The sequence below is a fragment of the Solanum stenotomum genome, chromosome 11 (assembly GCF_019186545.1).
Source record: "Solanum stenotomum isolate F172 chromosome 11, ASM1918654v1, whole genome shotgun sequence".
NCBI lineage: Eukaryota > Viridiplantae > Streptophyta > Magnoliopsida > Solanales > Solanaceae > Solanum > Solanum stenotomum.
The window spans coordinates 6,206,598-6,278,686 of NC_064292.1; the positions used below are offsets into that span (position 1 = coordinate 6,206,598).

At 34.2% G+C, this 72,089-nt stretch overlaps 4 protein-coding genes across 10 annotated transcripts in view; 3 read left to right on the forward strand and 1 right to left on the reverse strand.

The window, feature by feature from the left end:
• Nucleotides 1–21,749: 21,749 nt before the first annotated feature.
• LOC125844102 (protein SUPPRESSOR OF K(+) TRANSPORT GROWTH DEFECT 1) lies at nt 21,750–35,489 on the forward strand. Of its 6 annotated transcripts, none has more exons than XM_049523351.1 (9): nt 21,750–22,724; nt 23,933–24,038; nt 26,268–26,466; nt 26,598–26,666; nt 26,738–26,812; nt 26,923–27,021; nt 27,201–27,356; nt 27,930–28,050; nt 35,207–35,489. In XM_049523351.1, exons 1-9 carry the CDS (start codon nt 22,256–22,258, stop codon nt 35,209–35,211), a joined length of 1,299 nt encoding a protein of 432 aa, XP_049379308.1. In that variant the 5' UTR covers nt 21,750–22,255; the 3' UTR covers nt 35,212–35,489. The 6 variants fall into 6 exon arrangements, 4 of the variants coding, with proteins under 4 accessions (XP_049379308.1, XP_049379309.1, XP_049379307.1 ...); XM_049523352.1 differs by having other exon boundaries at nt 27,930–28,007; nt 35,164–35,489; XM_049523350.1 differs by lacking the exons at nt 23,933–24,038; nt 26,268–26,466; nt 26,598–26,666; ... (2 more) ...; nt 27,201–27,356; nt 27,930–28,050 and adding exons at nt 30,107–30,205; nt 31,547–31,652; nt 33,536–33,734; ... (2 more) ...; nt 34,187–34,285; nt 34,416–34,571 and having other exon boundaries at nt 21,750–22,625; nt 35,086–35,489.
• A 369-nt stretch (nt 35,490–35,858) lies between these two features.
• LOC125844092 (pentatricopeptide repeat-containing protein At2g27610) lies at nt 35,859–40,058 on the reverse strand. Its single transcript, XM_049523334.1, has 2 exons — nt 36,702–40,058; nt 35,859–36,543 (listed from the first exon to the last, which is right to left on the reverse strand). Exon 1 carries the CDS (start codon nt 40,036–40,038, stop codon nt 37,423–37,425), a length of 2,616 nt encoding a protein of 871 aa, XP_049379291.1. The 5' UTR covers nt 40,039–40,058; the 3' UTR covers nt 35,859–36,543; nt 36,702–37,422.
• Nucleotides 40,059–41,746: 1,688 nt separating this feature from the next.
• Nucleotides 41,747–51,098, forward strand: LOC125844091 (protein HIRA). 2 transcript variants are annotated; one of them, XM_049523332.1, is made up of 10 exons: nt 41,747–42,080; nt 42,992–43,267; nt 43,675–43,926; nt 44,006–44,403; nt 44,521–45,535; nt 46,558–46,759; nt 47,066–47,306; nt 47,617–47,739; nt 48,647–48,764; nt 50,267–51,098. In XM_049523332.1, the coding sequence occupies exons 1-10, from the start codon at nt 41,973–41,975 to the stop codon at nt 50,756–50,758; spliced, it is 3,225 nt and encodes a 1,074-aa protein (XP_049379289.1). In that variant the 5' UTR covers nt 41,747–41,972; the 3' UTR covers nt 50,759–51,098. The 2 variants fall into 2 exon arrangements, with proteins under 2 accessions (XP_049379289.1, XP_049379290.1); XM_049523333.1 differs by lacking the exon at nt 41,747–42,080 and having other exon boundaries at nt 43,065–43,267; nt 43,672–43,926.
• A 15,690-nt stretch (nt 51,099–66,788) lies between these two features.
• Nucleotides 66,789–72,089, forward strand: part of LOC125844095 (alcohol-forming fatty acyl-CoA reductase-like) — a 5,567-nt gene continuing 266 nt past the window's right edge. The window contains exons 1-10 of the mRNA XM_049523341.1: nt 66,789–66,944; nt 67,382–67,485; nt 68,501–68,703; nt 68,811–68,911; nt 69,584–69,776; nt 69,962–70,123; nt 70,251–70,332; nt 70,905–71,177; nt 71,695–71,822; nt 72,006–72,089. The exon at nt 72,006–72,089 is cut by the window's right edge and continues 266 nt beyond it. Of these exons, the coding sequence (XP_049379298.1) occupies nt 66,866–66,944; nt 67,382–67,485; nt 68,501–68,703; nt 68,811–68,911; nt 69,584–69,776; nt 69,962–70,123; nt 70,251–70,332; nt 70,905–71,177; nt 71,695–71,822; nt 72,006–72,089 (1,409 nt within the window). The 5' untranslated portion in view covers nt 66,789–66,865. The remainder of the gene's footprint in view (nt 66,945–67,381; nt 67,486–68,500; nt 68,704–68,810; nt 68,912–69,583; nt 69,777–69,961; nt 70,124–70,250; nt 70,333–70,904; nt 71,178–71,694; nt 71,823–72,005) is intronic.

The following is a 72,089-nucleotide window of genomic DNA, read 5'->3' on the forward strand; positions in this document are numbered from 1 at the left end:
TAGGACGTCATTTCTAATATGGTTCTTGATTCTCTTGATTATTGGGCTTCGACCCTTCTTGATACAGGGCTTCGTTCCTTCTTGATACTTGATTATGTTGGGTGTGACGGTATGATGTATATATTGGGCGAGCTTTGGTATTGAATCTCTTGGGAAATGCTGCTATGAACATTCTTGACATTTGGATCTTTAAATATCAAACTTGATACTCTTTATATATTGTTTATTATGTTTCAATTGTGTTGCCCATGACTTTTGAAAGGTAACTTGGTGAATCTATCGGCTCCATGCATATAGTTTTTACACCACTAAGTTTTATGTTTAGCGATAGTTATTTTTATCATAGAGAACATTCGAGGGGATACTTGAAGTTGGTCATTGGAGACAGAGTTTTTGAGAGCTTTATGGGAAGATCACATTTGCATATAGGCATCTATAGTTGCATAAATCTTGGGACTTGTACATGATCTATATGTTGTACATTTACATGAAAATTTGAAGGCTAATTTGATCATGTCACCATGGGTTGTAAAATAAGTATGACTACATGTATTACCGTTTTGGGGTGTGTAAACCCAAGTCTTGTAATGTATTAAATTTACAGTTTATTTTGAAGGTTTGTATGAAGCATGTGTTTTACAAAAAAAAATGGACTTGTTTCGAAAAATCGACCAAACTTATGACTTGCAGAGAAATCGATTGTCCAAAATAGAGTCGCCAATTAATTTTTTTAAGAAAAATATAATTTTTTTCAAAAAATTTAAACAGAATAAAATCGTTTGAAATTTAAAAGGGTTCGGGGTTCAATTTACATTCTGAGAAGGTGTTAGGCCCTTAAAATGTCCGCTAACTTGCGGTTGACCAACGATTTGACTAACTTGAAATATATGAACTGCGCAAGAAGACTAATTTTTTATTTAAGGGAAATTAACTAAAGGAAAATTTCTAAAAGAAATAATTTATATTTTGCAAGACAAAAAAAAAATGAAAATAAAATTCAACAAAATATAAATATTTTTATTTAAATATAAAAGGAGAAATGACTATCTTTTTTGGGAATTAATTAAGTCAAACGAAAAATCAAATAAAATGTTAGTCGGTAACAAATAAAGAGCAAAGGAAGGAAATATCAAATTTGGGCCTTTTTAGAACCTGTCCTAATACTAACAATACCCAAAACATGAGTTTGGGCCTTAGATCAAAATTCTGTTGCTGGGCCATTCTTTTAAGCCTTTGGGCTTCTTTTCACTCTCAAAGTCATGATTTACACCAAGTGTAAATATAATGTATACACCAAGTATATGACTGATATACGGTCCATTTTTAGGACCTCCGAAACCTGTCTTTCTAATTTCAGCCCTGTACTCCTGCATTTCGGGTATTTCTTGACCTGTATATCAATATTTCATCATGTATACCAGTGTATACAACAAGTATACAGCAAGTATACAACTGGTATACAACCCTTTCCTTGGGCTTTTGAGAGTAGAAAATTCAATTTCCAGCCTTGTATTGCCTTCAACCTATTCATTATTGCTTCCGACAGACTGCTGATTCGAACAACAAAAATGGAGCCTTTATGGCTCGACTCGAAAATGCAAGGGAAAGATGTATGGAGTCCAAGATGAACTCGAGTTGGCGTCACATGTAACATAAACAAATAAAAATATGTAAGTAGTAATTTAATGATTTAATAGAGAAAAAAAATATTAAATGGGCCGAACTCATGTATTACTACTCATATTTTTAAGTATTGTAAAAAAAGAAAATAATAATATTAATAATAAAGCAAATCACATAAGCTTTAAATCAAATATAGAGCACTTTAATGGCCTCAAATAGTTAATGATTAAAGCAGAATTTGGATAAAAGAACAATTCCAACAATAAACGAGAAAAGAAAAAAAACATGTGAGACTTTTCAAAAATTAGAACAATTAAACCACAACTAGCTAATGACCATGTAATCTTGAAAGGAAACCAGAAACCATTCAGACCAAAATTATGCTTAACAGTAAATATTATAAGAACAAATATACCCTATCAAAGATGATTAACCAGGAAACAACTTCAGTAAGCTAGGCAGTAAGATACTAAACATCAAACAACAAAGGGGAATGGAAGAATGAGGCAACCAAACACCATTAAATTGAAAATGACTTAGATATAAATATCAAAATAATTTTTTAGCATGCTTCAAAATTAAGACTAAAATGATATGCAAGCAAAACTTGGTAAAATGTAGGCTAAGTTTAACAGAGAAAATCGATGCCGAACGAATATTGCACTAACTTGATTAAACATCTCAGCTGGTTAACAACAACAAAATGACATGCAAATTTTCAATTTATAACACTTCAAAAGGCAAAAAGGATGAACCATAGGCATCAAACTTGAGGATAAGAACAAGGAAAACAGAACATTATGCAATCTGGAAAAGGGAAGAAACAAAACTTGCCTTTCAACATAGACTCAACCAAAACAAAACAATAAAGAATCGAAACGAACAGCAACAAATACAATCTAAGGACTCAAAATAGTAGCAGATACAACACATAACTCAGAATGTTGACATCTTGGTTCATTCATTCAACTTGAGGTGAAAGAATGAAACATATGACATCTAATATTAAACAATAACACAGATTCAACAATTAGAAAATGGAATAAAACGAGTAGAACAACTTGACAACTAGACTAAAAGGGCAGCTAGGAACGCAAAGAAACAATACAGAGGACAGAACAACATTGCCAACACATTCAAAGTGTAAATCACATAGATGTAAACAACATGACCAACATGAATCAAAAGAAAACTTTATTGATTTAGGATTCAAGTTTATTGTCCGAAAAACTCACAAGAAAAACAAGTATCCAATACACACAATAAGCTACATTGAAACAAAATACAGAAAGAGACAATGATACCTTTCTCGGGGCAGCGAAACTGAGAAACGAGCTAAAGACAACGATCCTTTACCACCGAAATATGGCTCTTAGAACTCCGACGAGCAAAACAGAGCAAACGAGACCAAAAACTAAGCAAGGATCTGGACTCCCGATCTGTACCATTTCAAAAAATTATCCAAAACACTTATATATATAGCTGGAAGTTTGTGGTGTATTTTCGTCTCTTAAGCTAGCTGGTTTCAACTTTTTCCAACTTTTTTTCCAACCCCTAAACACTGAAATAGAGAAGAGTTTTTATAAAGGAGACTAAGGTACAAAAGAGGGGAAAACGGAAGGGATATGAGGCCAAATTGAATTCAAAATTCGAATTCTTCCTTAGAAGATAAGGCTGCCCGCTCGAATTGTACCAAACTTGTACAATCTCACAACAGACAACTAATGAGGGTCGCTTGATCTTGAGCCAAGGACGAAGAGGCAACGAGATTTCGACACCTAGATTATTCCCGTACGGAAAAGATAAGGGAGAGGAGAGGGAGACGAACGCATGAGTGAGCTGGTCTAAATTTGGGCTTGTTCTCACTGGAAGAAGAAGAAGAAGAAGAAGAAGAAGAAGAAGAAGAAAACATATAGGGTCGGGTCGTTCTTTTGGTATTGCTATACTGTTGGGTAATTAGTATTGTATTGTTGTGGGATGGGTTTCTAATGGGTATTGGGTCAATTAGGAAAAAATATGGTGGGCTAGGGGAATTGGATTTGATGGTAGCAATTTGGACCAAATTGTGGTCAATTTGAATTGAGAAAATAACCACATGAATTGTATTGGTGTAATTGGTTAAATTCGGCCAAATTTAAAATAAGATGAATTGTTTATTAATTAAGTAACAGCTTCTTAATGTTAACGAAATAAAATAATTAACTTAATTATAAACTAATTAATTGAAAAATATAAACGATTGTATAGCTAAACTAATTAGTAAAATATTCAAACAAAACAAAATCTCTTTTTTTTAGATGATTTTCAAATATTTATAAAATATCCTAATTATATACAAATTTATATAAAACATATGTATTGCTTAAAAATTATAGAAATGATAAAATTAATTAAAAGTAACTTGAAAAATATTTTGAACTTTATAAAAATTAATTATTTCAAATCGTTTGAAATTTAAGAAGCTCGGTGATTAATATATATTGTGGAGGTCCAAAATTGGGTGTCAACAATTGTCCCTTGTTTGACTTGGATTGATGAAAAAAATTTGAAGCAAATGAAATTGATAAATCCAATTTTGACCGACCACATCTTATCTTTCTTGTAAAAAAGATTTTGGTACGGACTTTAGGAATTATGGCCAAACCCCGGTATCGGGTTTCCTACATATCTCGAGCTATATGAGAATTCAGGCCGCTTGTAATTCGATAAGCTTGATTTGACGCACGATTTTGAAAGAATTTTGAAATAATTCATGCCACTTAAGATAACCTTTGGTTGGGAATTGTGACAAAATAAGTCGAGTATGAAAAGGAGGCTTGCAACCTCTTAGCCATGAACGTGGCATGCTTCACACCCATAATTAAGAACTTGCATAGACATACTTTCCAAAGCCCTTGGTGCATTGTAACTCAGATTGGAATGATGCCTCCGGTGAAAACCAGAACTTTTCTGATGCGAAATTGAAATCGATAAATCTAAAGAAAAACCCACGTGCCTTCTAATACGGGTGTGGTTTGATTGTGGTGAAAGTCGCTCCCTAGCTCGCGTCCTAAGAGTTTGATACTCCTCTTCGGACTATGTCCCAGTTTGCTGCTAAGAAAAAATTCCACGTTGTGTTGCATCTTTTTTTATGTCGTCTGCACCTGTGGTTTGTTTTGAGAATTCATCCTTTTGGATGCTCTCGACAAAGACTGAGATAAAACTTATTAGCATAAACTGTAATTCAAATGGAAAAATAGTGTCTTTTATCATGTGGACACTTAGTTACTCCCTTCAAATAATTGACGTCAGCTTTCTTTCAATTTGACGTTGAGCAAATAAAGCTTATATCTCATATTTGCAATATAATTCTTTAATGTACTCGTCTTTGATATGAAGTAATAAGAAATAGACTGATGTAATATATTGATGGCTCTCTTGATGGCGTTCTTGCAAATGAAAATAATGAAGATGATTTTTCATTAGTAAGATGACGATAATCCATTGGTAGGATGATGTTGATCCATTGGTAGGATAATGTTGCTACATGATAGGATGATAATGATGCTCTATCGATATGATGATGATGTTGATGCTCCATTGATAGAATAAATTATTCTTCATTGATAGGGTGACGATAATGATATGATAATGATGCTACTCTATCGATAGGATGATGATGCCGAAGATTCGTCGATAGGATAACGTTGCTTCATTAGTAAGATAATGTTAATGATCCATTGGTAGGATAATGATGATCCATTGGTAAGATAACGTTAATGATCCATTGATAAGATAATACAAATCCATTGGTAGGATAATGATAATGAAGATCCGTCGGTAGGATGATGTTGATCCATTGATAGGATGATGTTGATGATCCATTGGTAGGATAATGCAGATCCATTGGTAGGATAATGATAATGAAGATCCGTCGGTAGGATGATATTGATCCATTGATATGATGATGTTGATGATCCATTAGTAGGATAATGTTGATCCATTGGTAGGATAATGATAATGAAGATCCGTCGGTAGGATGATATTGATCCATTGATATGATGATGTTGATGATCCATTGGTAGGATAATGTTGATCCATTGGTAGGATAATGCAGATCCATTGGTAGGATAATGTAATGAAGATCCGTCGGTAGGATGATATTGATCCATTGATATGATGATGTTGATGATCCATTAGTAGGATAATGTTGATCCATTGGTAGGATAATGATAATGAAGATCCGTCGGTAGGATGATATTGATCCATTGATATGATGATGTTGATGATCCATTGGTAGGATAATGTTGATCCATTGGTAGGATAATGATAATGATCCATTAATAGGATAATGTTGATCCATTAATAGGATAATGTTGATCCATTAGTAGGAAAATGATACTGAAGATCCATTGGTAGGATGATGATAATAAAGATCTGTCAGTAGGATGATGCTGATAAAGGTCCGTCGATAAGATGAAGATGATCCATTGGTAGGATGATGAAGATTTGTCCCTCTGTTTTACCTTCGACATTTGTATGTTCACTTGTCTTGTTAGGGATTTGAGTGAAGACGATATTACTCATATCCCCAATTACTTCTTTTGGAATCAGAAGCATTAAACCTTTTCCTACATCCACAGAAAATTTGTTAGTTTTGAGTGAACTGATCTGTGTTGATTTCTTCGATTGTTTTCTCTTTATCTTCTTATCTCCGGTTGATTGCTCTTTTGTCTCGCTATCTCCAGTTGATTGCTCTGATCTCCCACTTCTTGATAGATAAGTAAAAACATTTTATGCAAAACATTTGAAACATATAGAAAAAGTCTTTAAGAAAAATAGGTTTTGAAGAAGAAATATTTGAAAAAGGATCACTACCGAGTGTCATATCACGTCAAGCTTAAATGAACGCCTTCAGGGTTGATGCTTCAAGGTCTATCTGATAACTTGTTGAAAAGATTCTGAAGATTCTTGAAGTTTGGATGATTTGACTCTTGAAATGTTGAAGATTGTTGAAGTTGACTTCTGATCTCATAATGGACATGAGGATCATTTGAAGTCATTTCTAAACTTTTGATCATGCTGGAGGTATTCAAAGTTTCTCTAAATCGATGAACCTTATTGAAATTTTTGAGGTCATCCTCAAAAATTTGTGTCCCAGTTAACTATTTCGGTGTATCTTGAACCATTGATAAACGAATCATGGAATTTTTGAGATCTTCTCTAAAATTCTGTCCCAGTTACAATTCTCAACGTAACTTCAGTCTTGACTTGTTAGAGAGATCCTCTTCTTGAGAATTTTTGAGTCCCCCTCAAAACTTCGGTCCCAATTTCTATTGTAACAAAAAACAAAAATCTTGCGGGAGATATAACTGAGATGTTGTGGCGCCTACGTATCCCGTTGAGGCAGGAATCAGGTCAAACGTAGTTCCCCCCTTGAGGATTAACAAAAATAAGAAATTTAACTAAGGAAACAACTGAGGCCGACATAGGCCGCCTACGTATCTCATTCTTGAGAATTTAGGTCGAACGTAGTTCAAATACAAAAGGAAACATTAAAAAGGGATAAATGGGTGACCGAGGCCGACATAGACCACCTACGTATCTCATTCTTGAAAATTCAAGTCAAACGTAGTTCATTACAGAGGGATAAATTCTAAACCAGGCGAATACAAGCAAATAGAATGATTACAAGGAAATAACATAAATACGAACTGAAACCTCACACATATATCTCTTGACAACATTTAAGTATATTGATGACTTTTGAGCTCTAATGTTCATGCTTAACTATGTGATGTCATCAAACAAAATAGTTGTGCTCTCTCAGCAAACTGATGAGTTCTCTTTCATGTATTTTTGTCAGATAGGCACCAATTTTGATTTCTTTGATGCATTCATCATTGTTCACTATTCTGATTTCTTCTGAATTCGGCTCATTGTGACTTTCGAATTGTCTGAATTCTTTAACCAGGTGTTTGGGTACCATGATCTTCTCATTGTAGTCCTCAAATTCGTCCGCATCTACCCCATTTCATTTATTCAGCTTGTGACATGACATGATATTGACAGATTTGAAAATATTTTCACTGAAATCATAGACAGATAATGTTAGATAACAAATATAAAACAAGTAAAGCAATTTTTTGCAATAAAGGAGTTTTTCATTTGAAATAAGAAAATAAGAACTTTGGCCATGACGATAAATCATTTTTCCTTCTTTTTTTTTTCAAAATATTAGGAGGGAGATTAAAACATAGCGAGGCAAAAATAGAGTAAAGGGTGGGTCTCGAGCCTCATTCATACTACCACCGATTTTTTAAAATAGACATAAACACAAGTCCTTTCTACCAAGATGACCGGGAAATCAGAAGTGGTGTGTAAGTCCAATTTGACAATTGCTCATCTGGTTCAACATCACGGATGCATGGCGTCTCGATCAATGCTTTAAGCACAACATCACCTTTTTTGAACAATTTTTTATTTATTCCCCTAGACCATTTTGCATTGGAAAAGACTGATATATGTGAGGCAATAATTTTGAAAAAGCTTGATCGATCTTCTGTTTGTTCTGACCCTCATTTAGTACTAAAGCGAAAGATTGATGAGGTGTCATGATCACAAATTTGGATTTCTCCCTTTTGGTTGGAGAGGCTACAACTTTCTCAAGCTTTTCAAGGTTGACTGAGATTATAACTTTCTCCACATTCAAATCTTCTTCGACTTCAACCATATTAATAGTCGCCCCTCTATGATTAGGCATGGGGTCACTATTGACATTTGCAGTGGCAGTCTGAAGAGTGACGACCTTTTGATCTATCAAGTCTTGAATTTTATGTTTCAAGTTGATACAATCCTCAGTAATATGCCCAACACCTCTTGAATAGTAAGCACAGTTAAGATCGGGTCTATAAAGCTTGGAATTGACATTGATATTATTTGGATCAATTGTCTATATCAGGCCAGCTAATTTCAATCTTTCAAAAAGTTGTGTTCAACTCTCAACCAAAGGAGTAAATACTCTAGAAGGTTTCTTCTCAAGATTTGGGAGAGGATGATTGTAATTATTTTGTGGATGTGGAGGCACTTGACTGTAGTTTGGAGGATTTTGATGATTTGGTGCTGGCGTTTGGAAATTTAGGTATTACGGAGCTCGATAGTTAAGAAGGGTGTTTTGGTAGTGTGGGGGTGGAGTTTGGTAACTTGATTGGACATTTGAACAATTAACTGATGGAGCTTGGTAATATGAATGTGGAGATGGAGTTTCGTAAAAAAAATGTGGAATTTGGTAACTCGGAGGTGGAGTTTGATAACCTGATTGGGTATAACAAGCTGGATATGAATTTTGTAGAGCTCGAGGATAACCTTTGTAAGGTGAGGATTTTCTGAGGTGTTTATTTTCATCAGATACGTAAGAAATGGAAGACACGTCCTCTCTTTTCTTCTTCAACAATCTCGAAGATTTAGTTGGGGCGGCAACGCGAGAAATCTTTTCGATTTTAATCCCATCCTCGATAGTTTCACCTATCTTGACTATCTTCGCAAATTTTGCTCCAATAAGCAACATTATCCTATCATAAAACTCTGGTTCTTGAATGCGTATGAACACTTCAACGATCTCCTTCTCAGACATGGGAGGTCGAACCCGGGCAACCTCTTTCCTTCATCTACACGCATATTGACGATAGCTTTCAATGGATTTCTGTTTGATCTTCTCTAAAGAATATCGATCAGGAACGATCTCCACATTGTAGGAGAACCGTTCGACGAAATCCTTAGCCAGTGCATTCCAGCTAGACCACTGTTTTGTCTCATGTGAGTTAAACCATTCCAACGCTTCTCCACTTAAACTTCGGCTAAAGAATCGCATTAAGAAGGCTTCATTCCTGCCAACTCCTACGAGTTGGTCACAATAAGTTCTCAGATGAGCCAAAGGATTTCTGGTTCCTCCAAAAGTGTCAAATTTCAGTGTCACACCCCGAGCTACCCCCGAGACGCGGACACGGGACCTAGGACCACAAGTGATCCCAAGCTAACCCTGCTGGCATGATCATGAGCATACTAAAGATAATAAACTGATGCGGAAGCTAATTCATAAATAAATCTGAAAAGATGGGGAATACCCATATACTATAACTGAATATATCAAATCTGAGAGTTTAATAAAAAAGAAATATCAAACTCAAGATACTAAGCTGATCTAACTATGTCTGAAATAAGCCTCTAAACTGATTAGAAATGTTGGAACATGCCCCAACTAGGTCTAGCAAAACTGAAACTAAAGATTAAAAGCGATAAAGATAAACATGTCACTAGTCCTCGAAGAATGAGGACTCACCACTGATGCTGCTGAACTGAAGATCGGGAATCGATCTAAGCGTGATCTGGATGCTGAGAACCTGAACCTACATCACGAGAAGATGTAGCGCACGTATGCGTCAGTACTTGAAAGGTACTGAGCATGCAGGATAAAGTAAAGCTGAAATAACATATAACTGAAAAAAACAATAAAGCAATGAAATAATTTGAACATGATATAGATACTGAATGCTGAGCTAACTGAATGCAATGACCAATTTATAACATGCTGAGACTGAATACTGAATATACTGATAAATGGTCAATAAAATAGACTCTGACTGAACTATGGGAGCTACTAATAACCGACATAAAACCACATGAGCTAAATGTGGAGTCCGATGTATACGCCCCATCGAGAGGACCCAATATACCCTGCCAGAGGTATAGAGGCATGTTGGCGTGATCTTTAAACTGATGTTGCCCACATAGGGGACTTACACCTACGTGGCTCGTAGTTCTGGGACTATATTGGTACGCTAAACCCTAGTCCAACTCGGTATTATGCTACTTCCAATGAATTTAGTAGTTAACTGGTTATGACTGAATTTCTGTAAATACTGGATAGCTCGAAACTGAACATGCAAACTGAGAATGCAACAATTAATCTGATAATGATGCATTCATAAACTGAGGCATGTATAACTGAATATATTATGACTGAAATACTGAATAGCTTAAAATACTGACATGTAGATACTCATACTTGGAAACTCCTTTTTAGAAAACAATACTCTGATCATTGATGACTTGGGAAGTCATACTGCATAAACATTGATGGTATATATTACCATACTATTCATACATTGATGACCTACTCAATTGTCATACTAATCATGTATTAGAAGCTCCTTCTCAAAACTCATCTTAACTTTCTCTAAAACTCAGTTTAAAACTCAAGTGTTGTCTTAAAGAAAAGCTTCTCATGATTTATAACTCAAAATAGGGTTTATGCTGAAATATACTGATAATGTGGCATAAAATTGGAGCTTGTATATCTGAATAACTGAAATATCTAACCTAGCATGTGTAATGCAAGAACTAATGAAATACATAGCTAGGGTTCTGAAATTTATGTAAGAAACGATGTAATAACATGATAATCTGATTTGGAACATCTAAATAACTAATTCATGATGATCTGCTGTAATTCTAGAAACCCTAGGTCTGTTCATAATCATGGAATCAAGAATCTGACTGAATTCTAGGGATCTAATGGGCGAAAGGAACTCACTAGTGAAATCCCACATACCTGGTGACGAATTCCACGGAGAAATCTTTCGATTTTGGGGTTGAAACCGAAGAAACCTCACTGCGTTCTTGAACTAGGGTTCTTGACCTTTTTCTCCTATCTTGATTCTAATTTTCTAAGTTTTGATTAATGATTTTGACTAAGGTAAGTTCTAGTTATGTTTCTAGGCTTAAACTGACTAAAACCTCATGATTTAGGGTCTAAACGACGTATCTTAGGGGTTAAACGAAATAGGAAAAGACCAAAAGACCCCTGACTTAGCTGCTGTCGGAGTGACTGACGGACTGGACTGACGGGCCGTCATTCAATCGATGGTCCGTCGATTGGATCCGTAGGTCGAGTCTGCCCGATAGGGCTTCACTAAAACGAGCATAACTTTTTACTCAGAGGTCGGAATTTAGCAAACTCGGTGGAGTTGGTAAGATAATTCAATTATCTATCTAACCATATGTCATGGGACACATAATTCATTTTTTGCTAAAAGTTATGACCATCTGAAGTTGACCCATCAACAATTTTCAGCTAACTGGTTGCTGACCCTCATCTACGGTCAGACCTACGGACCGTGGATCAATTGACGGTCCATGCTGGTCAACCGAAATTTGTGTCAGGGGCTAGGTAAAAGAGGTCTTGATCCACGGACATAGACCACGGACCGTTGTCTGATCTACAGACCGTGGGTCTGTCCGTGAGTCGAGACTTAGCCGATTTTTCTGAGCTTAGCTTGGGAGGGATTGCAGTGGTAAACCACGAACCACTAGCACGGGCCATGGTCTAACTTACGGTCCGTGGATAGCAACCGTGGGTTGCACCTGCAACTTCTCAAAATCTGCATTTTTGGCCTGATTCGAATATGGGGTGTTACATTCGGAACTTTGAACCCTTCTAAAAGGTCCAAGTTTGGATGGATGCACAAATCTTCGTAATTGAACCCGGTAACTTCTGAAGTATAATGTAACTCCTTTATGACTTTCATGATCTCTTCTTTCATATTCTGCTTGGCCTTTTCTTCCTTGGATCTCCACTCTTTTTCTTGCTCTTCATAATGATCGAGTTCAAAATAATTAGTGTAAGGTTCATTTTGGACTGGGATTTGGAAAGTTGGTTTTGGAGGAAAGGGTGGAGCAGTGGAAGGATTTTGGATGTTTTTAGGAGCTTGGTATATCCGGGGGAACGCTTGAGGGTTGGTATTTTGAAGAGGAGGTGGTGATTGATACGAGGTGGTGGCGTGATGTGGATTGGGGATAGTTAAGTCAATGGTGGAAGAATTCTGAATAGGGTTGGAAGGTGGGTTAATGAGATGTTCTGCACTTGAATTCAAATGAGGAAAGTAGAGTGGAGGTCGTCCATCGCATGGAATGCTGGCGGTGATACTCGGATTTGGCAAATCTTGTTTTTTCTGGACCTCAACCCTCAACTCAGCAATTTGTTGTATCAGTTGCGCGATCAACTCATTTTGTTCAGCGGTAAAGGGCTGGACTATAGCAACTTCGGTCAGGCCAATCTCTTCACCGTTGTCAACCATTGTGGCTTTCCCTTTTAGTAGACTTCGGTTAGGGAAGGAATCGTTAGGAGCTTTGGATCTTATAAAGTAAAGGTGTTCGGCAAGCTTATCAACACAGATCAGTTCTAAATACCTGACAAACAAAAAATAACTCAAAAGGTAAACGTGTTAGTGTCAGAAGGTGATAAATAGTACAAGATATCACACATAGGTGTAAACACACAAGAGTTGCTTCATTCGGAGATAAACTGGCCCACCGGTATAGAGAAATAGCTAAATAGACAAGAATTTGTCTACTTGACTTTGGGATTAGTGAATCAAAGATGTCGACTTGAGTTGAGACAAAGTCGATTGTATCTTTCATTGTCGTACTTTTGATTTTTGATTGAGATGTAACTTTAATTTCTTTGGAAGAGCTGGAAAAGATAAAATTTCTCAAAAAAATAATAATAGGGATCGAGCCTTGAAAGGCTGCCTACGTATCTCACGAGGGAGAATTCAGGTCCTATGTAGTTCGACTAGCTTCAATCTCCTTCAATTTGAGACAATGAATCTTTTCTGATAAAAGAGAGTAACATTTGAAAAATGAAGTTCGAATTTTATTGGGAAACTAAACACTCAAAGAGTATTTGGATGTACTTTTGATAGTGATGTGATATTTGTGCTTAGGGGTTTCTAGAAAAATTCTCAAAAGAGTAGGCTAGAACATCTCCAAATAAAGCAACATAATCACACAAGCAGTTATAATACATAAACAGTTAGTACGTGTTTTAAACAAATATGTGACCCTTTTGTGCCAAGTATAGGCCTAACGATTTGAAGAATGTATAACATCATTTGAAACATTTCATTTCCCCAAAATCCAAATTTATACAAGTTTTACAAATAAACTGAATGGGGATACATAATAGGGGAAATGGGATACAAAATATTCAGTCTCGCGCATAAGTACAATCCTAAACTAAGCTTCTATGGAAGGTCCTTTGTCCTTGATTTCTTATCAACTCCGGATGTCCACTTCTTTGGATGCAATGGTAACTTGATCTTTTTTCGACTTGAACAAACTATTAAACACCTAACCCCAAGAGACAATGATTTGCCAAAAGACGTATACATCCTTCAAATTTAAACACATAAGCATGATTGTCTTTTATTGACCAATGGGCCAAATAGACACAAGGTGGGCTTCTAATGGGCCCAACACACCATGGGTGTTGGGTCAACTTAGTTCAAAATGTGCTAAATTTGAGATTTGGTTTCGCTCTACGCTAGGTGACTAAGAGTGGCTTTTGAAAGATCGGAAACCCAAGCGGACAACTTAGGCTGGAACTCGCGACAACCATTAGACACATGACGAACCAATAAATTACCGATCATTCTGAAAAAGGGTTGAGTATAAAAAAGTCCGGTTGCGGTTTCGTAAAACCGTTCTTTAATATACTATATACAAGTTGGAAAATGTCACGGATGTAATGGCAGTTTATAGTAATTTAACAAGTAAAACATATAAAGAATTCAACAATTAATATCAATTAGTAAAATAGTCAAATCTTATGGTTAGAACTTAATCAATTCCCCTGCAGATTCGTCCTTTCTGTTTTACTAAAAAAATAAAAAAAAATGCACTTGTTTCAAAAAATTGACTAAACTTATGACTTACAGAGAAATCGATTGTCCAAAATAGAGTCGCCACTTAATTTTTTTAAGAAATTAAGAAAATTTATAATTTCTTTCAAAAAATTTAAACAGAATAAAATCGTTTAAAATTTAAAGGGGTTCGGGGTTCAATTTACATTCCGAGAAGGTGTTAGACCTTTGAAATGACTGCTAAATTGCGGTTGACCAATGATTTGACTAACTTGAAATATATGAACTGAGAAAGAACACTAATTTTTTATTTAAGGGAAATTAACTAAGGGAAATAATTTATATGCTGCAAGACAAAAAAAATGAAAATAAAAATAAGTAAATTATAAATATTTTTATTTGAATATAAAAGGAGAAATGACTATCTTTTTTGGGAATTAATTAAGTCAAACGAAAAATCAAATAAAATGTTAGTTGGTAACAAATTAAAGAGCAAAGGAAGGAAGTATCAAATTTGGGTATTTTCAAAACCTGTCCTAATACTAACAATACCCAAAACATGAGTTTGGGCCTATTAGATCAAAATTTTGCTACTGGGTCATTCTTTTAAGCCTTTGGGCTTCTTTTCACACTCAAAAGTCATGATTTACACCAAGTGTAAATATGATGTATACACCAGGTATATGATTGATATACGGTCCATTTTTAGGACCTCCAAAACCTGTCTTTCTAATTTCAGCCCTGTACTTCTGTATTTCGGGTATTTCTTGACTTGTATATCAATATTTCATCATATATACCCATGTATACATCAAGTATACAACTGGTATACAGCCCTTTCCTTGGGCTTTTGAGACTAGAAAATTCAATTTCCAGCCTTGTATTGCCTTCAACCTGTTCATTATTGCTTTCGATGGACTGCTGATTCGAACAACAAAAATGGAGCCTTTATGGCTCGACTCGAAAATGCAAGGGAAAGAAGTATAGAGTCCAAGATGAACTCAAGTTGGCGTCACATGTAACATAAACAAATAAAAATATGTAAGTAGCAATTTAATGATTTAATAGAGAAAAAAAATACTAAATGGGCCGAACTCATGTATTACTACTCATAGTTTTAAGTATTGTAAAATAAAAAAAAATAAAAAAAAATAAAAAATAAAGAAAATCACATAAGCTTTAAATCAATATAGAGCACTTTAATGGCCTCAAATAGTTAATGATTAAAGCAGAATTTGGATAAAAGAACAATTCCAACAATAAACGAGAAAAGAAAAAAAAACATGTGAGACTTCTAAAAAATTAGAACAATTAAACCACTACTAGCTAATGACCATGTAATCTTGAAAGGAAACCAGAAACCATTCAGACCAAAATTATGCTTAACAGTAAGTATTATAAGAACAAATATACCCTATCAAAGATGATTAACCAGGAAACAACTTCAGTAAGCTAGGCAGTAAGATACTAAACATCAAACAACAATAGGGAATGGAAGAATGAGGCAACCAAACACCATTAAATTGAAAATGACTTAGATACAAATATTAAAATCATTTTTTAGCATGCTTCAAAATTAAGACTAAAATGATATGCAAGCAAAACTTGGTAAAATGTAGGCTAAGTTTAATAGAGAAAATCGATGTCGAACGAATACTGCACTAACTTGATTAAACATCTCAACTGGTTAACAACAACAAAATGACACACATATTTTCAATTTATAACACTTCAAAAGGCGAAAAGGATGAACCATAGGCATCAAACTTGAGGATAAGAACAAGGAAAACAGAACATTATGAAATCTGGAAAAGGGAAGAAACAAAACTTGCCTTTCAACATAGACTCAACCAAAACAAAACAATAAAGAATCGAAACGGACAACAACAAATACAATATAAGGCCTTAAAACAGTAGCATATACAACACATAACTCAGAATGTTGACATCTTGGTTCATTCATTCAACTTGAGGTGAAAGAATGAAACATATGACATCTAATATTAAACAATTACATAGATTCAACAATCAAAAAATGGAATAAAACGAGTAGAACTGCTTGACAATTAGACTAAAAGGGCAACTAGGAACGCAAAGAAACAATAGAGAGGACAAAACAACATAGCGAACACATTCAAAGTGTAAATAACATAGATGTAAACAACATGACCAACATGAATCAAAAACAAACTTTATTGATTTAGGATTCAAGCTTATTGTCCGAAAACTCACAAGAAAAACAAGTATCGAATACATACAATATGCTACATTGAAACGAAATACAGAAAGAGAGGATGATACCTTTCTCGGGGTAGCGAAACTGAGAAACGAGCTAAAGACAACGATCCTTTACCACCGAAATATGGCTCCTAGAACTCCGACGAGCAAAACATAGCAAACGAGAACAAAAACGAAGCAAAGATCTGGACTTCCCATCTCTACCGTTTTGAAAAATTATCTAAAACACTTATATATATAGCTGGAAATTTGTGGTGTATTTTCGTCTCTAAAGCTAACTGATTCCAACTTTTTCCAATGTTTTTTTCCCCAACCCCTAAACACTGAAAGAGAGAAGAGTTTTTATTATGGAGACTAAGATACAAAATATGGGGAAAACAGAAGGGATATGAGGCCAACTTGAATTCAAAATTTGAATTCTTCCTTAGAAGATAAGGTTGCCAGCTCGAATTGTACCAAACTTGTACAATCTCACAACGGACAACTGATGAGGGCTGCTTGATCTTGAGCCAAGGACGAAAAGGAAACGAGATTTCGACACCTAAATTATTCCCATACGGAAAAGATAAGGGAGAGGAGAGGGAGACGGCACATGAGTGAGCTGGTCTGGATTTGGGCTCGTTCTCACTGGAAGAAGAAAAAGAAGAAGAAGAAGAAGAAGAAGAAAACATATAGGGTCGGGTCGTTCTTTTGGTATTGCTATACTGTTGGGTAATTAGTATTGTATTGTTGTGGGCTGGGTTTCTAATGGGTATTGGGTCAGTTAGGAGGAAATATGGTGGGCTAGGGGAATTGGATTTGATGGTAGCAATTTGGACCAAATTGTGGTCAATTTGAATTGAGAAAATAACCACATGAATTGTATTGGTGTAATTGGTTAAATTCGGCCAAATTTAAAATAAGATGAATTGTTTATTAATTAATGTCACTCCCCGAGCCTACACCCTGGGCGGGACTGGCACTCGAAGACCATTGTTGGCCCCAAGCGAACCTTTGGCCTGGCTTACTTAACTCAGCGGAAGACAATATTCATATCTATAATGATCAATAACACTTAACTGAACTGAATAATAAGATAACTGAGAATGTTAAAGATTAAACATTCAACTTGGCCAAAAGTGGCAACCTAAGTCTTAACAAAATGAATGATAATGAAAAGACTCAAAGGACTAACATCTGACTGTCTACAAAGCCTCTAATGACAATTGGGATGGATGTTGGGACAAACCCCACAACATCCTAATGAACTAAAATAGACAACAATGAAATGGATCCTCCGAAAAATAAAGAGTCTCACCAACAAACTCTGAACTGCTCACTGGATCAACGATGCCGAAATGCCGATCCTAGTTACCTATGTCTGCATTATAATACGATACAGGCCAACTGGCATCAGTACATTGAATGTACGAGTATGCGAGTTGGAATGCTAAAACAACAAAGGCTAGAAATAATCTGAAAGAAACTGAAGAACTTACTTGCCCAACTCAACTTAACATGATTGAACTCATTTCAATATAAAGCAATTTAAAACAAGTGCAATATAAAGAAAAGTTGTTTAAAAACATTATATTAACTTTGTGTGTATGCAAAGATACAAATGACTCTCAGATGTATGTAAAAATACAGTAAACTGATGTATATAAAAATACAATAACTTTTGTGGGAGTTTCTCTAACCGACAACCATCACATAAGAGCTATAGTGATGATACAACGATCTACCTCACGCTGCCAGTGCATCATATACCCAGCCAAAGGTATAGAACCTGAACTGCCTAATGGTTCCACTAGTCTATTGCGAAAAAGATTCATCTAAAAAGTATGACCCTTTTCTACTCATGGTGGCTACATGGTTCTATGGTGACGTGAGTTATCTAAACTCATGCTCATCCCCAATTCGGTGCTCAATACTACTCCCAAAATATATTGGCTCTTATGTTTTAAAAACACATTTCTTCTGTGATTTGAGATTAGTGCTCAAAAACTTAGCTCAAAGGCTATCTTGGAAATCTCGATCTCCTTTCTTGCTTCATTTAGAAAGCTATTACTCTTTTCTGAAGACTAGCCCGAAGGCTCTTTGGAAATCTCAGTTTCCATTCTTATTTAAATGTGAAAACATTTATAAACTCTTTGGGAATACTTAGTCCCCTAATACTTTTGAAGAAATGAACTTCAATCTTTACTCTATAGTCTTTACTCAACTTGAACTTCAAGTCTTAAAACAAAGTTAAAACATTTGGAAAAGACTTTTGGAAAAAAACTCTAAGAACTTATCTTGACTTGACTCTTACTTCTCTTGACTTTGATCTTAACTTTCCTTGAATTGGATTATGGATTCAAGGTTCATGATCTCATGTTTATGGATGATTTCATGATGTTTGGATGTACCTTAAAGTGTTGGAATCAACCAGAAAATATAGGTACATTGCTAAGGAACAAGTACTAAAAGGTGGGGAACGAATGGGGAGAATTAGCGTCTCTGGCGCTCTAAGAGGCGCGGGGCGCCAGCCCTCAAACGTCAGAGATGCTGGAGCGCGCTGGCTGGCGCGACGGCCCACCCCCTTCCCCAGGTTTTTTGACAATTTTCTTCTCCGTTTTTCATCTCTAAACCCTCATAACTTCCATGGTTCTTTCCCCAAACACTTAGGATCGATAGTACCCTCAACATATAACAGATTTGACTCTTAAATTCACCCGGAAACACGAATCAAATCAACAAGAGACTTCAACAACACAACCATCAAGAACTCAACGAATTTTCAACAATGTTCTCCAAGAACTCACTTTCTTTACATTCAAACAATTTACATTCGCTAAATTGAAACAAGATTGGCGTGTGGGTGAACTAACCCAACACTATGTGATCTCACATACCTTATAGGGATCACCCCCGACGAATTCCACAAGCCAAACTTCGACGATCTTGGCGATTCTTGATTTCTCTTTTCCTTTCTCCTTTTTTTCTCTTTTCTCCAAGCCCTAGCGTGAAAATTCTAATTTTTCTAAACTGAACAAAATCTAGTTTTACCCCAATAAATCTCCTGAAAATGAATTAGAGTAATTAGGTAAGGAAAAGACTAAATTACCCTTCCAAACCCGGATTAGACTTTCCTTAATCCAACAATCCAACTTCCAAAGGGCATAACTTTCATACGAACTCGAAATCGCGCAAAATCAGTGGCGTTGGAAAGATCCTTCCAAGAGCTTTGCAACCATATCTGGAAGTACACCTAACTCATCCTGAGCTAGGAATTATGTCCATTTGAAGTTGACCAAAACTCAGTTTTTCCTAACTTAAACAAGTTTCCAGATTTTCATTCTTTTCAAAAATGACTATTTCCAATTATTAGCTTCTTCCTAGTTAATTCAAATTGCGAGATGCTAAAATTAATTAACAAGCTTCTTAATCTTAACGAAATAAACTAATTAACTTAATTATAAACTAATTAATTCAAAAATATAAACTATTGTATAACTAAACTAATTAGTAAAATATTCAAACAAAACAAGATCTCTTTTTTTTAGATGATTTTTGAATATTTATAAAATATATTAATTATATACAAATTTATATAAAACATATGTATTACTTAAAAATTATAAAATTAATTAAAAGTAACTTGAAAAATATTTTGAACTTTATAAAAACTAATTATTTCAAGTCGTTTGGAACTTAAGAAGCTCGGTGAGTAATATCTATTGTGGAGGTCCAAAATTGGGTGTCAACAACATGAACCAAACAAACTTCGGTACCCCAAAGTTGGTGTTGATTTATAACGTGTCTTGTATTAGTATAGATAATACATGAAAATCTCTAAGCGTATGTTTTTAAAATTATTTTGAAAGATTCTTCCGCCATAAATTGGGACTCTTGTCTTGTTTAAATTTGAGATCAACTAAATTTCTAAATGACAAACCTTTACACCTTTCACTTGTTATTTTGGGCTAAATTTCTCTATTGAATTATAATTTATATATCTTAGATTAATCCCTTTCAAATGTGCAAGTATTATATTAGTTTTCTTGTTAAGTAGTAGCATCCTTCCGAGAGGGTTGTTACATATTAGGCTTGTTCGGTTGGTTAATATGGGTTAGGGTTAGGCTTGCCGGTCAATATGTAGGCTTGTTCGGTCGGTCAATATAGGTTAGCGTTGGGCTTGTTAGTTGGTCAATATGGGCTAGTTTAGGCTTGTTTGGCCAATCAATGTAGGCTTGTTCGACCAGTCAATATTGGTCAGGGTAAGGCTTGTTCGGCCGATCATTATGGCTAGGGTTAGGCCTGTTTGGCCATGCTTGTTCGCTTGGGTTAATGTTAGGCTTGTTTGGCCAGTCATTATGGCTAGGGTTAGTCTTGTTTGGCCATGCTTGTTCGCTTGGGTTAGGGTTAGGCTTGTTTTGCCGGTCTTGTTTGGCCAGTCACTATGGGTTTAAGGTAAGATTTGTTAGGGTCAATTAGGTTTTTTCGGGTCAATATGGATTAGGCTTGTACCTTGCCCAATTTAGGTTTGAAGCTCATTTAAGAATGAGATTGATGCACCTTGCCCAATTGAGGTTAGACTATAATTCTTGAAGATCATTTAACAATGAGAGCAGCCTATGCATGATATACATCGTAATCTCAAGATCAAGTATTTATGCATTTTGCCAATAAAAATGAGTTTGTTGTACACTTAAGTTAGTCCAAACATCCGTGTTTTAACTATGCCACTACTTTGTTGTTATTACTCTTTTTTTGTTTGTTGTCATTACTCGTACTCTTTTTGGTATTGTACTTCTTTATTTCATATTATTTCATCCTTGTTATCGTTCTCATTTTTGTACTCCTTTTTCCAATCTATTTGTAAATGATTATGTTTTAAGTCGAGGATGCATCAGAAACAATCTCTCTATACTCTCTATCTATACTTTTATGAGGTACGAATAAAATTTGTTACATTCTATCATTTTCAAACTCCACCATAAAAGAACATATGTTTCCTTAGTGCCCGTTTGGATTGACTTATTTTAGGTGTTTTTAAGCCAAAATAGCTTTTAAGCAGTTTTGAAGTGTTTGAGTAAAGTTAAAAAGTATTTATAAGCACTTATTTTAAAACCAAAATAACAAAAATAAGCCCAAAGTCATAAGTTAGAAATCATAACTTATGGCTTTTGGCTTACAAGTCATAAGCCAAAAGTCAATCCAAACAGACCCTTATTAATAGGCAGCCCTACGTGTACCTCACGCGTATGACAAAACATTTCTCCTGTAAATTGAATTCTTTCAAACTTGTAATCCATTTCTCCCCTGTAAATTCAACTTTCAAATTCTCAAATTTCGATTCTTTCAAATGTTTTCCGATCTCCTTATTACCTTCGATCTCTAATCAATCTTTCATTGAATTAACCAAAAATCCCCAATTTCTAGGGTTCATATCTACTGTCAAACTCACCTAATCCACCAAAAAAAATGCTCAAAAGCTTCAGAAAGATCCATTACTTAGGACACTGTTCATACGATTTTTTCTAAAATCAGCTTTTTTTCTGAACACTCTTTTGAGTTCTGAGCAAAACCCAGAAAGTTTATTGGATAGTTTTGTGTTTTTTCGGAACACCCTTTTGAGTTCTGATCAAAACCCATAAATTTGTTTGGTTAATTGTGTGGTTTTTCGGACACCCTTTTGAGTTCTGATCAGAATCCAGAAATTTTCTTGTTTTTTTTCTATATGATTGAAGATGTATAGCAATTTTAAGGAGCAAGCAATTGAGTTTGTAAGGCAAGCAGTGCAAGAGGACAATGGTGGAAACTATGCCAAGGCATTTCCGTTGTATATGAATGCATTGGAGTACTTTAAGACCCATTTGAAGTACGAGAAGAATCCTAAGATTAAGGAGGCAATTACCCAGAAATTTACAGAGTATTTACGCCGGGCAGAGGAGATTCGGGCTGTGTTGGATGAGGGTGGGAGTGGACCTGGTCCAAATGGAGGAGATGCAGCTGTGATTGCTAAGCCTAAGACTAAGCCCAAGGATGGTGAAGATGGGGAGGATCCTGAGCAGTCTAAACTTAGGGCTGGGCTTAATTCAGCAATTGTTAGAGAGAAACCTAATGTAAAGTGGAATGATGTTGCTGGATTGGAGAGTGCCAAACAGGCGTTGCAGGAAGCTGTCATTTTGCCTGTGAAATTCCCTCAGTTCTTCACAGGTATGTGTATGCTTTTGTTGGATTGTTTTTGTGTTATTGCTGCATTTTGCAAGTAAAGATTGTTGCTTTAATTGATGGTTTGCTTTGTGATTATGAAGTAGCTTAAACACAATTTTTTTTTTGGCATAATACATAAACAGAGGCTCAAACTTTGTCTTAGCTAGCTAGTAAGCTCTCCAACCTTGCATATGCACATCTAGACACTTCAACTCGTCTCCACTATGTCCGTTAAACACTCCAACTTACAAGATGATCATCTAGACATCTCCTAAGTCAGCCGAGGTGTCTTGGTGTGCACTCTCAAAGTTGGAGTGCTTACTTGCTAGGTGAGATCAAGTTTGAGTGTATTGTTTATGTATTATGCCTTATTTCTTTTGGGTAAAGGAAGTAGAAATAAGTCAATAAGATGTTAGGTGTTGTTAAAGGGATTATAGTGCTTATTATGCAGTGGGAAGTGGGAGCTACAGGCAGTTATACAGAGTTTTATGTTGCAAACCAAACACTTTCGACTCCTAGTTAGAAAGATTTTCACTTATGTCAGGGTTACATGGGTTCCAATAGTTATAGTTTTTAACTTATAGAAAGAAGTAAGTTTGAGCCTTTACCTATTGAATGTTTTAAACCGTTTCAATTTGGGGAACACTAAGTGCCAGGTTAGTCTGTGGATAACTGAATATGAGTAGAAAATAAAAATGCTTTCTGTTGAGCATGTGTAGGAGTTCTTAGATTATTAGTGATGTTGTGGATGAGTTATTTTCTCTACATTCGAAATGCCTTACAACTTTTAAGCATTTGTCTGTGTGCGTTTTGAAATGTGAAGTTTGGCAAAGAAAGTGGGTATTCTTTGCCTGTGACTGCGTGGTTGTGAGAAAATTGTCTTATATATTTGGGAGACTGATTGATTAATTGCATTGGTACTAGAGGTGATCTCCGAGTAAATCCCACAATTTCGAATTTCTCTTTATAGTTGGCCCACGATTCATGTTACAACTCCTCCTAGCTCAACCAAAAGAGTTGTAGTGGGATAAAAATCATTTAAGGCAAAAATCATGTGAGTATTATGTTCTTTTTCTCTTCGTGGTACATTAGAGATGGTTGAATAGTTTATCCATGTGTGCAACTGTGCATCACATAACTTGAGTAATTTTTTGGGTGCTTTTGTTCATACCAATTTGAGTGCTATTTTCTCCTTTCTCATGTACCTACAGGCAAGAGACGACCGTGGAGAGCTTTTCTTCTTTATGGTCCTCCTGGGACAGGGAAGTCTTACTTGGCGAAAGCTGTTGCTACTGAAGCGGAATCCACCTTTTTTAGGTATTTGTCCTCCTACTTGCAATTGTGTTTGTTTATAATGTGTCCATTTTACTGCAAATTGGAGCTATCAACTTCAGATCATTCCTGATTCACTGCAGCTTTTATTTTGGAAAAAAAACAAAGGCTGTATTTAAATTGCAAATTTGGTACATTATATCACCTGTCATTAGTAAACGAAAAAGATCTCGAGCAAAATGAGAATCTTCTTAGCAGCCCTAAAGATTATAAAGGAAAATTATAGAATATCAATGCTAAAAAGAAGTCTGGGGAGAAGATGCAACTGATTTTGGCCATATGGTTGTTAGGTTCTTTATTTTATTTTCTGTATAGTTTATCTTTTGGCCTTCCTTTCCATAATTTGTTATCTGTATAGTTTTTGACCTTTCTTTCTCATAATTTGTGTTGATTTTCTTCTTTTTATAGATGATGTTTTTATGTAATCTGGTTCCTTAATCAAAGAACAGAAGTAGTAAGGAACATAAAGGGCTCAATCACTAAATACAGAATGTGGTTCAATATCCAAGTCAACTAGGAAATTTTTACATTGCCTGTGTTTTCCTTTTTGGAGTGTGGGATGGTTCTTGTGCCTTTTGAGTTGACTGATGTAAGCCTCTTTATATACTCAATATGTCCAGAATGTTTTGTTTTGTTTAAATCTTAATTAACTCCTGCTAATTAAACATCTTGGTCATGATCCATGAGTTAAGGGCTTTGTAGTTTCATGGGTGTTGCTCGTTATTTGTTGTGGGAGGTGATTGCTCATTAATTATACTTCCTCCATCCCAAAATAAGTGTCACCCTGGCAAAAATCACATCCATTAAGAAATCAATAAATATAATGTGTAGTTTACTAAGCTACTTTATTTAATAAATGTCTCTTGAAAATTGAACACTACTAAGAAGATGGAGTATAAGGATATAGTTGGAAAAACATACTAATTTTGTCTTGAATTCCTAAGGTGACACTTATGTTGGGACAATTTTTTTGCTAAGGTGACACTTATTTTGGGACGGAGGGAGTAGTATTTATAATAGCTTTATTTTTGTTGAGGCTTTATGATTCTTCTGAAGATCTACTTTCCATGAGGTTCTTTTCCTTCAGAAATGTCATATCTGGGTTGTCCCCCTCGGTGGTGTATCACTTGCAGATCTATACATCTAGGACAGAATGTGATGTTGGAATTGGTTGATAAACATACTCTGGTATCCAAGGGTGTTGAATGTTTTGTTTTGGTACCAATTATATAGAGCAGCCGTGCCATAGAGGAACACATCCAGCCTTCGTGATAACATCAATGGCTTTGCATGTGCATCTTAGGAAGTATTCAGGATGTGAAGGCTTTAGTCTAGGTCTAGCATTTGGGGATGACCAATGAGCCTTTTTTTTTGCATTTTATGGTTCTGCATCTCAGCATTATCCTGATTTTAACCTCTGGATGAGATCATCTTGTATATCTCCAGTTTGTTAGACACATCTCACTTACTCCCAACGCAAGTGATGCTAACCCATGAATCTTAAGATCAGACCAGTACATCATGCAATATGTTGATGTAGAGCAGAGTCAAATTGAACCTTCAGCTAAGGCCTTGTTTGTGATTGCAGTAATTTCAATAACAATTTCAAGCTTACAATAATAAAATTTCAGTAGGATTATACAATCAGGATCCATTAGTTTTGTTTTGTTGCAAAGACTTCCAATGGAGGTCAACATGTAGAGCTTTTGCTTTGTAGTAGTTGTTCTTTTATGCTAATCCCGCCAACAACAAAAAAATCTGTCCTGTCACCGGACTCCTGTGGGGGTTATTGGGGTGCCAAACATTTCCTGAGTTGTGAAAACCAAGGGATAGCATGTGAAATCATGCAATATGCTGATGTCTTTCTAGAAGCAAAAAGTAATATGTATAGTGGCCTTTCTCCTGATTTTTTGATATTCTCTGCTGCCATTATGTGGGATATTTCAAGATGCCTGCGTCCTCAATAGTCGAATGATCCTATACCTGCAAATGTTCTAATCTCTGCAGTTCTCAGTGGTACTAAATCTTCCATTTGCACTATTGATTTCTCTTTTAAACTTGCACATAACCATCTTGATGGATGCATATAAACATGAGTTGCTTGCATGAATATAGACGTCATGTGTCTGTTCTTTGTCAGCTATTTTTTCAGTTTCCCATTTTCAAGAACTTACGCTGTAAAGTTGGCGAGTGCCAACTGCTATTTTCATGCAGCGTCTCGTCATCAGACCTTGTATCCAAGTGGATGGGTGAAAGTGAAAAGCTAGTTTCAAACCTTTTCCAAATGGCTCGTGAAAGCGCTCCCTCCATTATATTCGTTGATGAAATTGATTCCTTGTGTGGGCAGCGAGGAGAAGGAAACGAAAGTGAAGCTTCTCGACGTATTAAAACAGAACTCCTTGTGCAGATGCAGGTAATTGATCTATCATAGCTATGATGTGGTTCCTTGACCTCTCATAACCAACTTCGACCTATCAGAAAGAAAAGAGGAAGAGAAACCCCCCGGCTATAGATTTCTTTTTCTTATTTAATTTGTTTTTTCAGGGTGTTGGTCACAATGATGATAAAGTTCTTGTACTTGCGGCAACAAATACACCCTATGCCCTAGATCAGGTGAAGAATGATCTGCACTTTAAAGTTGTGGATCTTTGAAATTTATTGCTGACGGAAATTGTCCTCTACAGGCTATACGACGAAGATTTGACAAGCGTATCTACATTCCGCTCCCAGATTTGAAGGCACGGCAACACATGTTCAAAGTAAATCCTGTTCTGTGATTTTTCTTGGAAAGTGAAGTTCAACAAGGAAATATACTGCAAGTCGACTTGTGAGAGCTAGAGTTATTTAGATTGGCTTGTTACACGTGCAGGTTCATTTAGGTGATACCCCCCATAACTTGAGCGAGAGTGACTTTGAAGACCTGGCCCGTAAGACAGAAGGTTTTTCTGGTTCAGACGTTTCTGTTTGTGTAAGTCTGGACCCTAATGAATATGACTTTATGCCCAACATGTTGTTTGTGAGTTTGTAGTTGGAAGAGACCCTTTCTTCTTCACCAATCCACTTGAACTTGCTAAACACTGAAGGAAAAAAGGGGGCAATTCCTCTTTATTCTCCTAATATATTTATATACCTTCTCTTCTTGGACAGGTCAAGGATGTGCTATTTGAACCCGTACGTAAGACACAAGATGCTGTGTTCTTTACTCAGACTTCTAATGGTACCTGGATACCATGCGGACCAAAGCAACAGGGTGCTGTGCAGACAACTATGCAGGAGCTTGATGCTAAAGGACTTGCATCCCAGGTAGATATTTGGGATACATTTATAGTTCGAGATCACTGCCATAATTAATTTTTAATCTGGTCACTTAGCCAAATCTTGTGCTTGTATGAGTTTTAGCTGGAATATATTGGGGCCGGGGCCTACAACTGCACATGTCTGGAAACTTGACTTATTTCAAGTCACTAATAATGCAATAATTAAATGTGATTCTAACGTTACTGTTTGCACATCATATGGTTATGTTGAACTAAAATGTAAGAAGATATTGTACCTTTACTGAACTACATCTGCCTACGTGTCAATTCTGAATAGCTTGATTACCCCGAAAAAGGAAGAATTAGTAGCTAATATTAGAATCAAACAGTAATAGTAATATACTCAGTGTGATCCTCACAAGTGGGGTCTGGGGAGGATAGTGTCCTTACCCCTACCTTATGAAGGTAGATAGGCTATTTGCGACAGACCTGTGTCTCAGTAGCTGATATTAGAATCATCTAGTAATGTTTTAGTCTGAAGTTCTAATATGGCTTTGGATAAATTGTCCTCTTAACGGGCAGGACTATTTAAGCATCTTGCTGATTAATGCCTTTGCAGATCATACCGCCCCCCATTACAAAGACAGACTTTGATAAGGTTCTTGCTCGTCAAAGGCCAACAGTTAGTAAATCCGACCTTGAAGTGCATGACAGATTCACAAAGGAGTTTGGAGAAGAAGGTTGATGAGATTGATGTATATTGCTACACCTGGAGTTGCCATGATTTGTGTTCTTTCTCCCCTCTACTTGTCTGAAAAATTCGCGTTATTCAAAGGCTCTTCAAATGTGAGATTGACATTGTTTACCTTCTTGGATTGTATTAGTTTTAGCTTTGCATGTATTTATCAATGTCAAGACAGTACATTTTGCTAGTTTCTTTGTTGTATTCCTTATACAATTCTATTTGCAATTACTTAATTCACAATTTGTCAGCAAGTGCTGCTAATAGTAACAAAGCTGGTAACCTCTATTTTCTTGGGGCCAACTTGTTTAGAGTATGCCGAGGGAGCTTCCTCAGCATAACTAGTAAAGTTGTTGTCATGTGATAAGGAGGTCACGGGTTCGAGCTGTGTCATCATCCATAGGAAACAAGAACAACAGAAATAATCCAATACTTCAAGTGTGTATTTGACCTTTTTAACTCTGATTTCAATATATAGTAACTAATATAGAATGTTCAAAATTGACTTTTATATGTTGAATGAAGGTGGTATGCTGCAGTGGAGATGGAACTGATCTTCATTTTTTGAAAAGATGTTAGGCTCTTGGCCAACTTTTTTCTAGTATAATAAATATTCTCTACACTCATTTTTTATTTGTAACTGTTTGATTTGGCACATCACACCTATAAGGAAAGCAATTATTGACAAAAAATTTCAGAAATAGGAAACATAATAGACACAATAAGGGTTCTATAACTATAGTTTCGATAATTGCGTCCCATAGCAATAGATTTGTTAGCTATGGAGGTTGTGGTTGTATTTTTTCGTCCGTTTGTATACACAAATAGGGTTAGTACATACAAATTCTGAATTTATACATTTAGAAAATTTCAAAACTCCATTTTGTATTATTTCGCTTGCCAATATATAAATAGGGTAATTTATTATGATTTTTTCATAAATCGTATACAAAATAGATAGGGTAAGCATATATAATTCTGAATTTTATACAATCAGAAACTAAAGTGTACAAATTCTGGAGTTATATAAATAAGATAAATTATACAAATCAAACTAATAGCAAGATTGAGTGAAACTATAGCTGTGAATTAAATTTTCTTAAATAGTAGCTGTAGTATTTAATATGATTTAAATATTTGCTATTCTGCATAATTTGTAAAATAAAAATTTATTTTAGAAATATGTAACAAGTAAAAGTGAACTCTATGAGTTATGAGTGAGATATATTTTTGAGTCATTTCATTTTTAATTAGCAACATTTTTGACCTTTTTCCCTTCCTTAACAGCAGCCCTTGGTGTATGACAAAAACACTTTCCCCTGTAAATTTCAACGTTCAAACTCACAAATTACGATTCTTTCAAATGTTTTCTTCTTCCATAATCCAACCTTCGATCTCTAATCAATCTTTTTCTTAAATCAAAACCAAAATCCCCAATTTTTAGGGTTCCTAATCCACCCAAAAAAGCTCAAAATCTTCAAAAAGATCCATTACTCAGAACACTGTTTATATGATTTTTTTTCTTAAATCAACTTTTTTCGAACACCCTTTTGAGTTCTGATGAAAACCCATTAATTTTCTTGGTTAGTTTTGTGGTTTTGCGGACACCCTTTTGAGTTCTGATCAAAACCCTGAAATTTGCTTGGTTAATTTTGTGGGTTTTTTTTCTATATGATCGAAGATGTATAGCAATTTCAAGGAGCAAGCAATTGATTACGTAAGGCAAGCAGTGCAAGAGGACAATAGTGGGAACTATGCCAAGGCATTTCCGTTGTATATGAATGCATTGGAGTACTTCAAGACCCATTTGAAGTACGAGAAGAATCCTAAGATTAAGGAGGCAATTACCCAGAAATTTACAGAGTATTTACGCCGTGCGGAGGAGATTAGGGCTGTGTTGGATGAGGGTGGGAGTGGGCCTGGTCCAAATGGAGGAGATGCAGCTGTGATTGCTAAGCCTAAGACTAAGCCTAAGGATGGTGAAGATGGGGGAGAGGATCCTGAGCAGTCTAAGCTAAGGGCTGGGCTTAATTCAGCAATTGTTAGAGAGAAACCTAATGTGAAGTGGAATGATGTTGCTGGATTGGAGAGTGCTAAACAGGCGTTGCAGGAAGCTGTCATTTTGCCTGTGAAATTCCCTCAGTTCTTCACAGGTGTGTGTGTGTTAGCTTTTGTTGGATTTGTTTTTGTGTGTGTGTTGTTGCTGCATTTTGCTAGTAAAGATTGTTGCTTTGATTGATGGTTTCCTTGTGATTCTGAAGTAGCTTAAACACAATTATTTTTTGGCATAATACATAAACAGACACTCAAACACGCCCTCAGCTAGCAAGTAAGCACTCCATCTTGACACTTCAACTCATCTCCACTCTGTCCATTGAACACTCCAACTTACAAAATGATCATCTAGACACCTCCATAATTTATGAGCTACATCAGTGCAGGGTATCCACGAGACATAGTGGGGACAAGTTGTAGTCTTTAGTTGCCAGTTGAGAGCTGAGGCCAAGTTTGAGTGTCTGTTTATGTAGTATGCCTTAGTTTTTTTTTGGGTAAAGGAAGTAGCAATATGATGTTAGGTGTCGTTAAAGGGATTATAGTGCTTATTATGCAGTGGGAATTATAGGCAGTTATACAGAGTTTTATGTTGCAAACCAAACACTATGGAGTATTAGTTAGAAGACACTTATGTCATAATTGGGGTTACATGGGTTCCAATAGTTCTAGTTTTTAACTTATGGAAAGAAGTAAGTTTGAGTCTTTACCTATTGTACATTCAATTTGGGGACCACAAAGTGCCAGGTTAGTCTGTAGATAGCTGAATATGAGTAGAAAATGAATTGCTTTTTGTTGAGCATGTTTAAGAGTTCTTAGGTTATTAGTGATGCTGTGGATGAGTTAACTTCTCTACATTCTAAATGTCTTTCAACATTTGTGTGAGCGCGTTTGTGCATGTGTTTTGAAATGTGAAGTTTGGTAAAGAAAATGCTGAAGTCTACAATGAAGAAGGCTAGGCTTCCAAAGGGCCTTGGGTACAATTTTGGGAGTCTCATGACTAGATTCCTGAAGAGCCTCGATGTGAAGGAGGAAGTTCTTCGCCGGTGACTGCATGATCTTGAGCAAATGGTCTTCTATACTTGGGTGACTGATTGGTTAATTGCATTGCTTAGCAATTAGAGACAGTTGGTTGTCTGGCTTTTTCTTTTGAAGTATGAGAGGTGAACTCTGAGTAAATCCCACATTTTGGAATTTCTCTTTATAGTTAGTCCAGGATTCATGTTGCAGCTCTTCCTAGCTCAACCAAAAAAGTTGTAGTGGGATAAAAATCATTAAGGAAAAAAAACTTGGTGAGTATTATGTTCTTTTTCTCTTTGTGTTATATTAGAGATGGTTGAGTGGTTTTGCAACGTGTGCATGACATAACTTGAGCAATCTTTTAGGTGCTTTTGTTCACAACAGTTTGAGTGGTTTTTTTCTCCTTTCTCATGTACCTACAGGCAAGAGGCGACCATGGAGAGCTTTTCTTCTTTATGGTCCTCCTGGGACAGGAAAGTCTTACTTGGCCAAAGCTGTTGCTACTGAAGCAGAATCCACTTTTTTTAGGTATTTGTCTTCCTACATGCAAGTGTGTTTGTTGATAATGTTGTCCATTTTACAGCAAATAGAAGCTATCAACTTCAGATATTTCCTGATTCACTGCAGCTTTTATTTTGTAAATACCAAAGGCTGTATTTAAATTGCAAATTTTGTACATCATATCATCTGTCATTCGTGAAGAATAAAAGATCTTGAGCAAAATGAGGATCTGCTTAGAAGCCCTAAAGATTATAAAGGAAAATCTCAGAATACCAATAAGAAGTCGGGGGAGAAGATGTACCATTTGCTTGTTAAGTTCTTATTTAATTTCCTTTATAGTTTTTTTTTGGGCCTTCCTTTCTCATAATTTGTTATCTTTATAGTTTTTATGACCTTCCTTTCTCATATTCTTTTGTTGATTTTCTTCTTTGCATGAATGATGTTTTGATGTAATTTGGTGCTTGAGTCAAGAATCAGTAGTAGTAAGGAACGTAAAGGGCTCAATCACTAAATACAGAATGTGGTTCAATATCCAAGTCGACTAGGAGTCTTTTACATTGCCTTTGTTTTCCTTCTTGGAGTGTGGGATGGTGCTTTTGCCTTTGCATGGAGTTGGCTGATGTAAGCCTCTTTATATGCTCAGTATGTTCAGAATGTTTTTGTTTTGTTTGAATCTTAATTAACTCCTACTAATTTACCATCTTGGTCATGATCCAATATCCATGAATTAAGGGTCTTGTAGTTTCGTGGGTGTTGCTCCTTATTTGTTGTGGGAAATGACTGTCTGCTCATAAATTATACTCCCTCCATTTCAAATTAATTGAATTGTTGAGATGTTTCACACCCTTTAAGAAAAGAAGATTAAGACATAAATTAGGCATAACATTCCATTTTTACCCTTATTAATTATTGTCAAATTTATGATTAAAATAACTTAAGACTAATTAATAACTAATTCCAATGCTAACTAATGAAGGATAAAATTGGAAGAAAATTCTAAAAGTAGTCTTGAAAATTGAACAATTTTTTTAATTGAACAATTTTTTTAATTGAACAATTAAGTAAATTGAAAAATGAAAAATGTCTCAACAATTCAATTAATTTGAAATGGAGGGAGTAGTATTTATATTAGCTGTATTTTTGTTAAGACTTTATGGTTCTTTTGGATATCTACTTCCCATGAGGTTCTTTTCCTCCAGAAATGTCATATCTGGGTTGTCCCCCTCGGTGGTGTGTCACTTGCAGATCTATACATCTAGGACAGAATGTGATGTTGGAATTGGTTGATAAATATAGTCTGGTATCCAAGGGTGTTGAATGTTTTGATTTGGTACCAATTCTATAGAGCAGCCGTGCCATAGAGGTACACATCCACCCTTAAGTCATAATATAAATGTCTTTGCATGTGCATCTTAGGAAGTATTCAGGATGTGAAGACTATAGTCTAGCATAAGGGGATGACCAATGAGCCATTGTGGGGGTTATTGGGATGCCTAACATCTCCTGAATAGAGACAACCAAGCTATAGCATGTGAAATTATTGGATTGATGCCTTTCTAGAAGCAAAATATAATATGTACACAGTACAATGACCCTTTTCCTGAAATTTTAATATACTTGGCTTCCATTTTGCGGGCCATGTCAAGATTCCTGATTCCTTGAATGATTCTATACCTGCAAGTATTCCGTGAAATCTCTGCAGTTCTCAGTGGTAATATATCTTCCATTTGCACTATCTAATTTCTCTTTTAAACTTGCACATAATCATCTTGATGGAGGGATATAAACATGAATTGCTTGCATGAATATAGTCGCTGTGTATCTGTTCTTTGTCAGTTATTTTCTCAGTTTCCCATTTTCAAGAGCTTACGCTGTAAAGTTGGCGAGTGCCAACTGCTATTTTCGTGCAGCGTCTCGTCATCAGACCTTGTATCCAAGTGGATGGGTGAAAGTGAAAAGCTAGTTTCAAACCTCTTCCAAATGGCTCGTGAAAGCGCTCCTTCCATCATATTTGTTGATGAAATTGATTCCTTGTGTGGGCAGCGAGGAGAAGGAAATGAAAGTGAAGCTTCTCGACGTATTAAAACAGAACTCCTTGTGCAGATGCAGGTAATTGATGTATCATGTCTATGGAGGAAGAGAAATACCCCTGGCTAAAGATATTTTTTTCTTAATTTGTTTTTCAGGGTGTTGGACACAATGATGATAAAGTTCTTGTACTTGCGGCGACAAACACACCCTATGCCCTAGATCAGGTGAAGAATGATTTGCAGTAAAAAGTTGTTTATCTTTGAAATTTATTGCTGACGGAAATTGTCCTCTACAGGCTATACGGCGAAGATTTGACAAGCGTATCTACATTCCGCTCCCTGATTTGAAGGCACGGCAACACATGTTCAAAGTAAATCCCGCCTTTAAATGAAACTACTTCATCAAAAAAAAAAATGTTCAAAGTAAAATTCTGTTCTGTGATTTTTCTTGGAAAGTGAAGTTCAAGGAAATATATTGCAAGTCGATTTGTGAGAGCTAGATTTATTTAGATTGGCTTGTTACACGTGCAGGTTCATTTAGGTGATACCCCCCATAACTTGAGCGAGAGTGACTTTGAAGACCTGGCCCGTAAGACAGAAGGTTTTTCTGGTTCAGATGTTTCTGTTTGTGTAAGTCTGGACCTTAATGAATTTGCCTTGATGCCCAACATGTTTTTGTCTGGTTTGTACTGAAGGTAACAAAGGCGGCAATTCCTCAATGTTCTCCTAATATATTTATATACTTTTTCTTCTTGGACAGGTCAAGGACGTGCTATTTGAACCCGTACGTAAGACACAAGATGCTGTGTTCTTTACTCAAACTTCTAATGGTACCTGGATTCCATGCGGACCGAAGCAACGGGGTGCTGTGCAGACAACTATGCAGGAGCTTGCTGCTAAAGGACTCGCATCCCAGGTAGATATTCGGGATACATTTATAGTTTGAGATCACTGCCATAAGTAGTTTTTTATTTGGCTGCAACTTTACCTTTCTCAAAAAAAAAAAGTTTTTATGAGTTTTAGCTGGAATATATCCGGGGCGTACGACTGCACATGTCTGGAAATTTGACTTCTTTCGAGTCACTAGTAATAAAGGTCTGCGCATCATATGATTTTGTTGAACTAAAATGTAAGAAGAGATTGTGCTTTTAATGAACTGCATCTTCCTACGTGTCAATTCTGAATAGCTGATATTAGAATTAACAACACCCAGTGTGCTCCCACAAGTAGGGTCTGAGGAATGTAGAGTATAAGCAGACCTTACCCTACCCTTGTTAGGTAGAGAGGGGTTGTTTCCGATAGATCCTCTGCTCAAGAAAAAGAATTACCTAGTAATATTTTAGTCTGAAGTTCTGATATGGCTTTACATAAACTGTCGTCTTATCTGCCGGGACTAGTTATAAACAGCTTGCTGATTAATGCCCTTGCAGATCATCCCGCCGCCCATTACAAAGACAGACTTTGATAAGGTTCTTGCTCGTCAAAGGCCAACAGTTAGTAAATCTGACCTTGAAGTGCACGACAGATTCACAAAGGAATTTGGAGAAGAAGGTTGAAGAGATTGATGTATCTCCGATAACTACTACACCTGGAGTTGCCATGATTTGTATTCTCTCCCTTCTACTTGTCTGAAAAATTCACGATATTCAAAGGCTCTCCAAATGGGAGGTTGACATTGTTTACCTTCTTGGATTGTATTAGTTTTAGCTTTGCATGTATTTATCAATGTCAAGACAGAACATTTTGCTAGTATCTTTGTTGTATTATTCCTTTTACAATGCTAATTGCAATTACTTTGTAATCATTTCATGAGCATTCCTACTTGCCTTCTGAAGTTACCTCAAGGTGATGACTCAAAGTAAAACACTAGTGTACTCAAAGTTCATGACTGGTGCAAGCTTCATCTTCTAATGGATCTGACGCGTGTGTGCCAATTTTCACTATTATGAGTCAGTTGACTTCGATTAAACGAGATGGCCCCAGAGAGGGACTTTGATTTAAATGAGGCGTCACCAAATGTTGTAGATGAACTTACTAAAGAACAAGTTAAGCAAAATTGCCTTAAAAATGAAATCATAGGCACTTAGGCTAAGGGCAGGACCAACTACTCCAAGAACACTTATCAATACACTAGTTATTGGTATAAATAACATGAAATGTATATCTTATACACAAATCAAACTGATCTAATCGTTTCAGATTTCCATAAATGCAAATCAATCCCAAGTGTCAGTTCAAAAATGTAATTGAAATACAGGATTGAGTAAACAGCTCATTCATCATTCATAGGAATCAAGAATGACAGAAAAAATAATCCAAGCTGCACAATAAGATCCATCATCACACCAGAGAGTGAATTTAGCACATGGTAGGAATTAAGACCATTTTAGAACTCCTAAATACCTCGAAACTAAAAGGCAAAAAAGAGAGAAAGAAGACAATTCTATGGTTAAAACTCTTGTCTCGCCAAGAACCATTTTGTCTGTTGTTGTCCACACAAAAGTTGGTGGACAGAGTTGCCCAGTACCTATGTTGTTCGAAAGTAGCAAGTACCACTGTGGAATTAGTCGAGGTGCATGCAGGCTGGCCTGAACATCATGGACATACTAGAGGCCTCCTCTCACAGAGCTCCCTACAGAATCCTCACAAAACAAGAACCTAACAATGTCAAGACAATAAGGTTGACCATGGATGCATATTTGTGGAAAATCTAGCACATATGTGCAGCCTCTCTTTGATTTCAAGTCTGATCCATAGGCCCAACAAGTCAGCAGAAGCAAAAGCTTGGCGAATATGTGCTAGGCATCTGCTATTCCAGTTTCTTTTTCCTAGTCTTTGCAGCTACTTCCTCATCATCAATTGAATCTGCAGGTTCATGTTACCAATCCCTACACATAAGAAGAAAACAGTGAGGAATTCGTCATTTTTTATGAAATATGAGGAAAAACCTGAGATGTTTCAACTCATTGAGTCGATATAGAATCGACTCATCAGTTGGATAAACTTCAGTAATGTAGCAATGCATAAACACAGTTAATGGTTCTACCCTGTATCTGAATATAGATTTTCTGGAAGAGGTTATTATGGGGTAGCAGGAAATCTCCGAAGTGTCAGCTGTTGTCAAAAGGCGTTACTGAATGGTCCTTCCTGGATTCCGAACATTTCCACATCCTTCATGAGTTTGACATGCTCAAGGTTAGGTTCAAATGAAAACATAATCAGAAAGAGCTGCTAGTTCGTCATCATCGTTGTTGCAAGATCACCTTTCCTACCGAATACAGCATTACGAGCAGCAAGACCAGAAAAACCATGTTGAACAAAATACCAGAAGACATACTTTGAGTCTTGGTAAGTGACAAGAGGCTCTGACTTTCTTTATCTTCTGGAAAAAACTAAACCTCCACTCAAATTAATTCTTCTGAGTTTCTCATTGTTTTCTGTAAGGCGGATCGTGATCTGTCAACTGCTCTTAAAAATCAGCCAAAATGACAGCATTTCTATCCCTCAGTCCATAAATAAAATAACTTGAATCGGCAGATATGTGAAGTTGGAAAATTCTCTGTTTCTTCCTCCAGACTGTGCACTATCAAAGTTTGAATCCATGAACAAAACAACCATTAGTGATAGTATTATCTGGAGGCTGATAATTGATGCAACTTCGGGTACAGGCCTGTAAGCTAAAGCTCCATTAGCTAATGGTGCCTTTGCTTATACAGGAACCAACTGTGATATGCTGCTATCTCTTCGTCTATTCGAAGAGCTTGAATTCACCAATAATCACCGCAAGAACATAGACCTCCTTTAAAGTGATGGAATCTATTTGAATCCCTGACGACTATTTGCCTTCCTTCCATCTTTGATATTAATTTAATAACAGTGTGACAGTCACCACAAACTCTGAGATTCTTCACAATCTGAATGGGAATTCCTGGAGGCATGGCAGTCAATCCAAAAGCAATAGCTAACCTTTCACTGTGCCGAGAAAGAATGGCTTCTTTATGTTCATCTTCCACATCATGAAGAACATAATTTGTATCCGGTTGATATCCTGCATCCTTCAATCGGCCACGTAACTCTTCGAGTTTCATGTATATACTGTCAGATAGGGGATGCGAAACATCACCTGCCATGAATGAGTAGGTCTTATTCTTAACCTCAATCCAGCTATACCCAATCTCTTTTTTAACTTTTCTCACATCCATTAGTTTCCTTACTTTCGCTCTTTCTTGCCAATCTCCCGTTGCAGCATAGAGATTGGATAGAAGGACATATGCAGCTGAGTCCTGAGGCTGAAGAGAAATGAGATTCTCGGCCGCCAGTTTCCCCAGCTCTACATTGCGATGAACTCGACTTGCTGCCAGAAGAGTACGCCACACAATTGCACCAGCAGGAAATGGCATTTTATTGATAAGAGCCATGGCTTTATCCAGCATTCCAGCTCGGCTATACAAGTCTACCATGCAAGAGTATATCTCCATTTTTGGTGAAATATGAAAGTCGTTTACCATCATCTCAAAATATTTTTGACCTTCATTTAGCAGTCCAGCATGAGTACAAGCAGAGATAACTCCAATGAACGTTATATTGTCCATATCCAAATTCCTTTTCCGCATTTCCTCGAATATCTTTAGAGCTTTTCTGCCATAACCATGTTGGGCATATCCTGATATCATTGAATTCCATGAAACTAAGTCTCTTTCTGGTTGTCTCTTGAAAATCTCATTTGCACTTTCTATGTTTCCTCTCTTAGCATACATAGTTACCAAGGCACTGCTCACACATAAGGCATTACTGTGACCTGATTTGATCGCGCTACAATGAAATTGTTTTCCTTGCTCCACTGATGCCATGGAAGTAACACACGCATTGATGACACTGGAGAAGGTAAACTCATTTGGGCTGACCCCATCTTTGACTAGTTGCCGGAAGACTCTGATAGCACCTTGAATGTCTCCTTTTTGCGCATAACCAGATAACATAGCAGACCATGCAATAATGTCCTTCTCATCAATCTCTTCAAAAACTTTCGCAGCCTCATCAGTATCTCCTGTTTTCACATAGGCGTCTAATAATGCAGTTCCGACGGTAGGTGAGCTCTGGTACTCAGTCTTGATGACTTCTGTATGTACTTGGAACAGCGAAATAGATGGATGAGCTGCAAGAATAGTTGAATAAGTGAAATCGTTTGGCCTTATCCCATCCTTTTTCATTTGGCAAAAGAGATTCGCCGCTTGCTCTTGTCTGTTATTCTGCATATACCCGCCAATCATTGCGGTCCAAGAAACCACATTCCTGAATTTATGCATTATAGAGAATAACTTGAAGGCATCGTCCATCTCTCCACACTTAGTATAAGAGACCATGAGTGCTGTTCTGATATTATTGTCAAAATAGAACCCATTCTTCATAACTCGACCATGAAGTTGTCTTGCAAAAACCAATTCTTTAAGTTTAGTACATAATTTAACAGCTGTAACATAAATAGATCGTGTCAGTTCCACACCTGCAAGTCTCATCATGTGGAACAACTTAAGTGCTTCGGAATAAAGCCCATTAGTCACCAGACCAGCTATCATACCATTCCAGGATACTTCATTCCTATCTCCCATACCCTCAAATACAGCTGTAGCCTCTCTAACCATCCCAGATTTCAAATACATATTAATCAAAGAATTCCCAACAGATGTTGTCGCCTCAAAACCACACTTGATAACCATACTATGCACTTGAATCCCTTTTTCAACTACACATTTATCAGCCAAAACTCCAAGAACTGTCGCGAAAGTAAACGCATTAGGCTTAACTCCTCCAACTAACATTACACGAAACACTTCTAACGCTCTATCAACCAACTTATTACCCGAATAACCCGAAAGCAACGAAGTCCAAGTCACAACATTCTTGTTATCCTCCATTTCATCAAACATTTTCTGACCATCATCAACATTCTCCATTTTCATATACATGTCAACAAGTGAAGTCCCAACACTAACATTGTCAAAGTAACCAGATTTAACACAAAGAGTATGCACTTGTTTACCAAAAAACAAATCAAACAGACAAGCAGAGACCTTTAATATACAAGAAAGACTCAACCCATCAATCGAAAATCCATTACGATGAATACCCACAAACAGATTCAGAGCTTCTACATTGAAACTATTCCGGGAGTACTCAAATAGCAAGTGATTGTTCAAAGAAACTTTCTGAGACTTTTCATCAAACACTTGGTGTGCAGGGAGATAATTTGAAGATTCAAAAGACTTGGTTTGAGCTTCTTCTTCGAAATCAATGGCGAATGAATGAGAACAACAATGGGTGTTCAATGGATTCTTGAAATGCAGCAAAGGCCTTACTTTTTCCAAACACGGCCTTAGAATCATTGCCAGTTCGTTTGCTTTTACAGTTGGAACAGTTGGAAACTGAAATTTAAGTAGCAGTAGTACTAATATTTTTTTTTAAATATAATTTTTCGTGTCCGCTTATTAAAGTTTGACTAAATTTTGATTTTCAAAAAACTTACATTGAAGCCTTGACTAAATTCAAATCACGCACTGCATGACCCATTTGAGGTAGCGCTCTCAATAAGATTTTTTCCATAACCAAAATTCGAACTCGAAACCTTTTATTAAGGGTGAAACAATTCTACCAGTCTACCACTATCTTGGTAGGACTGGACATTCGGTATTTCAGTTCGGTCTATGTTATTTCGGTTCGATTTTGTTAGTTGGGTTTTTTTGTTATGGGCTGCTTAGTGGACTTTTTAAAATTTTGTAATTTTTTTTGTTTATATTTATTTCTTTTTGCTTATTAATCTTGGTGATTTTCAAAAATCTTACATTGAGTAATAAAACCTCCCTAATGAAGCACTATCACTGTATATATGTAGTGACTTTTTTTGTTTAATTTCAATGTCATATTGATATATTGAATGTTATAGAATTTAAAGGGTATTTCGATTTATTAATATGTATTTAATTTAAAATTACTAGATTATTTTTTTAAAATTACATGTTAATTCAAATATATTAAAGTAAAAATCTTACTAAATTAATATAGACGGGACCATGAAATATTATTATTTTCTAGAGGTATTATTTAATCAATAAATTAATATTTATTAATTTAAAGAGTGTTTTGAAATTCAATGAAGATTAATTTTGAGTTTTGATTACATCAAAATTATTGTACCTTACTAATTTATGTATCATTTTTATTGAATTCACATATAAAAATAATAATCTATCATATATAAAGTACAATGAATACATCAAAATCATTGTATATTACTAAATTATATATCATATTATTGAATTATATAAAAAGTATATTGTATGTGTATGATTCATTGTAATATATTTTTTTATTAAATAATTCATTGTAAAATAAATTCAAGAATTCAATTATTCATTGATTTTTAATGATCAAATATTATCTTTACTAAAAACATTCTACATATAACGATGAGAGAATAAACTATAAAGAAAATTCCTTAAAATCATATCAAAAAATAACTTCTCATTTAAAAAAATATCATAAATATTATCTTAGAAAAATTATTAATTTACCAAATATCAACAAATAATATTATAGAAGTATTCCTATACGTAAACTGACTCGAACATCATCATAATTAAAAAAAAAAATTGTCCCATAACTTTATGTTCACAATACCGCTACTTAAACATTACAAACCTTACATGTTTAACAAAAAAAAAAACATTACTTTATGTGTGCCTCTTTGTCTTCTCTCAATTTTTTTTACCCTACAAAAATACCTGGTACACAACACTTCACTTCTTTTCTCTTCTGTTTTTTTTTTTTTTTTGTGTGTCACAAAACTTGAATAGATTCCCCTTTGTTATATTCTTCTACTTTTTTGCAATCTTTTTTTCACTCTTTAATCTTTTTATTAGCTTTGGCAGTTAGCAAAACCATTAAATTTTGCATTAAATCTTTCTTTTTTCTTGATAAAACTTCAACCCCACTTCACCATTTACTTTCAAAATCTAGGGTTTTTTTTTTTTTTTTTTTTGAAACTGAATAAATCAAGATTATTTTTTTTCTCCAAATTTTACTCCTTTTTGGGTCTTTTCCCTTTTTCTGGTTTTTCTCAACTAGGGTTTTATCTCTTTACTTTTTTTTTTCTTGTGGGGTAATTTTTTTTGTTGTGTTTGATTTTGGGGTTTTTTCTTTTTTAGTGGTTGGTATGTTAATTTTGAAGTTGTGGGGTTTTTGTTTTTTGGGTTTAGAGTGAAAAAGGTGGAGTCTTTGGGGTTTAGCAGCAAAGAAATCAAGAATTTCAGAATTGTGAAAGATGATTGCTGAGAAACCTACTTGGATTAGACATGAGAGTATGCAGATTTTCTCCATTGATATTCAGCCAGGTGGCCTTAGGTTTGCCACTGGTGGTGGTGATCATAAGGTAACTGCTTTGTCATTCTTGTTTTTTGTTTGCCTTTATTAACTTTTTAGCTATTCATAGGTTGGTGTAGGGAAAAATTTAGTTAAATATTTTGGGAGCTGTGAACTAATAGTTTTAACTAGTTGATGAACATGGTTTCTGTTACTATCTACTGTCTAGTGTACTTCGATTATCGCACTTCTATGGTGCATTTATTGTTCCTTTTAAAAGAGGGTGCTTTATCATGCTTTCTATAGTATTTTTCCATGAGTACTTCACTTCAGTTATTTCTTTTGCGTTCTGCTTTGATATGCTTTTCCATGAGCTGAGGATCTATCTGAAACAACCTCTCTACCTCCCAAGGCAGGGGTAAGGTCTGCGTACAGTCTACCCTCGCTAGACCCCACTTGTGGGTTTACACTGTGTGGTATGTTGTTGTTGTTGTTGGACATTTCTAGTTGTTCGTGGATTTTGGAACCTGAACAATTGAAGTTGGTTATGAATTCAATTAGTTCATGATTTAGTGGAGCACTAACAAACTGTTGTTTCTTTGGAAGCTGTAAGGTTATTTTAGTTTTTTTTAATAGTGAAATGAAGATTGAGAGTATGCTATATCTGTGTGATCAAGATTCTCAAGTGGTGGGGAGTTTAAAGTATGTTTGTCCTTGTAAGAAATGCCATTTCATTAAAGATTTTTGGATTAGTTTTCTTACAGGGAAAATGTGGAAATTAGTTAAATATCTAGCTTTTGATATCACTTCTGATCCTCTGTGAAGGCATTTTTTGCTTCTGTATGGTTTATTTTCTCAACTTAGTTTTGCTTGTTAGAGTGAGAAGCTTCTATCTTGATACTCATATATGTTTTCTGCATTACTGCAGTATACTGTTATTAACAAAGTACTTTGCATTATGTGCATTTAACGTGTCTTCAGGTTCGGATATGGAACATGAAATGTGTGGGTAAGGACTTGGAAGCAGATGAATCTACACCAAAACTTCTTGCCACACTACGTGATCATTTTGGGTCAGTTAACTGTGTTAGATGGGCAAAACATGGTCGGTATGTTGCTTCTGGATCCGATGACCAGGTGATTCAAGTCCATGAGAGGAAACCTGGCTCGGGAACCACAGAGTTTGGCAGTGGAGAGCCTCCTGATGTAGAGAACTGGAAAGTTACCATGACATTGAGAGGACACACTGCGGATGTGGTAATGAGACTGATCTTTTAGCTTCTAAATAGCTAATTTGCTTGCCATGCAAATTATTTCTTTTTTGATAACCGTGGTGTCTGGCCGTGCATGCATGCATCTTGACTATTTCCACACAATTCCCGCCACCTCCTAAACACCTAGTGTTTGGATTTGAACCTCATGGTGCTGAACCTACTTCATTGACCACTTGGCCACACCCTTGGGTGTTAAAATCATATTAGTTTTTGACAAACCTCTTTCTTAATCTCCTATCCTTTGGCTCTGATTGTGAGTAAAATCTGAGAACTTTGTCATTCAGTGGACCTTGAAAGCATTTGAATTCATATATGCTTCTGAATAGATGCCTATATGGTCCAACCATGTACTTTCTAACCAATAGGTTGCTCTTTCCATGTTTAAAGTAGGTGGATCTAAATTGGTCTCCAGACGACTCGACATTGGCTAGTGGTAGTATGGACAACACCATCCATATCTGGAATATGAGCAATGGTATATGCTCTGCTGTTCTGAGGGGTCACTCTAGTCTTGTTAAAGGTGTCACCTGGGATCCAATTGGTTCATTTATAGCTAGTCAATCAGATGATAAGACTGTCATCATTTGGCGAACAAGCGACTGGAGCCTTGCTCATAGAACGGAAGGTCACTGGGCAAAATCTGTGAGTTTCCTATACTCTTAAATTTTATTTTATTTTCCTTACTGAAACCTATATCCTAACAATTGTGTCTTTTTTTCAGCTTGGGTCGACCTTCTTTAGGCGGCTTGGATGGTCACCCTGTGGACACTATATAACTACTACTCATGGTTTTCAAAAGCCTAGGCATTCTGCTCCTGTTCTGGAGAGAGGGGAATGGTCTGCCACCTTTGACTTCTTAGGACACAATGCTCCTATTATTGTCGTTAAGTTCAATCATTCTATGTTTCGGAGGAATTCGGCTAATGCTCAGGAAGTGAAAAATGCTTCTCTTGGATGGTCAAATGGTTCTTCAAAAAGTGGAGGAAAAGAGTCCCAACCCTACAATGTTATTGCTATAGGAAGTCAAGATCGCACCATAACTGTGTGGACTACAGCGAGTCCACGTCCTCTTTTTGTTGCCAAGCATTTCTTTGCTCAAAGTGTTGTGGATTTATCATGGCAAGTTAGCTCATAGCATCATAAATGTTGGTCTTTTCACAACAGTAAAGACATTTTCCATCTTGAATTGTCTTTGTTTTTTTGGCTTTCTTTCAGGATATAATTTTCTCTGTGCAGGAGCCCTGATGGATATTCACTGTTTGCATGTTCTTTGGATGGAAGTGTAGCCACTTTCCATTTTGATGAGAAAGAACTAGGTCATCAGCTTTCTGATGCTGAATTAGAGGAGTTGAAGAGAAGCCGCTATGGTGATGTTAGAGGTCGACAAGCAAATTTAGCTGAAAGTCCAGCACAACTATTGCTTGAAGCAGCAGCTGCAAAGCAAACTTCAAGCAAAAAACTAACTACGGATCTTCCACAAGTTCAAGCAACGTCAAAATCTTCTGTTGATTTGGGTAGTGTGGTGATTGTTCCCAAACCAAAATCTGATAATGGGAAAAAGACTGAAGGAGTTAACAGTGATAGTTTAGCTAAACCCGCAGCTTCTACACGCTTGTCAAGTCCCGTGAAGCAAAGAGAGTACAGAAGGCCTGATGGTCGAAAGAGGATAATTCCAGAATCAGTTGGTTTTCCTACCCCGCAGGAGAACACTTCTGGAATTGCTCAATCTCCTGTCGTTGAATTTCCTAATATGACAGTGGAGCAGAGGAAAGATGAGAATGGTATGGTACTGTCTGATGCAAGTGTTAGAGAAGTATTTGCAAGGAAAACAGTTAGTGTCAGTGCTGATCAAAGGGAGCGCTCAGGTGTAACTGCTAGAGGTACCATCAGTGATAGCCTCATCATTGAGAAGGTTCCACCTTCTGCAGGCAAGGATGGAAGTATCAGCATTGAACAGATGGGAATTGTCAAAGATCCATCTCATTTGGGTACTGGTGGTACACTTTTAATCAGGGTTTTTGATAATAAAGAAGGGGTGGACACTGGTCCAATTTGCTTAGAGGCTCAACCCAGAGAACAAGCTGCCAATGATGTTTTGGGGACAGGAAATTCATTTGTAATGAAAGAAACTGAGATCCTTTGTTCCAGAGGCGCTCAAACTCTCTGGTCTGACCGGATTACTGGAAAAGTTACTGTTTTGGCTGGAAATGCCAACTTTTGGGCTGTGGGATGTGAAGATGGCTGCATTCAGGTGAGTTTCAAAAAGCTTGAACAAACACATTATATTGTTTTCGGCACGATTGATTCTATCCTTTAGACAAGTATCTTAGATGTTGATTGGTGGAATGAATCTGTTTCTTTTATTTCTACTCGTTTTGTGGTTATCTTCTGCTTTTTTATGTTGACTTTGTAGGGACTACACAATAAATGACTGGACATGCAAAATGAGAATGTATAGATTTATTTTTTCCCTTTTCTTTCCAAGACTACCAAACATGAGAATTCTCCCCTCTTCGCCAAGACAAGAGGTAAACTTGGGGAGATTAAATTGACCTTCATAACACTTTGGACTTGATGATGGCTCCTCTTATCGAGCCCTTTCCTTTCTGACCTTTCAAAATTTATTTTCCCCATTTCTGTCAATTCTCTTCGCCTAATGAACACTCTGGTTTCTTGCCTTTGTGCTTTTCTTTTTCTCCCTTATCCCTGGGTGTTGTGCATGTTAATTGATCTGTACATGCCTGAGTACTGTGATTCACATTTTTTCCTGAGTACTGTGATTCACATTTTTTTACCTAAAATGCTGTCATCCAAACCCTTTACCTGCAGTTTTACTGCTTTTGAAGAGAGTGAAACATTTATTACTTCTGTAGTCTTCCCTTCTTTCTTGTTTGTCTGTTGCAAATCATCTCTTTGAGTTTTGTCCTTTTTACATCTATTATCACATTTTACATGAGTTAGGTTCGGTTTTTCCTAATATATACTGCCTCATTTCATTTTATGCGACTCCATTTGACTAAGCACAGAGTCTTAAGAAAGAAATGAAGACTTTTGAAACTTGTGGTCTTAAACATGCCTAACATTTGTGTAGCTATCAAAGCTTGTCATTAACTTTTGAAGGCTCAAGGTTGATTTGAGGACAAAAAAGTCGCATTAAAACATAGATCCCAGTTATTTCTTTGTGCTGCTAAAGATTCTTCTATTTGCTTGCTTACTCCAAATATTCCTCGAATTGTACAATATATTCTTATTCTCATCTTTGCTTGTAAGAAGATTTATACAAAATGTGGACGACGTGCCATGCCGACCATGATGATGGGATCTGCTGCAGTATTTGTTGATTGTGATGAATCTTGGAAGTTTTTGCTCGTCACAAGGAAAGGGTCATTACATCTTTGGGATCTATTCAACCGGAAGTGTCTCCTTCAAGACTCGTTGGCGTCCCTTATGAACTCAGATCCCAAGGCAAATGCAGGTGAGTTATAAAAGTCCCAAGATTTAATTCATGTTCTTCTGGCTGAGAATTGTGCTCTTCCTTTTTAAGCACTGCCACTGAGAACTGTGTTTTTCCTCTTTTATGCGTTGTCCTCAAGGGGATATTACTTTGTTTACAAGCTGACAGTATTAAGGGTACTGTGGAAGAAACATTTTCTAGTATTTCGCCGCACAAGAGCTGCAGTCATTGATTCTTTGTTGATCATTAAATCCAAAATTGAACCAACAAATTGTATTGTCTTAGCTGCATTTCGTATCTTATAACTTTTTCTTGACTTGTTAACAGGCACAATCAAAGTGATAACAGCAAAATTATCAAAATCTGGTTTTCCTCTTGTTGTCCTGGCCACACGGCATGCATACCTCTTTGATATGAGCCTCATGTGCTGGCTGAGGGTTGCAGATGATTGTTTTCCGGCTTCGAATTTTTCAAGCTCCTGGAGTTCGGGCTCATTGCATGGTGGTGAACTAGCGGCACTGCAGGTGGATGTTAAGAAGTTCCTGGCTAGAAGACCTGGCTGGAGCAGGTCAATGTCCATTTTCTTTCATTTTGGTTTGTCTGAACGTATCAGCTGCATTTTTTTTGGGTCACAAGCCCACCATTTTCTACTTCTTTGTTCTTAATATCTTATTAGTTCCTCTTAGATTCCTTGCTAGAATTTCCCTAAGAGATGTTGCATGTTTAGTCTGTATCTTATATTAGCATATTGAAATGTTATCAGTTACAGAGTGACTTTTGCTGTTTGAATAACTGTACAGTTGGTATTTGTGTGTAAGTTTCTTGCCTAATTTTGTTTTGGTGGCTCATCGGTCTTACTAAAGTTTGTGCATCTGCAGAGTCACTGATGATGGGGTACAAACACGTGCTCATTTGGAGTCTCAATTGGCGTCTGCTCTTGCTTTGAAGTCTCCTAGTGAATATCGTCAATGCCTTTTATCCTATGTTCGGTTTTTAGCAAGGTCTGTTATGTAGTCCTTTGGTGATATGGAATCTTCATTTAATACTCCCTTCGTTTCAGTTTATGTGACACTATTTCCTTTTGTCTGTTCCAAAAAGAATGACATATTTCTATATTTGGAAACATCTAACTATTAACTTCCCATATCCTTAAAGAGAAACTTTTATAGCCATACAAATGTTATGGTATGATTAAGACCACACGTTTCAAAAGTTTTTTCTTTTTTACTTAAACTTCGCACCAAGTCAAAACTATCTCACATAAATAGAAACAGAGGAAGTATCCATTTTAATGCATTGGTTAATGTTGGAAACTTCATCTTCAAAGTAAAATGATTGATTAAATTGAGAGTTGCAAATGAATTTTTAGTGCTAGATGGACCTTTGGGTTATGTAAGAAACTTTAAGTTTGTGGAAATTGTTTTGCCTGCACATTTGACAAGGGTTGGTTTGGAGAAACCAATAGTTCTAGTTGAAGTGGGTTGAGAACCATGAGGTCTCAGGTTCAAATTCCAGCATAGACAAAAACACTAGGTGATGTTTTCCCATCTGTCCTAGCCTTGGTGGATAGAGTTACCTGGTCTCTGTTGCTGGTGGGAGGTGACGGGTTTTTCTTGAAATTAGTCGAGGTACGCGAAAGCTGCCCTGACACCATGGTGATAATAAAAAAAAAGAAAAAATAGTTCTAAGAATTGAATTTCTTGATTGTGAATGGTGCTATGTTTGTATTTATGAAGTTTCAGGGTTTACTTTGTTATGACATGTATAAAATCCTATCTATATTCATTTATTATTTGTCTAATTCAATTTTACTGTTGGTTTTTTTTTCTGAAGTGTCATGTCAAAGATGAATTTCCACTTTATTTGAATTCTTGAGTATTTTAACATATGATTGCTCTTTAAATGCAGAGAGGCAGATGAATCACGCTTGAGAGAAGTTTGCGAGAACTTTCTTGGGCCTCCCACAGGGATGGCTGAGGCTGCATCCTCTACGTCAAATATACCTGCTTGGGATCCTTGTGTACTTGTAAGGGCTTCTCACACTTCTTTTTTACGTGTATATTTCTTTTGGGGATGAGCCCAACTGCGGCTCAACTCCAACAATATCTGCAAATATCTGTTATTGTCTTTGTAGATGAGTATGACCTTCCACTTTTCTCCATTCTCTCTGACCACTAAGTCCATCACTACAGAGAGAAAAATGGTGATAATTATATTAGCATGTTTTCTTGGAATAATATGAGATTTAGTCAAATTTGTTTTATGATGGTGGTGTCTGGGCCATTGCGCGCACCTCGACTATTCCACTGGTACTTGCCACCTGCCCACAGGTACTGGGTAGCGAGATATCTTCAAATATATTTGGACCATGTATTAGAAAAAATAACATCACATTGGAGTTGTGCATGCGCTATTATTGCTTTCTGCAATGTCCAGCTTCACATCTGACGAACTATGTCAATATTGTTTTGAACCGCTCAAGCTTGAAAATAGGCTGCATAAACTAGCGAGAGACTTCCTTGAAACTATGTCAATCTTATTGCAGCTCAATGTAGGAAGTCGGTCACATAAAGACCAACCAGTTTTATTGTTTTAAGTTGACATTTTGTTTTCTTGGTGCCATGTTCATGCAGCATCTTGTTGATATAATATACCTTGGTGATGTTTTTATCCGCTGCACACATTCTTTCATCTATTCATGTTTTTGCTCATACTTGCTGGATTTCATTTTCTCAAAGTGAGATTCTAATTAAATCTATCCGTATTCAAAATGAAAGCCAAGTATTTAGAGATTAGTCTCCACGCTCAGTTAAAAAAAGAGCAACTTTTACATATAGCAAACACAAAATTCATATTTATATGCTATAGCAAAGTTTGCATAATTGCGCTCCATAGAAAACATATATATGTATAATTCGCTATACATATACAAAGAAAACAGTTGTATAATTCGTTATACATATACAAATGAAAGCAGTTGTATACAAAATATCAATTGTATAATTTGTGTATGTATAAAACGAGAGAGTTGGGCAAAAGAAAACTGGGCAGGGAAATATTTGTATTGTATAATTATAAGTGTATAGGATGAAGATATATGTATTTGCATGTGTATATACAATTTTCTCTCGCTTTATACAAACAGAAACGCAATTTATACATTTCGTTTCTGTTTGTATAAGCGAAAGAGGCGAGGGTGGCGAGCGAGATCTGGGAGAGGGGAGAGAGGGGAACAAAAATATATGTATATATACAATTTCCTCTCGCTTTATACAAACACAAACGCATTTTATACATTTGTGTTTGTATAAAAGCGAGAGAGGCGAGCGAGACTGCCACCAAACGAGAGTGGCGAGCGAGATTCCACCAGGGAGAGTGGCGAAAATAGCAATAGTTTGCTATAGGGTATAATTAAATCAAAGTGTATTTATAACATTTAATTTGAATTAATAGTTTTGCTATTATATATAATTTTCCCTTAAAAAAATTGGCTTTCTTATTAAGTTTTTGTTATCCCGACTATTTCAGGGTATGAAAAAACAGAGACTCCTTAGAGAAGACATACTTCCAGCAATGGCCTCAAATAGAAAAGTACAGCGGCTGCTCAACGAGTTCATGGATCTCCTTTCAGAATATGAGATACCTGACACAAATCTTGAACATCGCAACATCGCAACCACCACATCAACTGGAATGGATCTTGAACAGACCAATGGTGCAACCACTACAGATAAAATGGATACTGATCTCCCTATGACTCAAAGAGCAGCTCCCAAGACACTAATAACTGATCCGACACCTTCTACAACTGTTAATGACCGAGATGATCCTGCTCCTCCTGCAGTACAATCAACTGATCATGTTGAGCCTTCTACACCATTGAAAGATCCTATGGACTCTGCTCAAGACGGAGCTGATGAAGCTAAATCTGTACCACCTCCAACAGATCAAATGAATTTGGATCCACCTGCATCAGTTGAATCGGAACCATTTCCGTCACCAAATGAGAAGGTTTCTTGATATCTATGTTTTCATAAATTAGATGTGATAGGCACCTTAAAGTACTGCTGACACAACAACTGATGCTGTGGACTGTAAAAACGATCTTCCACATGCATGCAGCTTCCAGGCTGAATGTCTGAGTGGATGCACCTCACCTAGAAGGCGGTACCCAAGGTATGTAACATGATAGACTTTTTGTTGTAGTGGAGTTTGATTCTTGTGTGACCCTAGATAACCTTTTCATTTTATCGAGTTTTCTTGTCATTGTTCTGAATATAGTTTTTACGCCGTGTGAAGTAAAAGGTGTATGTACTCTTTCCCTCTAATGAAGACATTGATTGAGATTTTTGAGCATTCATACTCTAATGTTGAACAGCAGTTCTCAGAACTTGCAACAAGTACTTTATTTTGAGCATAACAACAGGATTGCCATTTGATGGTACACATTTGCTTAATGTCGATCTCACCGTTGGTGAAATATGTCTTGTCATCTCTTTAAATGGGCACTTCCTTTTAACTATATTGATGTAACATCAGTGCTGTCAAAGGCATGCTAGCGCATCGCCTCACTTAGCGGGTACTTCAACGTTGTCATCAATTTTCTATGACATACTTTTCCTTGCCAATGAGTGTAATCCTGAAGAAGCAACTAAACAATTAGTTCGCTTTATGCTTTTTTCCCTTTTATTGCAGTCTATATATTTGCTAGTCTTGGACTACACATCCATAGTTGCATTTTCATCTTCATTTGCGCCTTTGTTTATTAAAGCTCACGCTTTATTTGTGCTTAAAGCTCCGACGAATCTAGTTTTTTTGCTTTTCACCTTTGATAACATTGTACCAATCTCATAATTCTTACAACGGGAAAGGGTCAAAATCGAATAGGTTAAACATACCCTTAAACTATATTTTCAAAATTATCCTTTCCATCAAACTATTGGGCCACACATACCCTTCTTGTTAATCGAAGTATCCATGTGTGTGTTAAATGCCACATGTGCACGCCAAATAGACCCCACCTTCACATAGACGACTACGGAAAAGGGTCAAAACTACCCTTCAACTATTCGAAATAGCTTAAATATACCCTTAAACTATATTTCGGCTCAAAAATGCCCTTCCCGTCTAACTATTGGACCACACTTGCCCTTTTGTTTAATAAAAACATCCATGTGTATGCTAAAATGGCACATGGACTCCACATGTACACGACAAACACACCCCACCTCCACATAGACGACTTAAAGCCCTAATTTCACTCTTTTCCCTCTCATTTCATCCTTTCCTTATTAGCTATATCTATATGAATATACAACATACATTGACCCAATTCAGTTTCATTTTATTCCGATACTAATATGTTGTACTTTAAAGATCACAACTTAAACTAATTCAAATTAATTCTGCTATCTAATCCTTAAATCATCTATTATATTGAATGTTTCTTCAACTTTCCATAAAATCTAAAACTTCCTTAATAATCATTTAGAGCATCTTCTGGATTAGGGACCACAAAAGCTCAAAACTTGAACAAAAATAGTGTTACTGGTAAAAAAAATAAATTTTAATTAAGAAATCTATAAAAACTTAGTAGGTTTTCGTTGATGTAGCAATCGAAGGTTTCATCCTATCTATTCGTCAAGTTTTCCTCATTAGCAAAATCGCCGACGTTGATGTGACGGAGCTCGGTCACCACCGCCAGGGAAGCCGCCGTAGTCGTCTTCATGTGCCTGGAGTTCCGGTGATTATAAGTATATTAGGTCTCTTACGGCCGCTGCTATTTTGCGCCATGGCGGTGAGTTGAATCAACAAGAAAGCTTTGCTAAGATTTGTTTAAACAAAATTAATTTATTAAGAGAAATTAAAATAATAAATTAGTGCTAATTGATTAATTAAAATGAGCTTGTTTATATTATACCTTAGATCATTTCTTTTATTGTATTTGAAATGGTCATCAAATTGCAATTTCTCTACTTCATTCAGTTACGTATACAAGTTTCTGCAAATATTTTTTCTTTTTTTGGTTCAATGTATACTTTTCAGGATGAAATGAAGGGGAAAATAGTGAAATTAGGGCTTTAAGTCGTCTATGTGGAGGTGGGGTGTGTTTGGCGTGCACATGTGGAGTCCATGTGGCATTTTAGCACACACATGAATGTTTTTGTTGAACAGAAGGGCAAGTGTGGTCCAATAGTTAGACAAGAAGGGTATTTTTGAGCCTAAATATAGTTTAAGGGTATATTTAAGCTATTTTGAATAGTTTAAGGGTAGTTTTGACCATTTTCAGTAGTCGTCTATGTGGAGGTGGGGTCTGTTTGGCGTGCACATGTGGCATCCATGTGGCATTTAACACACACATGGATACTTTCGTTAACTAGAAGGGTAGGTGTGACCCAATAGTTTGACGGAAAGGGTATTTTTGAGCCGAAATATAATTTAAGGATATATTTAAGCTATTTCAAATAGTTTAAGGGTAGTTTTGACCCTTTTCTGTTCTAACAAATATGAGTTAGGAATAAAGTTGGTGAAATGTGGTTTCCTTCAACTATATGAATGTACAAAGTGAGAGAGATATACACATACATACATACATACACCAAGTGGTGTCATTATTATTTTGCCTTTTCAATAAGGCCAAACACATACACAATCCCTCAAACTTGTCCTCATTTTTCATTTTGGCACTCTAACTTAGCCTTGTTTCATTTTAACCCTTAAACTCCATTTTTTCTGTACCATTTAAACAGTTATATTAATTTTTATGATTTATTTTTATTTATGTTCTTCAATTGCAATTTCTTATTTAAAAAAATAGACGTGTGCCTGTTAATTTTTGTAAAAAAATTAAACATTTGCGAACGAACATAAAAATTTTCAAACAATAATATTATTTTTTGATATCTCTCTGTAGTTTTGCATGAAAATAAATTGACGAAAGTTCTTTGATTTTGTTTCTTAAACATTCAATTAAATTAAATAACACTACTTATTTATTTTTTCTTATCATCTAGGCTATCTAAATTTAACGCAAATACTCACTTTTAATTTTTAATATAATCAATACGAATAAAAAAATCCATCTTCAAAAAGACTCGACTGACTTTGTTAATAACACTACTAAAAAAAGACTCTTGTTCATTGCTAATAACACTACTAAACAAAGTTAAAACTCGACTGACTTTGTTAGGTTGTCGGTGATTTTAAAGAAAGAAAACTAACACAATTTCGTAGGTTATTTTTCACACAAAATAACGTAACACTCTTAAAAAGAAATTATTATTTTTTAAAAAGAATTAATTTTTGTTAATTTTTAATTTTTTAACTAAAATTAACTGACACATGTCGATTTAAAATAAGAAGTTGCAATTGAAGAATATATATAAAAATAAAGAAATCATAAAATTAGTATTTTGTGTTAAAATAGTACATAAAAAATGGAGTTTAAGGGTTAAAATAGAATAAGGCTAAGATAAAGTGTAAAAATGAAAAATATGGCAAGTTAGAGGGGCTGTATATATGTTTGGCCTTTTAATAACCGTGGTGTTTGAGTCCGCTTGGACACACCTCGAAAAATTAAAGCTGTGTACGTGACGTTATAAAATGTGACTGTAACCAACATGAAATTCACAAGTGATCATACCGACCTGCAATTATATATCATTGAAATTAAGCTTGACTTATAAATTTATCAATATTATTAAAACGAATTATGTATCTATTATCATCTTGAGGTGTCACGTGGAACACTTTTTTGTTAATGTGATCTAATGTGATGTTGTACAATTTTTTTCCCGACACGCATTTATCGTACACTTTGGATCAAGACATTGGAAAATGAACCTTGCAAAATTTAAGACATGTCGTATTTTAAGTTGACCCCATTAAGGACAAGTTGGTGGTTGCAAAATGTGTGAATATTCAAATCAACCTGAAATAACTTGATATATAAATTTATTAATATTATCAAACAAATTATTTATTATCACCTTGAGATGTCATGTGGAGATACTTTTTGTGAATACGTGTTTAGGAATAGAACGTGAGTTGGATCCAATCTGACAATGTACGTTTATTTCCAACATGTATTTATCGCCCACTTTATAGCAATGTTTGTGAATATAAGCAACATGAAGTTATCACAAGTATTCAAATGGAATCATCGAAACTACGCTTGAAATTTATCAATATTATTAAGACGGATTATTATTATCACCCGAAGATGTCACGTAGAATGTGAAGTCATTGGATTGATTATTTGAAGATGAGTTTTTGAAATTCGAGAAATTAATTTTTTTTTCAGTAACAATTAACATTCAGGTGAAATGTGTGTCTAAAATTTATCGTTATTCTAATTACTGTTTGACTAAGTCCTATATAGAGGATAGGCTGATTTGCCTACAGAGAATATTTTCGATGATCATGTATTGGGCGACACACATACTATATAATGATCGAGACTTACGATCTCAACCTTTGAGACAGATTCAAAAGGCAAATTTATAAATATATGGAAATGCCGTTCATTCATTGTAGAAAAAATTATATCATAATAATTTATATTCTCTTAATGAACGTGAAAATAAATAAATTAAAATGACGATAAAATTAAAATGGAGAGAATATAAGCTATTGATATTTGTATTAAAAAAAAAGGGATTGTCCCTTCGAGGATTTATTGTCTATAGACAAATTGACAACAACCATGCTTATAATATATATGCTCACTTCTTCATCCAAAAACAAAAAAAAAAAAGGTTTTGGACAAAAATCTAGAGTTAATGGTAAAAAAAAAAAAGAATACATTTCAATTATCTCTTTTACTAGTTTTATATCTCAACTATCCATTGTCCTATTTGTCAACTTAAACTACCATCTTTTCGTGAGTTCCATACACTCAACTATCACTCCATCTGTATTAAAACACACATCGATGTTGAGTTGGCCTACACGCATCTATTATCGATTGGGAATATATATTTGACCAACTTAACATCAAGACATGTTTTAATACAAAAAAAATCACAATTTAAATATATTTTTAATCATTAATGTTATTTTCGTTAAGAAGCTGAAAAGTGGCTAGTCCACATTATTAATTCCACAAATTTTAACATTGAGTGAGGCCCATAGTAGCAAAATTTGACTAAGTTCTCAAACTTAAATGGTTCAATTCAATTGCGTGGGCTAGACCATTATTCAAAGTTAAGCCATTATTGAAATGTAATTGACGTACTTTAAGTTGACCATCAAAGGAGAAGTTGGAGGTGCTAAATGTGTGAATATCACTAACACGAGGTTCACAAGTATTCAAAACAACTTGAAATAATCATTGAAACAGATTGATATATAAATTTTTCAATATTATCAAAATAAATTATTTATTATCACCCTGAGATGTCGAGTCAAGATACTATTTGTGAATACGTGTTTAGGGAAGGAGCGTGAGTTGGATCCAACATGACAATGTACTTTTTTTTCTAACACATGTTTATCACCCACTTTATAGCGGTTTTTGTTGTTCACGGAGTACATCAAGGATGAATTTTGGATAAAGACAGAGATAATAGGAACTTTGCAAAATTTAAAGACATGACGTACTTTAAGTTGACCATATTCAAAGACAAGTTGGAGGTGACAAAATGTGTAAATATAGCTTACATGAAACTCACACGTATTCAAATCAATATCCAATAATAATTGAAATTAAACTTGATATATAAATTTATCAATATTATCAAAACAAATTATATATTATTACATCGAGATGTCATGTGAAAACATCTTTTCCTAAATGTGTGTTCGGAAAGGAGCGGGGGTTGAATCTGATATAACAATATAGGTTCTTTCTCAAACACGTGTCTATCACCTACTTTGTTAGGGGTTTTTATTGTGTAAGGGAGTTAATGATATACTTCATATCGAAATAGAGGCAATAGGAGCCTCACATCAATGTTGAGTTGGCCTACACACATCTATTATCGATTGGGAACATATATTTGGCCAACTCAACATCAAGACATGTTTTAACACAAAAAAAAAATCATAATTTAAATATATTTTTAATCATTAATGTTATTTTCGTTACGAAGCTGAAAAGTGGCTAGTCCACATTATTAATTGAACAACTTTCACATATAGCAAACACAAAATTCATATTTGTATGTTATAGCAAAGTTTGCACAATTGCGCTCCATAGCAAACATATATATGTATAATTCGCTATACATATACAAAAAAAACAGTTGTATAATTCGCTATACATATACAAAGAAAGCAGTTGTATAATTCGCTATACATATACAAAAGAAAGCAGTTATATACAAAAGATCAATTGTATAATCTGTGTATGTATAAAACGAGAAAGAGAGAAAGGCAAAAGAAAACTGGGCAGAGAAATATTTATATTGTATAATTATAAGTGTATAGGACGAAGATATATGTATTTGCATGTGTATATACAATTTTCTCTCGCATTATACAAACATAAGCACAATTTATACATTTCGTTTTTGTTTGTATAAGCGAGAGAGGTGAGTGAAATTTGGGAGAGTGGTGAGCGAGATCTGGGAGAGGAGAACGAAAATATATGTATATATACAATTTCCTCTCGCTTTATACAAACACTAACGCATTTTATACATTTGTGTTTGTATAAAAGCAGGAGAGGCGAGCGAGACTGCCACCAAACGAGAGTGGCGAGCGAGATTCCACCAGGGAAAGTGGCGAAAATAGCAATAGTTTGCTATAAGGTACAATTAAATCAAAATATATTTATAGCATTTAATTTGAATTAATAATTTGCTATAATATATAATTTTCCTTATTAATTCCACAAATTTTAACATTGAGTAAGGCTCATATATAGCAGCAAAAGTTGACTAAGTTTTCGAACTTAAATGGCTCAATTCAATTAGACCATTATTCAAAGTTTGGCCATGATTTGAAATGTAATTGACGTACTTTTTTGTCTTGCTAGCATGTTTTTCACCCACGTCGAGGATACATTTTGGATAAAGATGGGGCTAATAGGTCCTCGCAAAATTTAAGATATGTCCTACTTTAAGTTGACCATCAAAGGACAAGTTGTAGGTGCTAAATGTGTGAATATAACTAACACGAAGTTCACAAGTATTCAAGACAACTTGAAATAATCATTGAAATATAATTTTATTAATATTATCAATTCCTGAGATGTTGAGTGGAGATACTGTTTGTGAATACGTGTTTAGGAAAGGAGCGTGAATTGGATCCACCATGACAATGTACTTTCTTTTCTAGCACATATTTATCTCCCTCTTTATAGCGGTTTTTGTTGTTTATGGAGTCAAGGATGAATTTTGAATGAAGACAGAGATAATAAAAACCTTGCAAAATTTAAAGACATGTCGTACTTCAATTGACCATCAAGGACAAGTTGGAGGTGACAAAATATGTAAATATAGCTTACATGAAACTCACATGTATTCAAATCAATATCAAATAATCATTGAAATTAAGCTTGATATATAAATTTATCAATATTATCAAAACAAATTATTTATTATTACATTGAGATGTCATGTGAAAACATTTTTTTCCAAAGTTTGTGTTTGGGAAGGAACGAGGGTCGGGTCTGATATAACAATATAGGTTTTATTCCGACATGTCTATTAATTACCCACTTTGTAGGGGGTTTTATTGTGTAAGAGAGTTGATGATATACTTCATATCAAAATAGTCGCAAAATTTAAGACAAGTTATACATAAAGTTGCCAATTGAAGACAAGTTTGAAGTGATAAAATGTTTGTGAATATAACCAACATGAAGTTATCACAATTCACAAGTATTCAAATGGACATGCAATAATCATTGAAATTAAGCTTGAAATTTATCAATATTATCATGACGAATTATTATTATCACCTTAAGATGTCATGTAGAATGTGAAGTGGTTAGGAAAGGGGGCAGATCAGCACGTGTCTATGACTTATTTTGTAGCAGGTTTTTATTGTTTAAGCAACTCAAAGATACATTGAAGATAGAGATATGGATAGTATGAATCTTGTAAAATTTAAATCATATCATAATATAAATTGACAATTTAAGGATAAGTTGGAGGCGGCAAAATGTATGTGAACATAACCAACAGTCCATGGCGGACCTATAATTTTTACCAAGCTGTTTAAATATGAAGAAGAAAATTCACAAAAAACTAATACATTAGTGTGTTGCTGTCTGGTTTTGAATCCAAGCACTTCCACAAAAATGAACCTACTTTACACTAGATCAAGAGCTATAATTTTTTTGAATAGGGTACAAGTTTTATTTATACGTGTATTCTTTAGAAGACAAACCAAATATACTTATATATGCCACGTAATTTTTTTACGAAGTAGTTTTATATGAATCATATTGACCCAACGTATGTCCGCAATACAATAATAATAATTGGCAACCCTTGAAACACATTCAGAGATAGGTCCTCACAGGGGCGATTTTAAGCTTAAAAAATGGGTCACCTGAACCCGTGGTCATCCGACAAAACTCAATATATTACTTGTATAATTTTTAAAATATATAAAATAGCAACTGAAGGAACCCATGAACACAAACAACTAGATGGTTCACTGGTTTGAGTGTTAGTTTTCCACCTTGAAGTTGAGGGATCGATTCCCAGATGTTGTATTTTCACAACTTTGCAATTTATTTTATTCACAAAAGAGTTTCTGCATTCAGCCTTTTTTAAAAATTTTCTTATAATAAAATTTTATTTATTTTGCAAATGTATTTAATATTTTTCTTATTTTTTTTTATGAAAAAACTATATTTATTATTGCTAAAATAAATAAGGCCCCTCAAATTTGAAAGCCTAAATTAGTTGTCTTTTTTCTTAAAGGGACAGAGCTGCCCTTGACAATGATGCACCGTCTTCTTGAAATTCTAGATTCGCCTCTGGGCCCTCATGTTGGTTATATTCAGAGATAATAATTGGCAACCCTTGACTTATATAGTATAGAGGATAGGTTGATTTGCTTACAAAGAATCTTTTCTATGATCTTGAGCGACACATATACTATATAATGATCGAGACTTATGATTACGATCTCAACCCTTAAAACAGATTCAAAAAGCAAATTTAAATATAAATGGAAATGTCGTTCATTCATAGCATTAAAAATTATATCTTATATATATATATATATATTCTTAATGAACGTGAAAAAGAATTAAAATGACGATAAAATTATGACGGAGACTGGAGAAAATATAAACTATTGATATTTAATTTGAATAAAAAATAAAAAAGGAAGTGTCCCCTTCGTGGATTTATTGTCTATAGACAAATCGAAAACAACCACGCTTATAATATGCTCACTTCTTCATAAAAAAAATGGTTTTGGACAAAAATTAGACTTAATGGTAAAAAAGAATACATTTCAATTATCACATTTTCATTAGTTTTATATTTCAGCTATTCATTGTCCTATTTGTCCACTTAAACTATCCCCTTTTCATGAGTTCCATATACTCAACTATCACTCAATCTGTATTAAAACACTCATCGATATTTTTTATCATTAATGCTATTTTAGTTGCAAAGCTGAAAAGTGGCTAGTCCACTATTAATTCCACAAATTTTAACATTGAGTGAGGCCCATGGTAGCAAAATATGGCTAAGTTCTCAAATTCGTTGCAAAGCTGAAAAGTGGCTAGTCCACACTATTAATTCCACAAATTTTAACATTGAGTGAGGCCCATGGTAGCNCTTTTCATGAGTTCCATACACTCAACTATCACTCAATCTGTATTAAAACACGCATCGATATTTTTGATCATTAATGTTATTTTCTTTGCAAAGCTGATAAAAAGTGGCTAGTCCACACTATTAATTCCACAAATTTTAACATTGAGTGAGGCCCATGGTAGCAAAATATGGCTAAGTTCTCAAATTCGTTGCAAAGCTGAAAAGTGGCTAGTCCACACTATTAATTCCACAAATTTTAACATTGAGTGAGGCCCATGGTAGCAAAATATGACTAAGTTCTCAAACTTAAATGGTTTCATACTATATTCATTTGACCAGTATTCAAAGTTTAGCCATTATTTGAAATGTAATTGAAAAATAATCACTCGTGGAAATAAAAATTAGATAAATATCCTAGCTAAAATAAATGTTTTTCAAAAAATCACGTACAAATTCGATTGATATAAAAAAGAGTCTTCCTTTCTCCTTTTCCGAGGAGAATTTAAAGAGAATGTGATACCCTCTATTATAATGAAATAGTTGATAGATTGAAGAAAATCGCAAATAAATTTGGTTAATCTTTATAGTACTATTTATGGGAACAAAGGAGATTAGACTCAAAATGCGAAGAACCTTAATACATGAAGATATTGATTTTCATATTTTCCTCATTAATATTTAGGGGCCTTGGATAAGATTTTATGATACTATTAGGGTGGCTAGGAATTTTAGGAAAGTTCATTGACAATATTTCAAAGCATACATCGACGGTTCCTAATATCTTCCTCTCGATTAATAAATTTTTTTAATTAGAATTAATTGTAGTAAATTAATTTTTTAGAGTCAAAGTTATGGTTATTTTAAACGGTGATTAGACATACATATATACTTCTTTATTTTAATCCTTTTGAATTCGGATCCAATTAAACTTTTTCATGAATTTTTATTAATAGACTTGAAGAATCGCTAATAAATTTGGTCCTAAATATAATATTAAGGGCCCAAATGGGGTGGTCATTCTAATAAGTGTTTATGGGCACGTGAATAGTTTTGATCATGCCCATAATCTTGAAAAAAAAGAAGATAAGAAGTTGAATTCATATTTTCCAAAATAATATCAACTTCATAAAATTCTAACAAAGTTAATAAGTTATTATATTATTATTTTTGTCTGATGTTTGATATTCACATTGATACTTAATTAAATTTGAATTTGTATTAAAAAGCCCTACATTAGAGGTGAAACACCCTCTCACCAAAGCGACTCTATATTCAGACCTTAATACCAATGATATGTTAATAGTTAGAATAAAAGCGTACTTACTATTTTAAAACGTCAGTTGATAGCCTTTTAGCAGACAGATCATTCCATGAAATAAAAAGTTGAATTTCATATTTTCCACTTTGATATTTAAGGAGAGTTCCACAAGTTTATGTTATTTGACTTGTCATTGCCAATATTCTAAAATATATATACCTCTCTTAAAAACATTTCAAATACTTACTAATTAACAATATTATGAGACATGTTTAATTAAAAAAAGAAGACATGTTTAATAATCAATTACTCCTAATAAAGGTGATTTTGGGACATCTGATATATCTTTAGTATAACACCGCATAATTTAAAAGTCTTTTTATTTTATTTTCTTAATCTCCGTATCAAAAAATCAAATTAAAACAAAGAAAGTTCTAGATGAGAAGACATTTATTTTCACTAGAATACAACATGAATTTAAGTTGTCATATTTTGAATATATTCACATTATTGAAGCTTGTATTAATTTGGTACTAGTCATTTTTATGTTTTTTTCTCTCACAACACATTTTGGACTTGATTACTTTTAGTTTAGACGTTTGGTTTATTGAATTAAACACGAAAGATAAGAGTATAATATAAAACATGTATTTGACTATATTATAAAATACGTGTATGTCAAATCATGTAATTTACATTTTGTAAAATAAATTAATATTATACAATTAGCAAAGTGGACAAATGTTATTCTTTAGGTAAAATGAAATCTATTGCATACTGTTGTATCGACTTCACCAAACATTCACAGATCACTAGTTGTCCATTAATATTACTATATAAGAAGAGTGAACAAAATTCACTCTTCTTTCGACAGGTGGCAATGAATAAAATTCACTCTTTTTTCGACACGTGGCACCAAATAAAAGGAGCCATATATATATATAATATAATGTATAATATAAGTAGTAGATAAGTGTGAAAGTGAGGGTATTTTGGGTATTTCAAAATACCCTCACANCTTTTTATTTTTTAAATTTTTTACTTAAAAAAGATTCTAATGTCAACAATATCTATCGAAAATATCGATTGAACTAGTTGAGCGATTTTGTAACAATAGTTGAACGACTTTATAGGTCAAATGGTAATTTTTCTTGATTGACTGACGAAAAATATTAATTTTTTTTTGGAGGGGGTGGGGGGGTTAGTTGGAAGGGCAGATGGAACCAAAGAATTTGGTGAAATTGTAGTAATTGGGTAGGTTAACTGTGACCTCCTACTGGATTTAATTAGGTCATCATATTGAACGAATTTATTATTTTTTTGGTTTCAAACATAATAGTCAGAAAATACTCACATGTTCCTCTTAAATTAGAAAGTCTACCAAAATAAGAAAGTCAAACCAAGAATGTTAGATGCCAAATGTTTTCATGACACGTTTTCATCTCTTAAAAAATAATAGTTTATTCGATGTCTGGTACCTGATTTTCAATTGATCGAAGGTTCTATCAAAAATAACATTTCTATTCATCAAAGGTAGAGTAAGATTTGTGTAGATTATTCTACTCTCGCCGGATCCTATATACTTATGAAATTACATTGCGTATTTTGTTGTTGTTTTATGTTACCTAGTTTGGGATCTCGACCAATTCAGATTTGTACCTATCGATTGTTTCGTATTGAGGGTTCAAACTTGAAACCTCTGATCAACAATACATTCAAACTTAGCCTCACCTTGCAAGTATTATATGCGCTCAAGTTTTAAGAGTGCACATCTAGACACCTCAATTTGTATTCATTATGTCAGTTGAACACTCTAACTAATTACAAACTGATCATCTAACTAGACATGACCTCTGAAATTTATACGTCACATCAACATCAGATGTCCACAAGACACACTAGTATGGAGGAATTGAAGTGTTTGGTTGCCGTGCTTAATTACTTGTCAGTTAAAATCAAATTTGAGTACGTATGTATAGATATGTGTGTATTATGCCTATCGTACAGTATAAAGTCAAAACTCACCCATGTATTGTTTGGTTTCAAGAGTTAATTAATATCACCGTTTTTTAGGTTTTAATTTGACTCATGTTGAATTATAAGGTTTTTTCTTTATCTAACACCTTTATATTAATTAGTCAGCATCTTTTGGTTCCTCCCAAAGAAAAAAAGTTTCTTTATGAGACTGAGTTTGATGCATTAATTATGTGCATCCAATGTATACATTTATGTCCTAATTCAAGTCCATGACATTATTATGATTGAGAAATCATTTTCATTCGTTAACTTCGGAAAAATTCTAGTACATGTATACAAGTGTATAAACTTTGTAAAAGTCATTTGGGGGCATTGGTTTATGTGCCTGCCCATGTGCTATGTAATTTGGTACGGCAGATATCAAAATCAAAATTTTAATATTATAGTATTTGATATGATATTTATTTTTTTAATATTTGGTATTTATAAAAATAAATAAATATCAAAATATCAAATATCACGTCAAAGAAATATCCTAATATTCTTCTAAATAATAATAATAATTTTATAGTCATAAAAATGTCACGTCAAATTCAAATGAAAAAAAAACATTAATTAGGGCAGCAGAAAAAATAGAAGCAAAGTCACACATATATATTATTGAAATAATTCACTCATGGTGTGAAATAGTAACATAGTAGGGCCATAAAATAAAGTCTTGGTCCTATTAATTGGACCTACAATATAATTTTATATGTCATTTTGTTACATATAGTACTTATATTAATTATATGGATAAGGTATAAGTACCCTCTACATAATGATCGAAATTTCAAAGATTCATATTGATTAAGTTAAGGTCCTATTAACTTTTCGAACTCATTTTTTTTTGTAATTTTGTACACCTTTTGACTTATGTGGCACGCTAAGTGACTCCACGCAGTTGAGGCGCGTGAGAGATATCCGTAAGCCAAAAAGATGTACAAAATTACAAAAAAAAAGGGTTCGGGGTTAATAGGACCTTAATTTAGTTAAGATATGTCTTTAAAATTTCAATCACAGTCTAGGGGTTCTTGTACCTTATCCTTATAATTATAAGAACATACAATTCAAGACTTGGTCCCTCAACAAATTAAAAGTTTCTTAGGAGTTTTTGACAGATCACAAAACAGGACTAATTTTGTTAAATCAATACATTTGTGAACCCAGACTGATGCAATGTACTAACAAAACTAGGTTTATTTGTGTCACAATCTAAATTTATGATGTGCATTATCTGTTTTGGGACGATATATTTTATAAATTCATCGTCCAATTGATCTATCTAAAATAAACAATAACTTTTGATAGGTCTAATTTTAATAAATACCACATGAAATGCTTGATCACCCGCATTTCTAATGCCTTAATTATTTTTTGTATGTATGTATAATAACTTATTGATGTTAACACTCTTCTGGCCTATTCTAGCTAATCGAAAAATAAATTTTGAAAGTAAATGTGTTTCTGCGTATAAAAAAGTGACATCCTTTCTTTGGCAAATTTTTTTAAAAAAGTGTACCCTATAAAATGGAATATAAGGAGTATATGTTTTGTATCGATATATTATGTTCGTATGAACCTGATATCACAATGCCGTATTCACCTCTAATTGAAAAATAAATGTATATTTTTTAAAACAAATTATGATTTAAACAAAAAAAAGTTGTATGTATGTAATTTAAAATAAGCACCATACAATTAATTTAAATTGAAATATATTAGTCATAGAACATTCTATTATGTGAAATATCTCTAAGAATGTTGGTTGAACAGGATAAACCAAACTTAGCTCACCCTTCTCTTCCAATTCCCTTACCAAAATTACCAATATTGTGACACATATATTTCTTCATTATAATATGTATGTTGGTGACCTCATCAAGAAGGAAACAATTTCAATTAAAGAATAAAAAAAGAAAAAGAAAAAAAAAACTCTTAAATTAGTTGACTTTCAAATTTTGGTTTCCCATCATGAGTTTTGTATTTTTTTGAGTTCGATTAATCTAAATTTATCTAGAGATAATATTTTTATTAAGAAAATTCAAAATATATATAGCTAAAATATACAAAGAAAATAAATTAATGCAACATCTATTATATATGAATAAAAATAATCGATAATATTTTCTTACAAAGAGAATTCAAATGAACGTCAATGTGCTACATGTTCGCCCTAGGTAAAGATGCCCCTTATAAAAAATAACACAGAATTTGAAGTTCATGAATTTCTATTATGATCTTGCAAGTTATTGTTATTATAATAATTGAATTCACAAGTCAATTTTTTATAAAAATTTAGTAGATTCATTAATAAATACAAGATTTGAGAAAAAGTGCACTATTTTGTTCAATGCATAATTTTCTGCTATATCTATCGTCTTTGATTCTAACCACTTAAATACGAAACTTTTAATTAAAAAGAAGAGTTATTTATCACTCCAATACAATATTTTTGGCCATATTTATTTATTAAAATTGACTTTCAAGCTTCACTAGACAATGATATCTAACTATTAACACTAGGTGTAATAATTATTTTGAATCACATTTTTGTCAATCAAGTACAACATTTTATTTTTATTTTTGGTTTCCTATTTGGTGTTTGATATTCGCCATAGAGTTTAATTAATTCAAATTCGCGCCACGTAGGATACATTCAGAGGAAAGCTTTTCCTATCAAAGATTTTTCCATATCCAAAATTCAAACCTGAGACTTCTAGTTAAAAAAGAAACAACCTCATCTACCACAACATATTCCGACGGTAAGTATAACATTTTTTATGATATCTAATTATTAAATTTGACTTTCAAGTTTTACTGGACCATGATATCTAACTATGAAAAACAGGTGTAGTAAGGACATATATCCAATATATAACTTGCGTGTACTCCATCCAACAAATTATATGTTATCATTTGCAAAAAAAAAATTAGAAAAAAATAAGACAACATTTTCTTTAAAGCCCCTCAATACTATATTAATATAACACATGCACCAAATTTATTTCTATATATATTGCTTTCTACTCTCTTGTGTTTTCTCATATTCTTCTAATTTCATACTCCAAATATTTTCAATTCATTTGTGATCATTATATTTTTCCAAAAACAAAAAAAAAAGCAATGGAGTTGACAAGTGTTCTCAACTTTCTTGAAAATAGAACCATTCTTGTTACTGGTGCTACTGGCTTCTTGGCAAAGAGTATACACATAAATCTCTTCTCTATTTCTTCCTTTAATTTTTCTCTAATCGATGTTTGATATCTGCATTGATTAATTTAGTTTCACGTTGAATAAGGTTCCATAAACGCTTTTTAACAGGAATTTCTTTTATATATATAGAATTCAAATTCAAGACTTTTAATTTAAAATGAAGGGATCATTTTCATTCCATCTTCTCTTCTTCGTTTTTTCATCCGGTGTTTGGTGTATGCATTAGGGTATCAATTAATCTAGATTAACTTCATGTAAGGCTCATTTAAAAAAGAAATGCTCCTTAATAGGAATTTCTTTCGTACTTAAAACTCAAACTCGAGACATGTCCATCCCACCACGATCTTAGTTGTTGTTTTTTCTCTTTGTGTGTTTGCTATTATGGAATATTAGCTAATTAAATACTATTTTAATTGTTTATTGTAGTTTTTGTGGAGAAGATTTTAAGGGTTCAACCAAATGTGAAGAAGCTTTATCTTCTTTTAAGAGCTGCAGATGACAAGTCAGCCATGCAACGTTTCAATAATGAGGTACATAAAATATTTTAATTTATGAATACGAGATATTTAGTGCATCGATCTGTCTTTTTCTTTATTATTTTTCTTGAAGAAAAGCTTTTAATGTTGAGTCTCCTATTTCCTTTACAGGCTCCATAATAATTTTTTTGAAGTATATAATCATTTCATGTAACAAATAACACACTTTCTTTATATAAATATGTCCTCGTCATGAGTTAAAGTACACGTGAAATTTCTTTTTGATAATATGTGGTCGTGAAATTCGAACGATGGAATTCTACATTGATGATATATTGAAATGTTTAATTATCTCATTTAAAAATTTAAAATATTAAAATGCATATTTTGGTTTATTTAATTATTATATTTTATGGTACATACTACTTTCCTTTCCAAAGTACAATACTTTAGAAGAAGAAAAACAAAACTTAATAATGATCTTCAAGCAATAATGTGGTATGTAGGGAAAACATGTTATTTATTATAGTATAATTTTCAGAGATTTCACATTATGTCACTATCATCATTTGTATTTAATTTAATTTTCAGTCAATGGATCCATGACATCTATTAATCCAATTCAGAAAGGTTATTTATGCAAATATTTCCTTTTTAGGTTATTATTTAGATTTTTTTCTCTATTTTTTTCCTAATAATGTACAAATATAATCCTTGAAACTAACTAAATATTAGATTTTCATCTAATATTATAAAATTTTAGATTGTAATCTAACGTTTTCTAATAGTACTTTACTATATTTTAGTTGCTACAAAAGGATTGAGTCTTTAAATTGTGTGATCTAAATAAAAAAAAAAGAAAAAACTAAATAATTAATTATAACACCTTACGTTTGACTAATCGAGAAAGAACAATTGTCATCATATCATTAACACCACGCCAAATACCTGAAAGTTTTGATTAAAAACAAAAGATTATTTATCTTTCTATCATAACCTGTACGATAAAAATAGTTGTCAATCATATGTGCAATAACTATATTTTTTATTTTTTTTGGCTTCTAAATAGGTTGTGGGAAAGGACTTATTCAAAGTTTTAAGAGAAAAATGTGGACCAAATTTTACTACATTTGTGTCACAAAGGACCACAATTGTACCAGGTGACATAACCTGTGAGAATTTAGGTGTGAATGACACAAATTTGTTGGAACAAATGTGGAAGGAAGTGGATATTGTTGTTAATCTAGCTGCAACTACCAATTTTGATGAAAGGTATATATATATAAAAAAATACTTTCTAAATATTAATTATTAATTTAATATTAAGTTTATTATTTTTTCTAATTAACCAATATAACTCTATGTTTCTATATATGTAGATATGATGTGGCATTGGGACTTAATACATTTGGAGCTAGACATGTCTTAAACTTTGCCAAGAAGTGTAATAAATTGAAGGTTCTTCTTCATGTGTCAACTGGTTAGTGTACCTAACTTTTCAAATATTAAATTAAAAACTCTCTATTATAAATAAAATAAAAATTATTTCGTTGTCTTCTATGTAGATCTCTAGAAATGTTGTCATGCCCGTCTTGAATAATCTGACACACTACATTAACAGAATTTTTAAGAGTCTGAACAACATAAAAATTATTTTGTTGTCTTCTATGTTATTCTAACTCTCCAGAAATATTGTCATGTCTGTCTTGAAACCTCAAAAAATTGTTTTTGAATAATTTGACACACATTAACAGTATTCTTGAAGAGTCTGAACAACATAATTTGCTTCCATGCTTGTTACACTAGTTTCCCCTCCAATGTTTCCCAAATCAAATTGGTGAAAAATAAGCCATACATAATTTTGTAACGACACGTATTAATTAATTAATTATATATAATATATTTTTAACAAATTTTTTTTATAAAACTTTCACAAGGAGTTCGGCATCTACTATATACACATTAAAAAAAAAGTCAACCATATATAGTGTCATTTTCTAGTGCTCTTCTAGCTATTTGTGTGTTTGGTCTAATTTCTAATCTTGTCTAAACTTGTTATCTTAAAAAATAAAAAAGGAAACATAATGGATAAAAAATCATATAATAAAATAAAAGTAAGTAATAATAATTTTATTATTTGTAATTTTTTCAGCATATGTATGTGGTGAAAAGGAAGGGTTGATGTTGGAAAAACCATATTATATGGGTGAAGCCCTAAATGGGACATTAGGGTTAGATATTGAAGTAGAAAAAAAAGTGATGGATGAAAAATTGAAACAACTCAATGCTGAAAATGCTTCTGAAAAATCAATTACAACAGCAATGAAGGAGCTTGGCCTCGAAAGGTATGCATTCATCGTTAATCTGTCGCTAAATAGTTTGTAACTAATAAGATATTATCAACGACTTTTTGTTGTTTAACATAGTAATATATTAATGGCGAATTTTATAGCTAATTAATTTTTTTTGTGTGTGTAACAATAATTGTTATTTTTTATAATTAATTTCTCCGTTGATTTTGATCATGAAGAGCAAGGAAATATGGATGGCCAAATACATATGTATTTACAAAGGCAATGGGAGAAATGCTTTTGGGAAAATTGAAAGAAGAAGTACCTCTTGTTATTAATCGTCCTACCATCATAACTAGCACTTTTAAAGAACCTTTTCCTGGTTGGGTGGAAGGTATCAGGTACTCATTAAATTAAGATTTTTTCGAAGAAATTCAATTTTTATGAAAAAAAAAGTAACAATTTTATTTTTCACCGAAGTCCATTTTTTTTTTTAAATCTTATATTTATTTTTGTGGAAAACTGCAGAACTATTGATAGTTTGGCAGTTGGATATGGTAAAGGAAGAATAACTTGCTTCCTTGGCAATCCTAAAACAATATTGGATGTGGTAAGTAATGCTATTATTATTAGACAATATTTTTTATATCGGTATGCACAGATTATACACATACACAATTATATACATATTATACATAGATTATACATATTATACATCCTTCAACTATTTTAATTTAAATAACTCGGTGCGGGGATATGTAGGTTGTGTTGATTCTTAATAATTTAACATGTTAATTCCATATTTTTCCTAGGTTAACAATTAACTCTCATTATGATTTTATTAATTATAATTATCTTATAAATGACTTGATCATGTAAATATATATCTTTTACATTGTTAGGGTGGAGAACTCAAACTCTTCTACTTTTTAAGGTAGTCTTGCTATCAAGAGTTGTTTGTTGTTATTGTAGTGAAATCGTGATTTTTCTGCCTTAATCAAAGATCTCTAGTTCGATCCCTCAAAATGAAAAAAAAATCAATAGAAAGTGTATAGGGCTTTATCTTGTCCGAATCTGAATTAGTATAGACCTTATGCAAATAAATATCAAACATCTTATAAAAACTTTTAGTATTTATTATTTTAAGTCAATTTAATCTATTAACGTAAAACGTTCTTGCAGATTCCAGCCGATATGGTGGTGAATTCAATGATAGTAGCCATGATGGCTCATGCTGATCAAAAGGGGAGTGAGACCATATACCAAATTGGATCCTCAGTTTCAAACCCTTTGAATATCACTAATCTTAGAGATTATGGATTCAATTACTTTAGAAAAAATCCATGGATCAACAAAGTTGATGGAAAACCTATTATTGTTGGCAAGGTTAATGTTTTGAGTAGCATGGATAGTTTTCAAAGATACATGGCCCTTCATTACATGCTTCCTTTAAAGGTTTGTTTCATTTCTCGATATATATACACTTGTTATATACTCGATATACATTATCGATGACTCATAAACGATATATTACAACTAGGTGGGTGAAATGATAACTTGTGTCTTGTCCATCCAGACTTGGACAAATTGGGTTAGGTATACATAGATACTTATTGATGGGTCAAATATGGTCATATATAGGGGTATTGAAAAACAACTAATATTATGGAGTTTGATTTATTTGATATAGTCGTGATAAATAAAAACATTTTAAATAATTTGATCTAGTAATTTTAACAAACGAATAAATAAAAATAATTTTGAGATGGGTGAATTTAGTTATGATTCATTACTAAACCAAATTGATTTGTTCATCTTGATCTAACATATATAGAACAAACTATGAACCATTTAATTTATTAATTCAACCTGTTTTAATCCGTCAAATATCGTGCAACCCATACATAAAAAATTGTTTAATCTTTTATTTTATAATAACTAATTTTATTTGTTGTTGTTTTTTTCTATATAGGGATTGGAGATAGTAAATGCAGCATTTTGTCAATATTTTCAAGGCAAATATTTGGAGCTTTACAGGAAAATAAAATTTGTAATGAGATTAATAGACCTTTATGGACCCTATTTATTCCTCAAGGCAGCGTAAGTAATTAAAATCCTTAATTCTCTACATATTATCAAAAATATAAGTAAAATTATTTTTTCAAATTTTATTTTATTTTGAAAATATTATCACTTTATTGTTTAAATTCAATATCCCTATTTTTTATTTTCTTGGTTTCGTTATATATATTTTATGTAATTAATTTGTTGTATTTTCTACAGATTCGACGATTTAAATACAGAAAAACTACGTATGGCAGCAAAAGAGAGTGGCATTGAACCAGAAATTTTCTACTTTGATCCCAA

Excerpts from the sequence above, each read along its gene's own strand:
- LOC125844102 (XM_049523349.1), top strand. The coding sequence starts at position 29,734 with ATGTATAGCAATTTCAAGGAGCAAGCAATTGATTACGTAAGGCAAGCA. Across the intron at positions 30,206-31,546 it reads ATTCCCTCAGTTCTTCACAG|GCAAGAGGCGACCATGGAGA; the intron begins GTGTGTGTGTGT and ends ATGTACCTACAG. Across the intron at positions 34,572-35,085 it reads CTAAAGGACTCGCATCCCAG|ATCATCCCGCCGCCCATTAC; the intron begins GTAGATATTCGG and ends ATGCCCTTGCAG.
- LOC125844092 (XM_049523334.1), bottom strand. The coding sequence starts at position 40,038 with ATGATTCTAAGGCCGTGTTTGGAAAAAGTAAGGCCTTTGCTGCATTTC.
- LOC125844091 (XM_049523332.1), top strand. The coding sequence starts at position 41,973 with ATGATTGCTGAGAAACCTACTTGGATTAGACATGAGAGTATGCAGATT. Across the intron at positions 47,740-48,646 it reads TATGTTCGGTTTTTAGCAAG|AGAGGCAGATGAATCACGCT; the intron begins GTCTGTTATGTA and ends CTTTAAATGCAG. Across the intron at positions 48,765-50,266 it reads CTTGGGATCCTTGTGTACTT|GGTATGAAAAAACAGAGACT; the intron begins GTAAGGGCTTCT and ends CGACTATTTCAG.